Source organism: Macrotis lagotis, chromosome 1 (genome assembly GCF_037893015.1).
Source record: "Macrotis lagotis isolate mMagLag1 chromosome 1, bilby.v1.9.chrom.fasta, whole genome shotgun sequence".
NCBI lineage: Eukaryota > Metazoa > Chordata > Mammalia > Peramelemorphia > Peramelidae > Macrotis > Macrotis lagotis.
Window position 1 is genome coordinate 757804515 of NC_133658.1, and position 60948 is coordinate 757865462.

At 39.1% G+C, this 60948-nt stretch overlaps 2 protein-coding genes across 2 annotated transcripts in view; one reads left to right on the plus strand and one right to left on the minus strand.

The window, feature by feature from the left end:
- Window positions 1–13375, minus strand: part of CCDC15 (coiled-coil domain containing 15) — a 31562-nt gene extending 18187 nt beyond the window's left edge. Inside the window, exons 1-4 of the mRNA XM_074216414.1 lie at window positions 13148–13375; window positions 12782–12964; window positions 10105–10254; window positions 7927–8130 (exon numbers count right to left, since the gene is read on the minus strand). Of these exons, the coding sequence (XP_074072515.1) occupies window positions 7927–8130; window positions 10105–10254; window positions 12782–12964; window positions 13148–13282 (672 nt within the window). The 5' untranslated portion in view covers window positions 13283–13375. The remainder of the gene's footprint in view (window positions 1–7926; window positions 8131–10104; window positions 10255–12781; window positions 12965–13147) is intronic.
- A 15427-nt stretch (window positions 13376–28802) lies between these two features.
- Window positions 28803–60205, plus strand: HEPACAM (hepatic and glial cell adhesion molecule). Its single transcript, XM_074216413.1, has 7 exons — window positions 28803–31122; window positions 53436–53777; window positions 54269–54550; window positions 55062–55161; window positions 55452–55525; window positions 55951–56021; window positions 56665–60205. The coding sequence occupies exons 1-7, from the start codon at window positions 31038–31040 to the stop codon at window positions 56965–56967; spliced, it is 1257 nt and encodes a 418-aa protein (XP_074072514.1). The 5' UTR covers window positions 28803–31037; the 3' UTR covers window positions 56968–60205.
- Window positions 60206–60948: the final 743 nt, after the last annotated feature.

The window sequence follows — 60948 nt, forward strand, 5'->3', positions numbered from 1 at the left end:
AACAAGTTGTGGTATATGTATGGAATGGAACACTATTTGGTTCAATTAGAAACCAGGAGGGATGGGATTTCAGAAAGGCCTGGAAAAATTTGCATGAATTGATGCTGAGTGAGACCAGCAGAACCACAAGAACATTGTACATCCTAACAGCAACATGGGGGTGATAATCAACCTTAATGGACTTGCTCATTCCATCAGTGCAATAATCAGGGACAATTTTAGGGGATCTGTGATGGCGAATACCACCTGTATCCAGAGAAGGAACTATGGAGTGTAAATGAAGACCAAAGATTATTATCTTCAATTTTTTAAAAACTGTCTTATATATTACATAATTTGGCTATCTCTAATATTTTCTTTCTTCCTTAAGGATATTTTTTCTTTCAACACATTTAATTTCCATCTATGCATATCATGGAAACAAATGTAAAGACTATATCAAATTGCCTTCTGTTGGGGGGAAGGAGAAGGAAGGGGGAAAATGTAAAATTCAAAATCTCACAAAAAATGACTGGTAGAAACTAATATTGTATTTAATAGGAAAACAAAATATTTATATAATTTTTTAAAAAAGAAAATATATTGTGTGTAGAGATTTACTTATTTGAAGATAACAATGATTACTATCTGTGCTTAAGCATGGCTAAAAAAGCTAATACATAACCCAATCCTTTTCAAATTATATATCACACTTTGTTCTGAAACTAAGATTGCAATTTATAAAGCCTAGCAATGATAGAAACTTTACTTCTGGTTCAATTATCACCTTCATGATGCTTTGGCTTAAAAGTAAACCTTAACAGGATGGCTAGGTGGCGAAGTGGATAAAGTACCGGCCTTGGAGTCAGGAGTTTACCTGGGTTCAAATCTGGTCTCAGACACTTAATAATTACCTAGCTGTGTGGCCTTGGGCAAGCCACTTAACCCCATTTGCCTTGCAAAAACCTAAAAAAAAAAAGGGAAAAAAAAGTAAACCTTAAGAGGCAAGTAGGTGACCCAGCAGATAGAGCACTGGTCCTCCAGTCAGGAGGACCTGAATTCACATCTGAACTCAGATATTTATTAGCTGTGTGACCTGGGCAAGTCCCCTTAACCCCAAAAGACCCCCCCCCCAAAAAACTTTTACATTGTTAATCTAGGTGATTAAATTACATGCAAATGACTATCTAGTCCTTCTTTTCCATATACCTAGAGATGGTCCTGAGGAAAATTTTAAGAAACTACCAGTCTAATAAACAAAATTCATGCCAACAAATTTCAACTTCTTCTAGTCACCAATGGCTACCTTCCAGTTGACTTCTGCTAAGACAGTGTTCTACTTCACTTCCAAAGTCAAGGGTTCAGAGTATCTGGTCACACACTTGACAGAGTAGTGAATTTAGTTTAAGAATTCAAGGACTAGGGCGGCTAGGTGGCATAGTGGATAGAGCACAGGCCCTGGAGTCAGAAGTACCTGAGATCAAATCCGGCCTCAGACACTTAATAATTATCTAGCTGTGTGGCCTTGGGCAAGCCACTTAACCCCATTTGCCTTGCAAAAACTGAAAAGAAAAAAAAGAGTTCAAGGACTGAATTTAGTTTTGAGATTTCAGAAAGAGCTGAGAAATTATAATTCTACTTTGTAATTGATTCTGTATTGATTTCATATTATAATTGAATCTGTGTCTGTTTAAATTCCATTTCTAGATCCTTAAATTGATCTCAGGAATTCAAAGTTTCCCTCTGAGTTAAAGTTACAATAAAAAAAAATATATCTCTCATATCAGTAGCTCCTGGAATACTGGCTTTAAGAGTCAGAAGGATGGGAATTCTAATCTGGCCTCAGATATTTGACACTTACTAGCTGTATGACCTTGGGCAAGTCACTTAACTCTGACTGCCTGACATACAGGGCTACTGGATTCACATCTGGCCATTAGACTGAGATGGTTCCAGAGGAGAAAATGAGGAGTGATTTAGCGCAATACTCCCTCACACAAATCCAATTCATGAGCTTGTCATGGCATCACCTCCCTAATGTTATGGTCTTATTCGAAAATGAAGGACAATCATCATCATCATCATCATCATCATTACCAGGATATCTATTTTTAAATGCCACAAATTAAACCTGGTACCATCCCCAAAAGATATATTGTCTTTCCTTGCCTGTCCTTGCCTAATTAGAGGAGTTTTCAATCTCTTTCAAAGAGAGAGCAATTCTGGAAATTTTGATTCCTTCACAAAGATTACAAGATGCCAGATGGGTTCCATAAAACAATTAACATTTCTTAATTGTCATATGTAAATGCCAGCCCTTTTTTTTTTAGTATTGCCAGGCATAATGTTCCTGTTCCAACCCTACAATCAATCATTTTGTCCTACAGATTCTTTCTTTGTTTTGCATCAATAAAGAGGCTCCTCCCTTTCTTATTGGGATTACTTGTTTTACTGAGGTTGCTAGTCTCACCAATTTTATTAACAGGTATACATGTCACTGTTAATAGACTGATTTTGATCAAAGCTATGTATCTCACTTTACCTTTACTACTACAGCGCATAGAGAAACGGTTTTAGAAAATAAGATCAAAGAAGTTGATGCAGTTTTTCCTGGAAAACAAATGACTGAAGTAGGACAAAAACAGTCTACAAACACAAAACAGTTATGCAACAAAGAGCAACTAAACCCTGATCATATGCTTTCAAAAATACATAAATGAATAATGCTGATCAATGGACACTGTAGAAATTTCATCCACAGGGATCACTATTATTTGACTCTAGTTGACTAAAAGGCAAGGTCTAGATCAGGTGACTTCTTGAAGTCTTTTTTGATGTTGTGATTCTTTATTTAATCTTATATGATCTAGCAAACTAGTAAAAGTCAGGCTTGATTCATCATGGGTTTAGATATCTAGGGCTGAAGGCAGGTTAGTTCTTGGTAGTTTACCAAATGCCATAAGATAAAATCCAGATTATGGGAAGAAATAGTCACTTATATTATATGTTGGACCACATTTGGTATACTGAATTCAGTTCAGGGGACGACATTTTAAGGGGGAAAATCACAAACTAAGGAGCGTTCAGAAAAAGACAACCAAGAGAATGGTAAAGGGCCTGGAAATAGTCATACAAGGAAAGACATTAACAGGGGCTAAGTTAGAAATTACTTCCAGATAATTTGAGCTGTTCAATAAAAAAATCAACTCCTTGTGACCAGAAGAATTCAAGCTGAGGCTGCAAAAATAAAAAATTAGAGATATTGTAAAAAGGATTCCCATGTTGTAGGAGGTTATACCATTTGACCTCAGGGGTTTCTTACAACTTCAAAATTCTATGATTATATGATCTTAAATCACATCAGAGTTGATAATTTCCTAATCCTGACAGAAGGATCACTTTCATTATTGAACTCAAATGTGTTGACGAAATTTCAGGCTCTTTAAACATGTCTGAATGAAATGGAGAAGTCAGTTCTTGAATGTTTGTATGATAAAGATAACACTCAGTGACATCTAGTGGATTAAAAATTACAAGAAAAATAAGACCAGGGGCGGCTAGGTGGCGTAGTGGATAAAGCACCGGCCTTGGAGTCAGGAGTACCTGAGTTCAAATCCAGTCTCAGACACTTAATAATTACCTAGCCGTGTGGCCTTGGGCAAGCCACTTAACCCCATTTGCCTTGCAAAAAAAAAAAACCGAAAAAAAAATTAAAAAAAGAAAAATAAGATCAGAAAGTACATATTTCCATTTTCTTCATACAATTTATCTCTACAGATGCATAATAATTGAAGCTACTTTACAGAAGATTTTTTAAATGCCCAGCCTATTATAGAGAAATTATAGGGACTATATAATAGGTTACTTTCAAAATTCTTCATCATTTAGCTCCAGTCTTGCTCTTCAGTTTTTTTCTCCCTCTACTCCTGTATTTACTCTAAATTAAGTCAGTTCCCCTTACAATAATCCACATATGCCATGCTCAATCTTGATTCTGGGCCTTTGTTCATGTTATTCTCTACTCTTAGCCTACCACCTGAAAATGCTTTGTTCAAATACTAGGGCAGTCTGATGGCAGAGTGTTTAGATTGCCACCCTTGGAGTCAGGAGGACTCAAGTTCAAATTTTTGAATACCCTTAATAGTTATGTGACTGATTTAATCCTGTTTTTTCTCAGGTTCCACCTATGTAAAAAGAGTTGGAGAAGGAACTGGCAAACCACTCCAGTATCTACCAAGGTCTCAAACAGTCAGGCATGAATAATTGATTAAACAATACAAAAATTACTCATCCATCCAAGTACAGCTCAATCCTCAACTAACTCCTCTATGAATCTTTTCAGTTACTCAAGCCCACAACTTGATGTTTCATATTATTCTCTGATTGTTTCATTTGAGTTAATTCTGAGTCAATCTTCAGTTGAGCTAATCTTCAACTGAGTTAATCTTGTCTTCTTGAGCTAAATTATAATTCACAGTGGACCCTACTTTTATAGTCAGCTACAAGGTAAAATGAGTAATGCTGGCCTTAGGATTCAAGAAGTTTTGAATTCAAAACATTCCTCAAATATTTATTAGTTGTCTAACCCATGGGCAGGTTACCTAAACACGGTCAGTTTCAATATCCTCCTCTGTAAAATGGGAATAATATCACTTAATTCGTAGGATTGTTATAAAAACAAAATGAAATCATGAGATATAAAAATTTTATATACATATATGTAGTATATAAATTTAACAAATAAATGTAAAACTTATACACATAATATAGACCAAAATATTATATAAATTTTAATTTTACTTTTATTATATGTAAGTGTTCACTACATATACTAGAGCTTCAATAAATACTTATTGATTCTAATTAGTTATATTATAAAGTAAAACCTAATACTTTAGTGATATTTTCTAAACTTTACCTTTTACCTAAAAATTCAGTGTGGGGGGAAAAAATTTTATTCTCTAGAAAGAAATGATGATGGAACATGACTACATGGAAATCTGTTAGACATGACTATACATGTATAGCCTATATCAACTTATTCACTGTGATGGGGAGGAAAGAAGGCAGAAAAATGTGTAACTCAAAATCCTACCAAAAATGAATGTTGAAAACTATCTTTACATGTAATTGGAAAAAATAAATTAAAAAAAATTTTAAAATAAAAGAAATGATGATCATAATATGCTTCTTACATTTTTCCTAATGATATATATTTACATATATATATATAAAATGGATTTAGTCATAATGATATTCATGCTTCATGTTTTAATATTCATGCCTCATGCTTTAATTTTGTATTATACTGTATATGTAGGGTACTTAATGTATAACTTAGTTTATTTACCTTACATATATACACAATATGAAAGCTGAATGTCTTATTCTTCTTTATATTCTTTAAGACAAACATGTCTTGAACAAAGTAGGCACCTTATTTGCTAAAAGAATGCCAACTGGAAAGCAAGTTGATTTAAGGAATGGGATTGAGTACCTTTGTTTTCTTAATTAAATAAATCACTTTTATACTCCTTTGTCAGGGACCCAGCTCTGGACCTTGGCCACCTATGTGGCTATGCCCATGAGGGAGGAACAGGGGAGGAACAGGGGAGGAACTCGGGACTATAAAAGGGATGGGGCTGGGGAAGATGGGAGACATTTTTTGCTGCTATGTAAGCAATAAAGACCTGCTTGTTAGACTGCTACTGGGTGCTCTGTCCAGTTATTGCCCTCTGTCCCCAAGGAGGGTCCGTGCATTCTTAGACCGATGGGTCCGTGACGTCTGAAGACCTGGGAAAGGTACGTATCCAGGTGAAGGCTCAGGATGGGACCCTGAGCACTCCTTCTAAGTGATCCAACAAATAAATGGCAAAGTTCAAAATAGTTTGTGTTGCCAGTTAGTAATCATAATGTGAAATTTTTTTTTACAGCAAATGGTTCTGACAAAGGCTTCATTTCTTAAATATTTAGAGAACTAAGTCAAATTTATAAGAATACAAGTAATTTTCCATTTGATAAATGGTCAAAGGATATGAACAGGCTGTTTTCAAATGAAGAAATCAAAGCTATCTATAGTCATACAAAAAATGTTCTAAATTACTGATTAGAGAAATACAAATTAAAACAACTCTGAAGTACCACTTACACCTAATCAGACTGGCTAACCAAAATGGGAAAATAACAAATGTTGGAGGGAATATGGGAAAATTGGAAAACAAAAGTATAATTGGTGGGAGTTGTAAACAGATTCAACCATTCTAGAGAGCAATTTGGAACTATGAAAAAGTATAAACCCTTTGATCCAGCTGCTAGGTCCATATCCCTATGAAATAAAAAAAAAGGGACATATATATATATATATAAAAAGCTTTTATGGAAAAGAATTGGAAATTGAAGGGATGCCCATCAATTGAAGCATGGCTAAATAAGCTGTGGTATGTGATTGTGATGGAATACTATTGTATTATAAGAAATGACAAGCAGAATGTTTTCAGAAAAACCTGGGAAGACTTACATGAACTGATGAAAGGTAAAGTTAGAAGAAGCAAAACAGCCTACACACCACACACCAGAACAGTATACACAGTATACAACAATATTATATTATAATCAACAGTGACTGATTTAATTATTCTCAACAATTCAATGATCTAAGACAATTCTGAAGAATTTTTTGGTTTTTTTGTTGGGTAATGCCCAAGGTCATACAGCTAGTGTATGTATCAAGTGTCTGAGTCTGGATTTGAACTTAGATCCTCCTGAGTCCAGGGCCGGTGTTCTATCCATTGCACCACCTAGCTGCCTCCTAAAGGATTTTTGATGGAAAAAATGCTATTCACTTGCAGAAAAATAATTGTTGGAGTCTAAATGCAGGCATACTTTTTCATTGTTTTGTTTTGGGTTTTTTTGCAAGGCAATGGGGTTAAATGACTTGCTTAAGGTCACACAGCTAAGTAATTATCAAGTATATGAGGTCAGATTTGAACTTGGGTCCTCCTGACTCCACTGCACCACCTCGATGTCCCTAAAGCATACTTTTTTTTTTAGGTCTTTGCAAGGCAATGGGGTTAAGTGGCTTGCCCAAGGCCACACAGCTAGGCAATTATTAAGTGTCTGAGGCCGGATTTGACCTCAGGTACTCCTGACTCCAGGGCCGGTGCTCTATCCACTGAGTCACCTAGCTGCCCCTTAAAGCATACTTTTTAAGACTTTATTTTCTCAATAGTTTTTTGTCCATATTTTCTTTGACAAAATGACTGGTATGGAAATAATGTTTTGCATGATGCACTATATGAAAATGTTTGCCTTTCCCAATGAGAGGGGAGGAGAAAGAAAAAAGGAAATAATATGGAACTCAAAATTGTTTTAAATGAGTGTTAAAAAAATTTTTTTATGTGGTGGAAAAATATTAAAAGTATGTGCTGTAAAAAGCAACCTAAACACATAATGTATAACTATAAAGAAACAGGAACTGCATAAATAGAAACCTGTACCCTAACTTACTGTATTTTATTAACTGCCTTGCTATGGTACAGAATTCTAAAATACCAAGTGCAAAATAAAATTACTAAAGGAATATTGTTTTAATAAAAAACATTTAAAAATCCCGAAGTAGGGGCGGCTAGGTGGCGCAGTGAATAGAGCACCGGCCCTGGAGTCAGGAGTACCTGAGTTCAAATCCGGCCTCAGACACTTAATAATTGCCTAGCTGTGTGGCCTTGGGCAAGCCACTTAACCCCATTTGCCTTGCAAAAACCGAAAAAAAAAAAAATCCCAAAGTGACATCTGAGATTTTATTCTACTTTACACAACAATTTATAATGCAAAATACTCTATAATCATAAAGTATCATGAAAAATCATTCTTGTGCAATGCTTTAAAGTAATTATAAAGCAGTGTCTAAATAAAGGAGTTATAGTAGTTCAGTATTGTGAATGTACTTACAGCTAGAGCCTGCTGTTGGAATGTTTCATTTTCATTGTTTTTTTCCTCTTCAATAAAACCAAGAGTCTGAGTAGATTGCAAGCTGAGATTCATACTTCGGATAGCACTTTTCAAACTGCTCTGGTAAATGCTTTTGCTACTTTTAGGGGTCAAGTGTGTGGCTGAATCAGAAGACTGCATGGCTATAGAGCTTTCTTTTTCAGCCTAAACATGAAAGAAAAGATACAGTGAGTCATCAAAGATAGCCAGAACTATCACTTTTGTTCAATGAATTCCTCAAAGCCTAAAAGTACTTTGAGATTTTTTTCTTTTTGCTATTCTGTGAAATTTCAGTACGATTGATTTGCAGTCTTTTTATGTCAAGACATTCATGGATGCCCCCCAGGGCTGTCCTAAACTCTCATCTTCCCCTACTACTTCACTTTGTGATCTCATTACCTCTCATGGATTTAACTTTTATCTCTCTGCTGCTGAGTCTCAAATCTACTTCTGTTGACCTAGTCTTGCATCTCCAATTGTCTTTCAAGCATCTTGAACTGGATGTCCAATAGACACCTTAAATTCTACAGGTTCAAAATTAAACTCATTATCTTTTCCCCAAACCCTACTACCTCCCCAACTCTCCATTACTGTCAAAGGCAATATCATCCTCCCAGTCCTCCAGACTCACAACTTAGTTGTCACTGTGGACACCTTACAATGTCTTCATTGCCTATAGCCAATCTGTTGCCAAGGCAACCTTAGGCAAGTCACTTAACCACCATTGCCTTGTCAAAAAAAAAAGTATGCCTGCATTTAGACTCCAACAGTTATTTCTCTTGAAGTAAATAGCATTTTTTCATCAAAAGTCCTTTAGGAGGCTGCTAGGTAGTGCAATGGATAGAACACTGGCCCTGGACTCAGAAGGATCTAAGTTCAAATCTAGACTCAGACACTTGACACATACACTAGGTGTATGACCTTGGGCATTGCCCAACAAAAAAACAAAAACAAAAACAAAAGAAGTTCTTCGGAGTTGTCTTAGAACATTAAATTGTTAGAATAATTAAATCAATCACTGTTGATTAAAATATAATATTGATGTATACTGTGTATACTGTTCTGGTGTGTAGGCTATTTTGCTTCTTCTAACTTTACTTTTCATCAGTTCATGTAAGTCTTTTCAGGTTTTTCTGAAAACATTCTGCTTGTCATTTTTTATAGCACAATAGTATTCCATCACAATTACATACCCCAGCTTATTCAGCCATGCCCCATTGATGGGCATCCCCTCAATTTCCAACTCTTTTCCATCTTTGCTATATCTGAGAGATACAGCAAAATATACCCCCCCCTTTTCTCAGTACACCACTCTATCATCTCATACCTGAATTACTGACACAGCCTGCTGGTGGATCTACCTACCACATACCTTTCCCTACTCTACTCGATCCTCCATTCAGCCATCAAAATGATTTTGTCAAAGCATAGGTGTTTCCATTTACTACATAACTCCAGTGACTCCCTAATGCTTCTAGGATCAAATACAAAGTCTTTTGCTTGGCATTCATAGCCCCCCTTACCTTGCTATTTTCTTATACCTCACTCCGTACAATCCAGTGACAATGGCCTCCTGGCTATTCCATGAATAAGACAATCTATCTCTCAGCTTTAAGCATTTTCTCTGGCTGTCCTTCATGCCTGGAATGTTCTCCTTCCTTAACTCCACCTACTCATTTTCTTGGCTTCCTTTATATTTCAACTGGAATTCCACTTCTATTGGAAACCTTTCCCAACCCTCTTAATTCTAGTGCCTTTCTTTGAAAAATTCTTTCTGATTTATCCTATATATAACTTATTTGTACATAGTTGTTTATTTGCCATCTCCTCCATTAGAATGTGAGCTCCTTAAGAACGGGGCTTTGTCTTTTGCCTCTGCTTAGCACAGTGCAGCAGATGCTCAATAAATGTTTATATATCAATTAAAAAAAAAAAAACACAGAAATTGTAGTAGGGTCACTCACTGAATTCATTATGTGAGCCAGGTTCCCTAATTAGTTGTTTTCCATTTCATGTACTAAATTCAAAGTTACCCGAAATAGGGTAACTCCAAAGCAAAGCATACAGTAGATAAACCTCCCTTTTGGTTCTTGCTATTCCCTTAGCATAACCCATTTTGAAATCCAGTTCTGAACTTACTGCTTCAAAGGATTTCTGAAGTTGTTGCTTTTTTCTTAGCTTCATTTGCTGATTTACTCTGCTTTTCACTTGTTTCTGAAAGCGTTTCAGAGATTCTTCTTTTAAGCGTTGCTGTTTCTTTAATTCTACTTCTAAAAGAGATGCTGAAACCTTGAGAAAAAGAAAGAAAATGAGTTTCAGAGCCCAGTCAGTTTTGCCTATCTAGACTCTCCTATTATAAATAGAAAAAAAGATAACATCTTTTAAAAAATGAAGTTTTACAGATTAACATTATAAGTTTCACAATTTAAAATTCCTTTGAGAATAAGGACATGAATGGGGCTCAGAACAGTAGAATTTAGCAGCTCAGGTATTTAAATCAAAAACTAAAAACTTAAATAACAATAATTTACTGAATTCCAAAGCAAATTATTTTTTAACTGAATTGAAAAGACAAAATGAATCAATTCTAAGCAAAATTCAGTCTATAAATTGATTAAAACTACATCACAGATCAAAGTGTTCTCAAGAAAACGAATTAAACTATATTTCATTAGGACTGTGTCTCTGATTAGCATTCCCTGCATGATTATAATTTTTTTCAAACTGAAAAAAGTATCAAACTGATACAAACATTCCTAATATGTTTTATAAAGCAATTAATAAGCATTTATTACAAATGCTTATACCATGTAACAGTTTCTGTGGATACAAATACAAAAGGTATCTACCCTCAAGGAATATATATCTTATTAGGAGAGACAACATGTGTGCACACAAACACAATCAGATTATATATATCTTGTATACATACATACATACACACAAAATGAATACAAGAAACATTATTTGCATTATCCAACAAAAATACAATGGTAGTTAAGGATGGAAGTCTTGAGAGCACTAGCAAACAAGAGGGATAGGAAAAACTTTTTTTTAGTGGTGGTGTTTAAGTTGAGTCTTGAGGAAGAAATAGATTCTGTAAGGTAAAAGTGAGAAAGAAATATAATATATGAAGGGACAGGAAGAACAATGACATAGTGATAGGAGATGAGTGCCATGTGAAAGCACAACTTGACTCCAAAGTTATCTTTCTAGTCTTATATGTGTGCAAACAGGAATGAGGAGGAAGTTGGGGAGGTACACATCTGTCATAAGGAGATATATCTCAAAAAATAAATGACAGCTTTTTTAAAGCTATCAACTAGTCTGGAAAACATCATCTTTAGCTCTTCATTCTCCCACTACACCCAAGTCAACAAGTCCTATTTATACTTCATAGTTCTCCAAATTTACAGGATCACATAATGCTGGAGGTCTTAGAGATATAATTTAATCTACTCATTTTACAGATGAGAAAATGGTGACCTAGGAAGTTCAAGAGTCACAAGCATAATATAGAATCTTGGATCTAAAAAGAAATTCAGAGATCATCTAATCCAATCCAAAGCTAAACAAGAATTCCCTCAATTTCACACAAGTGGTCATTTAATGCCTTTTAAAAACCTCTTATAAGTAGAAATCTCTACTATCTCACTATATCTTGATGCAGTCAATTCCACTTTTAGATAGTTTTAATTGTTAGATGTTTTTTCCTTTTTATCATCTTCTTCCAACTTTCAACCATAGTTGCTAGTTCTGCCCTTTTTGGGACAAAGTCTTTTTTTTCCCCATTGAAATTTAGCATTTACTGATTCTATCACACAGGATAAGATTTAGTGCTATTAGAAATCTTTAAGATGGCAGCACCCTCAATGTACCTATGAAGAAACTAAGACTCAGAAAGGTTGGGTGATTTTCACAAGGTCACCAAGTAGTAATTAGTAGACCCAGAATTTGCACCTAGGCTTTTTTAGGCTACACACACACAAAGACACACAGACTGTAGTACATGAGTGTGATGGAATATTGCTATGCTGTTAACGTAAATAATAGTCATGGGAAAATGTACATGAATGGAGGGAGGCAAAGCTAAGCAAGTAGGGTCAGGAAAATATTTTATACAACTACCACCATGAAGATGAGAAGAACAAAAATTGAAACTGAACACCTGTCAACGTCAATTGCTCATGTCAGGCTGAATTAATAAAATAAAAATGACAATTTTCAGCGCTATAGCAATCAAACTACCATACAACTTTTACAGAGCTAGACAAATCAGTTAACAAAATTCATCTGGAGCAACTAAAGGTCATGAATATCGATGGAATTGATGAAAAAACAAAATGCAAAGGAAGGTGGCCCTAAGCTGTAGCAGATCTAAAACTATTATAAAGCAGCAGTCATCAAAACTACTTAGAGTAATGGATCATTGAAAGGAGTCTCTGGTAGAGTCAGAGTATCTACATGAGGATTCAAGTTTCAGGCAGGGGTTTGGCTTCAGAGGTTCTTTCGTGTCCTTTGGATTTTATGCGCACACTTGAAGCATTTTATCTCGTCTTAGTCTCCTCGAGTTTATTAGTGGAGGAGTAGGGATAGTGTTGTCTTATTCACAAAACCAGTTCATGGCCTCGCACTCTGGGAGTACTCAATAAAGGCTGATATTATTATATAAACGATAGAAGCCACAGGTTTTTAGCCATAATTTCGGGCCCCCTTCTACCCTAGTTACCTAAAGCCTGGAGGAGATGCTGGCGGCGCAGGCGAAAGGGCAAAGAGGGGTCCCCTCCCCCACCCGTCCCGGCTACGGGGCACTCACGGATGCCGGGGCTTCCTCCCCGCCGGGGCAGGCGCACTCCACCCACGCCCCCACGGGCGCCACCGCCTCGTTCCTCTCGGCCAGCACGGCCAGCAGGGCCCGGTTCTTCTCGAAGGTCTGTTCTACCCAGGGGGCACATCGAGACTTTCGGATCGGGGCCGGTTTTTGAGACGTCCGCGATTCCTGCTCGGGAGGAAAACACCAGCATCCTCAGCCTACCCAGGCACGCGAGGGCCGGGCTCCGGGGGAAGGGAGGGGGCCCAGGGTGGGGGCGAAGCGGGGAGGGAAGGGCCGGCCCGGGGCGGGGGTCCCCGGGTGGGATGGGATGGGATGGGATGGGTGCCGAAGCCGGAAAGGAAGGAGAACCTGGACGGGAGCAAAGACTGCCGAGTGTTTGCTTAAGGCAGGAGGCTGGCGGCGCCCGGAAGGCTCGGCACCTAAAACAGTTCGGCCTGGCAGCGGCGCCCGGAGCCCATCTCTGGTCAGGCCCGGGACTGCCATCGGCCTCCCGGACTCAAAACGCCAGATGGAAGCGAGCAGCTACCCAGGCTCAACGGCCACTTTCTATTTCGGCGCCCCGCCCCACCCACATCCTCACTCCCACCCCTTCCGGGCTCCGCCCTCCCTCCGGGCATCCGGGGGAATGGAGACGAGGCCCGGATTCGGCCTCCCGTCGCTTCACTTCCGGTTCCTGCCGCCCGGACAGCTACGCTTCCCGTGGGGGCGGGGCGGGGCGGCCCAGCGCTTTTTTCTGCGGCTGCGTGCCGTGGGGGGCGCTGCAGCCTGATCGCTCTTTAGAACCCGCCCCACGTGTCTCGCTCTGGCGAGGAGGACCCGAGGCCTTCATTTTGGGACCGCCTGCCTTTGGGGTAAGGAAATCCCCGAATGCAGATTTAAAAATTTTTTTTTCTTTATCCAGCTCATTTTTTCCCCATTAAAGAGTGTATTTATTTTGAGTTTTACAATTTTTCCCCCCTGATCTTACTTCCCCCACCCCCCAGAAGGCAATTTGCCAGTCTTTCCGTTGTTTCCGTGGTATACATTGCAGATGCAGATTTTAAGTTTAATCTGCGTTTTTAACATGTGTTTCCATCATCTCCTTAAGTCCAGAGACAACAAAAGAATAAAGAATAAAAACCACGATGATTTGTAGCTTTGAATTCCCGAGGTGTGGTTGTGCATCCTGAAAACTTAACAACTGGCTCCGCAAATGGGATGGGAGCAGGCCCCACACACTCCTGCTTGTGTGGGAAATGGAAGCAAGAGTGGGTAACAAGATTTAAAAAAAGGAATGACAGATGTTCAACCCCAGAGCTCAGAAGGAGCTAAAGTTGGCCTTACCCCTCCCCACCCCAAGAAAGGGAGGAGGTGCCATGAAGTAATAGGACCACTACTTCGATGTGGAGCAGGCAACAGTGAAAAGGCTTTTTAATTTCCACTCCCTTGGCCAAAGGTAGTAATATTTGACCTGGGATGGAGAGAATAAGAAGAGTTAACAGGGAAAATTGCTCATGTCAGGCTGATTTAATATAATAAAAATGACAATGTTCAGTGCTATAGCAATCAAGTTACCGTATAACTTTTACAGAGCTAAACAAATTAGTAACAAAATTCATTTGGAGCAACTAAAGGTCAAGAATATCAAGGGAAATGATGAAAAACAAATGCAAAAGAAAGTGGCTTTAAGCTGTGCCAGATCTAAAACTATTAAAAAATTTTTTAAAAGTTCCAAATTATTATTGATTAGAGGAACACAAATTACCTCACACCCATCAGATTGTCTAAGATGACAAAAAAGGAAAATGATCAATATGGAAGAGGATATAGGAAAATTGGGACGTTAATGCACTGTTGGTGGAGTTGTGAACTGATCCAGTCATTCTGGAGAGCAATGTGGAACTATATCCAAAGAGTAATAAAACTGATCGTACCCTTTGACCCAGCAATACCAATACTAGGTCTATATCTAGAAGAAATCATAAAAAAACAGGATAAGTCTTCATGTTCAAAAATATTGACAGTAGTTCTTTTTCGTAGTGGCAAAGGAAATTGAGGGAATGTTATTCAGTTGGGGAATGGTTGAATAAGTTATGGTATATGAATGTGATGGAATACTATTGTTCTATAAGAAGTCATGAGAGGTCAGACTTTAGAGAAGCACGGAAAGCATTACATGAACTGATGCTGAGTGAAGGGAGCAGGACCAAGAGAACATTGTATTTATTAACAACAACATAGTGAGAGATCCATATGATGGATGCAGCTCCTAGAGACTTGCTATGGGTAATGCCATCCACATCCAGAGAGGGAAAAAGAACTACAGAATCTGAATTCATGCTGTGTTCAGTTTTTAAAAACTTCGCCTATGTTTTTCCTCCCTACGTCATGGTTTTCTTCCTTTCCCCTTATTTGTAATTTCTCTTACACAAAATGACTAATATGTAAATTCGTTAAACACAAATGTACAACATTTACCAGACTGTTCACTGCCATGGGGATGGGGGGAGGGAAGAGAGAGAATGGTAGAAAAATGTGTAACTCATAAATTTGCAAATGAATGAATGTAGAAAAATGATCATAGCATGTAATTGGAAAAAATAAAATTTCAGTTAAAAAAAAAGAATAGTTAATAGGGAATTGAAATCCTGGATAAATGAGATGGTATATGATCATCTCCTGCATCTATTGAGTTCAGATGACCAGGACTGCATGAACACAAATAAATGTTATAGATGTTTAAAATATTAGGCATCCAGGACAGGGGGAGCAGAAAGGGTATTGTAAGACTGAAGTGTGAATGTTAACCCAGTTTTCAGAAAAGGGAAGAGGACAGAGTCTGAAAACTATTGGCCAATGAACTGATTTCTGGTAAAATTCTAGAACACATTATTAACATATTTGTGAGCATTTTCAAAAAAGAAGCATAGCTTTTTTCAAGAACAGGTCATATAAAACTCTCGAGTCAGCAATTAAAACAATCAACATTTTCATTCTAAGAAAGAAATTTCCCTCTAACTCTACTTGTCATCTCTGTAATTTTTTAGACCCAAACCTCTACTCCTGGGAACCATGAAATTATATGGATTGTCTTAGAACAGTGATTGGCTCAGAGCAAATCCTAAATAAATACTTTTAAATTCATTTTTAGAGTGAAATTGGACTAGTAGATTAGAGGAATACTATAAACAGTACAATTGAACTTTAATAGAACATTTGACAAATTCTCTGATGTTTTACTGGTGGGTGAGGTAAAGTACAGGTAGATGGATTTAAAACTAATTTAAATAACCAGACCCAGAGAATGGTTATTGATAACTCATTAACATCAACTTGCAAAATCATCTTTAGTGGAGTGCCTTAGCACTCTGTTGCTGTTTGATGTTTTTATCAGTTAACTAGTAAAATCGCAGAAGATATATTAATGCTTTAATTTATACTTGTCTCCAAGTATTTCCTGTGTTTATGTTTGGTCTTATTTACACTAAGCTCTTTGAAGATGGATCCTTCTATTATTTTTGAGGTGCCTTAACTTCGTATCCAGCTTCCTGTTTTTCTCATTCTCCTGGTTTATGGTTCTGGGCCAGTAAGTTAACTTGAAAGAAGAGCTGAGAAGTCTTCACACTCTGGGAGTTTGTAGTTTGTAAAAGCAATGTCAGGAGTATTTAATACTTATTTCTTATCTTTTATATACATTGCTTTCTATTTTAAGTAAATGTCCTTTAGCCTTGCTACTATATCAAGTGATCAGTTCATCAATTCCAACAGGAGTAAAGTTCAAAGAAAAAACTGGAGATTTATGAGCAGAGGATGAATAGATGGAGAATTCCAAGAATCTGAGTATGACGATATGATGGATTCTTCTTGTATCTTGTCTTTCTCAGAAGACGTTGTTCTCAGCCTCTTACCGTGTGGCCTGTCAATACTTTCCTCCAACTAGAGATTGCACTGGGGTAGGGTCTTCACCAGGTGTGACCCATCCAGACTCAAGGAGGATGTAGCTCCCAACAAACATATGTTTTATATCTCCCTCCAAATGGATTTCATGTTGAGCTCAACATAGACTTAAAAGGAATATAGTTCCTAGGGAGAATATGCCACTTCCTCTGTTTAAATCCTCCCCACCTCCTTCTACCCAGAACCTAGTACATAAAGTGCTCTGCAGATATCAAGTCTATTCCTGTTCCATTTCCTGTTCCAAAGTATGTATGTATGTATGTATGTACTTATTTTTAGGTTTTTGCAAAGCAAATGGGATTAAGTGGCTTGCCCAAGGCCACACAGCTAGGTAATTATTAAGTGTCTAAGACTGGATTTGGACCCAGGTACTCCTGACTCCAGGGCCGGTGCTTTATCCACTGCACCACCTAGCCGCCCTGCTCCACAATATTTAGAAGGAAGGCCATTGTAATGGGTTGGGGGTATGTCCTTCCTCATGACATGGTAAGGGTCTAGGAGAAAATGAATAATGAGGCAAAGGGTGGAGTGTCTTGGTAGTTTTCCCCATTATTTTTGAACACTGGAACTTTACAAGAACTCTAGAGATATTCTTCAAAATATCCTCACTGCATCTTAAATAGGTCAGCTCTGCCATTGCAATGCTTAAAAGGCAATTAATTTCCCTCTTTTTGTTTCTCTGAAGAGTCGCTTAATAGGGCACTTTTAGCAACCATGGACACAAGCTGGAGTCACACTCCGCATCCTAAGGGAGGTGGTGAAGGGGGAGGATTAGCTCTTTTTAGAAATCAAATGTTTACTTTTAGTTTTCTTGTGCTAAGGTAAATGTTCTCCACCTCTCCCTACATGTTTGAAGACCCCATGACTTCCCTTATGTCACTGACTGAAATTCATACCTTCTCTGAGACTCCATTGTTCTCCTGTGGCCCCTATCCTTTTAGGAAATCCATACCTCCTCCCTCTGAACCTCCCACCCATCCCATTCCTTTCACATCCCCAGGACCCCAGACCTCTCCAGACCTCTGTTTGCAGCAGTTTAGATGATAAGAAGGGGACTCTAAAAGAGAAGAGGCAAAATGAAAGGGCTTTTTGAGGTTTGTTTTAGTTTTTGTCTCATCTCTATCTTTTTTGATTGGATATCTTTTAGGAAGAATGACAGGGGTAGTGGGTTGATCCTTTGGTAGCCTGAAGTTTAAAAAACTCCTTGAATGGGATCATTTCTTCTGTCCATTGTTACTCAAAAACATACAGACAAAAAATATCCACCCTTGTTTTGTTTCAAAAAGGACCCAACTAATCTGTTCCTTGTTTAGTGGTTGCTGAAATCCCATAGCCCTTCCCACTCTCTATACAAAGCTGCATACAAATTCCTTGTTTCCTAGGCAGGGCTCTGAAGCTCTGCAAAAGCTCTGGTATTTGCCTCTAAATTTATTTGTCTTTGTTCTGGTAAATCAAACCCACAGTAGGGTCCTATTACTACCAGTTCACTAGAGCAATGGTTTATGAGCCTGGGTGAAGGGAAAATACCCTGTTGGTACCTCTGTGAGAGATTGGGGGGTAAGGGGAGGAAGGGAAGGCAGGGTTTAGATTTCTGGAGCCAAGGGTAAGATTCTCCATTTAAGCATCAGGAAAGACAAAATTGAAGAATTTAGGGGAGATTAAGGTGGCAGGTCCCAGTGGTTTCCTCCCTGACCCTCCTTAGTCAATTTCCCTTGTCTTGAATGGCGTCTGGCTCCTTCCTGTCCCCAACATCACCTTCCACTTACCTTCAGTGCTTCTTTTCCTTTCCATAGGTCATCTGCCCTTGAATATGCCAGATGCCCCAACTTTGGTTACATCCTTCCTATGGTTCTGAGTTGGGAGTTCACATCTTTTCATGACGACTGTTAGTGTGGAGTTTTTTTGAAGCACAACCTATTTTTTCTTTTTTTTTAATTGTTTTTTGAATTTTACTATTTTCCCCCCAATCTCACTTCCCTCCCCTACCCCCACAGTCTGATAGTCTTTACATTATTTCCATGCTATACATTGATCAAAATTGAATGTGTTGAGAGAGAAATCATATCCTTAAGGAAAAAATAAAATATAAGAGATAGCAAAATTACATAATAAGATAACTTTTTTTTTTAAATTAAAGGCAATTAAGTCATTGGGTCTTTGTTTAAATTTCACAATTCTTTCTTTGGATACGGATGGTATTCTCCATCACAGATACCCTAAATTGTCCCTGATGGTTGTTGCATTGATGAATGAACAAGTCCATCAAAATTGATCATCAACCCCATTTTTACTTATGGGTGTACAATGTTCTTCTGCTCATCTCACTCAGCATTAGTTCATGCAAATCCTTCTAAGCTTCTCTGAATTCCCATCCCTCCTGGTTTCTAATAGAACAATAGTTTTCTATAACATATATACATACATACATATATACATATATATATATATATATATATCACAATTTGTTCAGCCATTCCCCAATTGATGGACATTCACTTAATTTCCAGTTCTTTGCCACCACAAACAAGGTGGTATGAATGGTATGGATCTAGCAGTGGTATTGCTGGAGCAAAGGTATGATCATTTTTATTGTCCTTTGGGTGTAATTCCAAATTGCTCCCCAGAAATATTGGATGAGTTCACAGCTCCACCAACAATGTATTAGTTGTCCCAGATTTCCCACATCCTTTCAACATTGATCATTGTCTTTTCTGGTCATATTGGCCAGTCTGAGGGGTGTGAGGTGGTACCTCAGAGATGCTTTGATTTGCATTTCTCTAATCAGTAGCACAACCTATTTCTTTTTCTTTTTTTTTAGTTGTTTTTTTTTTTTTTGGCAAGGCAATGGGGTTAAGTGGCTTACCCAAGGCCACACAGCTAGGTAGTTATTAAATGTCTGAGGCTGGATTAGAACTCAGGTACTCCTGACTACAGGGCCAGTGTTCTATCCACTGCACCACCTATTGACCTATTTCTAACAATACTCTTTTTTTCTATGAAACTTTGTCCTTTAATCAATCAGTAAACACTTTAATCAATCAGTAAACACTGCTATGTGCTGGGTATACAAAAGGAAGGATATTCAGTCCCTATCCTCAAGAAGCTTACAATGGAGTAGAGAACATGCAAACAAATATGCACAAAGCAAGCTATCTGGATAAGAAGGAAATAAATTTAAAAGGGAAAATACTGAAATGCATTAGGGAAGGCTTGCTATGGTAGGACTTAAAGGAAACCAACAAAAAATGTCTGCTGGTATTCAAAAAAACTTGATGAGAAAGAGTTGGAGATTATCCAGTGCAGAACAGCAGTGGTGAAAGTTTTTAAGTCCATATTATATGAGTAATAGTTGAAGGAAGTGGACATGTTTAGTGTGAAGAAGACTGAGGAGAATATGATTACTCTCTTAAAGTAGTTAAAAGGCTATTATGTACAAGAGGATTTTTGTTCTATTTAGCTTCAGAAAGCAAAATCAGGAATAAAGAGATTTTTTAGGCTTGATATTAGAAAAACTTTCCAGGCAGCTGTCCAAAAATGAAATGGATTTATTTCCCTTAGAGATAATACGTTTCCCCTTATTGGAATTCTTCAAGCAGAATTGGGATGACCACTTGAATATATTATAGTAGGATTTCTTTTGAATTATGATGAGATGGCCATTAAGGTCCCTTCCATCTCTAAAATTCTGTGAGAATTTAATTTACAAATTATAGGCACCATAGAATTTTAGAGCCAGATGAGAACTCAGAAATCATTTATTTTCAATTATTCCTTATGTTCCCTCATCATGATTAAACTAAGTTATATTATCTGAACTTTTGTTAAACAAAAGCTAATATATTCATTTATTTATTATACATTTGATTACTGATGTTCATGATTACAGTCACTGCTAGATTGAAAAATACCTCGTGAATCCCAGAAGAAATATTAAATTATATTTGATACTGTTTCAGCATATCCATTTTATTACATTCTATTTGGTAATCTGTCTATAGGATATATGATATGATTTTCTTTTAACCATAATTTTTTATTAATCAAGAATGCCCCATATTCCCAGCATAATAAAGTTTTCTGTTATTATCTTTTAATTGTTTGTATAACTTTCTTATATGTACTTTTTTTGGAGACATTCCATTGTGGGGTGTGCTGGCTAGCTTGTGACTTTGAACAAATCACAACTTCCTTGAGCCCTAATTTCTTCATCTAAAAGTGGGAGGTTAGACTGATTAATTTCTTTTTTTTTTTTTTAGGTTTTTGCAAGGCAAATGGAGTTAAGTGGCTTGCCCAAGGCCACATAGCTAGGTAATTATTAAGTGTCTGAGGTCAAATTTGAACTCAGGTACTCATGACTCCAGGGCCAGTGCTCTATCCACTGCGCCACCTAGCTTCCCCTGTTTTTTTTAATCTTTTTTTTTTTATTAAAGATTTTATTTATTTTGAGTTTTACAATTTTTCCCCTAATCTTACTTCCCTCCCCCCACCCCCCACAGAAAGCAATTTGTCAGTCTTTACATTGTTTCCATGGTATACATTGATCCAAATTGAGTGTAATAAGAGAGATCATATCCTTAAGGAAGAAACATAAAGTATAAGAGATAGCAAGATCAGACAATAAGATATCATTTTTTTTTCTAAATTTAAGGTAATAGTCCTTGGTCTTTGTTCAAACTCCACAGTTGTTTCTCTGGGTACAGATGGTATTATCCATTGCAGACAGGCCCAAATTGTCCCTGATTGTTGCACTGATGGAATGAGCCAATCCATCAAGGTTGAGCATCACCCCCAAGATGCTGTTAGGGTATACAGAATTTTTCTGGTTCTGCTTATCTCACTCAGCATCAGTTCATGCAAATCCCTCCAGGCTTTCCTGAATTCCCATCCCTCCTGGTTTCTAATAGAACAATAGTATTCCATGACCTACATATACCACAATTTGCTAAGCCATTCCCCAATTGAAGGACATTTACTTAATTTCCAATTCTTTGCCATCACAAACAGGGCTGCTATGAATATTTTTGTACAAGTGATGTTTTTACCCTTTTTCATCATCTCTTCAGGGAATATACCCAGTAGTGGTATTGCTGGATCAGAGTATGCACATTTTTCTTGCCCTTTGGATGTAGCTCTAAATTTCTCTCCAGAAAGATTGGATGAGTTCACAGCTCCACCAACAATGTAATAGTGTCCCAGATTTCCCACAACCCTTCCAACAATGATCATTATCCCTTCTGATCATATTGGCCATAGGTTGGTTAATTTTTAAGGAACTTTAGCAAAAAAAAATTTATGGTCCAATTATCTCATTGTCCTGACTTTGCTATTATACAGTTAGTTTTTTGAATTTTCTGCATTCTATAGAGACCTGTAAATGAGCCCTCAAATAATACTATTGAATTCCTGATTTGCTTCTTGAGAATTAGTATTGGGAAGTATTGAAACTTATGTATCAGCATCTCCATTCCTGCAGACTAGAACTTTCCTAAACAGTTCAAAAGGCTTAAATGGATGCTTGATACCTAGGCATATAATGCAGATTGCTTAGAAGGGCTTCTAGTGTCTTTATTCCTTAAATCTTATTGCATCCTCAGATTCCTTGTGTTCCAAAAAATGTACAATCCCAGAATATCAAATTACCAAATGATAGTAAGTGACCTGTTTACACAAAGAAGGTAAAGAAGTTCCAAGAGAATAGAAGAATATCTGAGAATCTGTATTGAAAGGGACCTGAGAGCCATCTAATTTAACCCATTTCAGAACAAGAATCCCTTCTACAGCACGCCACACAAGAAATCATCAGACTTTTGCTAATCTGTCAACATTTCCTCTATACTGAAATACAAAAAAGAATATTTGATCTTATTTCTATGTTAGCTTCAATTATGAGGATAAGAATTTATTCCTGCCTGCCCATCTTGGGTAAATCTTGTTCATATCCTTCCATAAATTCACCAAAGGGGTTTATTCAATGAGGATATGTGTGTAAGGGGGTGCAGTTCTTTCTATTTTTTGATATAGCAAATATTTCAATGGCACACACACTGTCCAACTCTCATTCTCAATCCAATACCACTCCCCTTTTTATGATCATGCAATTTTTTTGGTGATCTCCTTTACTCCAATTCTTCGCAATTCTTCACTTGTTTTGTAATACAAACTGCTCTTATCTATCATATGCCTCTTCATTGCCCTTTGAGTAATAAAGCATTTTAAATCTTCAGTAACTAGTCTTCTATAATTTGCTGTCATTCAATAGTAGTAGAATTTTGTTATTCATCAAAAGTGAATGCTACAAAATCTTAAGAACAAGCATGACCCCAAAGAAAAGATTTTAAAGAAGACCCTCACCCAACTCCTTTACATAAGTGAGAGGTCCATAGGTGTGATTTATTGCAAATATTTTCAGACTTTTTCAATAAACTGGTAATTTTTACTTATTTTTTCTTTTAAAATATTATATGTTATATAGGATGGGGAGGGGAGAGTGGGAATAAAATTAGGAGAAATTCTGGAGATATGAAAACTAGACTATATCAATACAATTTATCTTCTCTCCCTCTCACCTTTCCTCCTCCAAATGAGAACAAAAGGGAAAAAACCCAGTTATAAAGATGTATAGTCAATCAAATTGAATTTCCCCATTGACTACATCTGAAATTATATATATGCACATACACACACAAACACACACACACATACATATAAAATATATGTCTCATTCTGGACTCTGAGTCCTCTTCTGTATTAGAAGATGAGTAGGCAGATTCATCATTAATTATCTGGGATTACTTTGGTCAGAATTATTAATTCTTTTTTGTTGCCTTTTTTTTTTTTGCAAGGCAATGGGGTTAAGTGACTTTCCCAAGGTACAGCTAAGTAATTATTAAATGTCTGAGACCGGCTTTGAACCCAGGTACTCCTGACTCCAGGGTTGGTGTTCTATCCACTAAACCACCTAGCTGCCCCAGAATTCCTAATTCTTTCAAAATTATTTGTCTTTACTGTATTACTGACTCCAAATTGTTATTCTGATTCTGTTCACTTCAGTCTGCATCAGGGAATATAAATTTTCTCAGGTTCTTTGAAGCCATTTTCTTTATAATTTCTCATAGTATTTCATCACATTTAAACACCATAATTTGTTTAGCTATTTGCCAATTTATGAATATTCCTTTAATTCCTATTCTTTGCCACCTCAAAAAGAGCTATAAATGTATGTGTACATCCTTAAAATTTGTTTTGTTTATGACTAATCCCTTAAGCCACCTTCCCTCTAAATATCTTTTCTCATTTATCTCTCTTATTTCCCTATGAGTGAAATATATTTCTGTACCCAGCTGCATGTTTCTATTTATTGCCCCCCCCAGTTGACCATTTTAAATGAGAATGAGGTTCAAGTGTCAGCCACCCACCTCCCTTTTTGTAGAAATGTCTACGTGGGCACTGTGATTATGAGGCAATTTTCCTCGGCCTAACTTTCCCCTCTCCCCAGTACATTCTTCTTCCCCACTTTCTATGCTTAAACTCCAGACATAACTGATACTGTTCTCAGGACTTATCTGATTAGACTCACTCTATGAACTTTGATGGTGACATACTTCAGAGGGAATTTATGTGTTATCAGCCCATATTAGAATAAATCCTTGTTTTGTCCTTAATCCTTGTTTGTTAGTGTTTGTGCTTTTATGTTTCTCAACTCCTATGTTTGATTTTAAAAGCTTCTACTTTTTGGTCTTTTTATCAGGAGTATTTGTAAGCCCTTCATTTCATTAAAAAATTCCTGTAGGATTATACTCAATTTTGATGAGTACATTATTTTTAGTTGTAAGGCTACATCCTTGCCTTCTAGGATATCATATTCCAAGCTCTCCTGTTCTTTATAGTGATGGCTACTAAATCATGAGTGATCTTGACTGTGCCTCCTTGGCATTTGAATTTTTAATTTCTAGATGCTTTCGGTATTTTTTCTTTAACATAGAAGTTCTGGATTTTGGTTACAATGCTTCTGAGAGTTTTTATTTTAGGGATTCTTTAAGAGGCAACTATTAGATTCTTTCTATTTCTACTTTGCTCTTTGGTTTTAAGAGATCTAGGTAGTTTTCTTTTACTATTTCCCAATTTAGGTTTCTTACGTATTTTTTTTCTAGGTCATTTGTTTTCATTTTAAGATATCTTATATTTGCTTCTATTTTTCAGTCTTTTGACTTTGTTTTAATATTTCTTGTTGTTTCATGGAGTTTTTTGTCCATTCTGATTTGCAGGGAGCTTTTTCCTTAGGCAAGATTTTGTAGCTCTTGTGCCCAAGTTAATTAATTCCCTTTCTAATTCTTCTCTTTTTCTAATCTTTTCTTCTAGTGTTCTTATTTCATTTTTAAAATCCTTTAAAAAAACTTTTAAAAACTCTTGCTTCATCTTTTTCAGGTGTTCTTGTTGAATTTGTGCCCATACTGATTTTCTCCAAGGGTCTAATTATGGATATTTAGTCATTCTCCTCTTTTAGTTTTGAGACTTGATCATCCCTGTCACCATAGCAGCTTTTTTATAATGGGATTCTTTTTGTTGCTGTTGTTTGCTCATTTTTTTTAGGTCTTTTTTTTTTTTTGCAAGGCAATGGGGTTAAGTGGTTTGCCCAAGGCCACACAGCTATGGAATCATTAAGTGTCTGAGGCCGGATTTGAACTCATGTACTCCTGACTCCAGGGCTGGTGCTCTATCCACTTCACTACCTTAGCTGCCCCATCATTTTTCTAGTCTACTTCCTGACTCAAGACTCAATATTAGGGCCAGGCTCTGTTAACTTCTTTTTAAAAAAAAATTATTTATTTAAGAACTAAGTGACTTACTCAAGGTCACACAGCTAGGCAATAATTAAGTATCTGAGTCTGGATTGGAACTCAGGTCCTCCTGACTCCAAGGCCAGCGCACTATCCACTGAGACACTTAGCTGCCTCCTCTGTTAGCTTAAAAAAAAAAAGACTTGATCGATTTCCTTGGGGTATTAATGTTTATTTTTCCAAGATCTCATGGACAACTCAGACTGGGGACCAGCAAGCCTTCATTGTTCCCAAAGTGATCTGACAGAGGGCAAAAATCTGATTGCTGCCCCCCCTCCCCACCAGGTCTGAGCTCTGCAACTTCCTGACTTAGGTTTGATTCTGAGCAGCAGTAGATTGTGGCTGCATTTCGCCACTCTTACCAGCTGGAAATATCTGCTGGTTCAGAATGACAGAATGTAGGCTCCCTCTGGGTCTGTGATTACTGTCCTGATTATTCTTTTTTGAGGCTTTAGACTGGGTTAGAAGAAGCTAGAACTAAGACTCTTTTCTGCTCCTAGCTTATGAGGCACACTGCTAATGTTTGCTCCTAAATGTACTGCTCTTTTCATATACTATCTAGGGCTTGCCCTAGAACAAAATACCTCCTTCGATGCAGGGCAGTTGCCTTGGTTCTGTGTCCTGGAGCTGGGAAGTGAGTGACAAAACTTCTGGTTGGCACCAGTTTCTGATATTGGTATGCAACTTCCTCTTGCCCTAGTATATAGCCTTTCCCTTATGCTAGAGTGCTCAGCAAGCAAAATATTTCTAAGCCAGTTTCTACCCAGGGTCTTCCAGATCTCTTTATCTCCTTAGGTTGACCTGGAATAGAAAAATTGCTCACTAAGATTTTTTTTAATTTATTTTTAAAATATTTATTTATTATATTTTTGTACAATGTTTTTTATACATTAATTAAAATATTCTTGTTTAAGAGTAAACAAAATACCCCCTCCCCCAAAAAATATAGACTCACTTGAGCGATAAAGGGGAGAGAAAAAAATTAAAATTAAAATAAAAAAAATAATAGTATCACCCGCGATAGAGTTGGTGGTGTTGGAAGACATACTGAAGCAAATTTGTTATTATTATTATTTTTTGGGGGGTGCAGGGCAAATGGGGCTGGGTGGCCTGCCTGGGGCTGCATAGCAGGTTGATCTTGGGTGTCTGAGGCTGGATTCAGACCCGGGTGCTTCTGGCTCAAGGGCCAGTGCTCTGTCCGCCACCCAGCCACCCCTATTATTATTACTATTTTATTTTATTTTAGGTCTTTTTATCCCTTTTTTTGGTTTATGCAGGGCAGTGGGGTTTGGGGTGGCTTGCATGTCACATGACTGGGTGATTGTTGGGTGTACGGGGCTGGATATGGACTTGGGTGCTCCTGGCTCCAGGGCTGGTGCTCCTGCCACTGGGCACCTGGCTATACCTACAATCATTGCTCACTGAGACTTTTAAAAAATTTATCATCAGGATTCAATCTGGCACATTTTGAAAATCTGATTGGAGGAGTTGGAGGGGGGAGGTTGAGGAGTAGAAAGAGAACTCATTGTACTGCTTCCTACTATTCTACCATGTTAGCACTGCCTTGTTTATAATTTATTTTTAAAAAATTTGGAATATTAAAAAGAGGCATCTTCATTTTTGGTAGGGATCTCGGAGCATTAAAGGAGCTCTGGAATTTACAATAGGTGATCCAGCCTATTTACCACATTTCATTCTGAGCCAGTTCACTATCCATTTGCAGTGTCTGCCCAAGGAATATATAATTACTCATGAGTTCTGTAGATTGTCCATATATTTGCATATTGTAGTTTGGACAATAACATATTTGTCCTCTTGACTTTTTATGCTCTCTTGAGTAATTATGGATCTCATTCAAGAGACTCTACAGTGTTCTGGAACTTGACAACAACCAACACTTGTTGGTGATGCTTGTAAGCATCACAAAGGACTTCACTATTGACCCTTTAGAACTTGCATTCTGTGTTGGATATTCTCTGTGAAGATAGAAAATCTTTAATGAACACAAATATCCCTGTCTCTCTGTGAGATATTAATGACAAAAGGGTCACAACAAGGTTGTTTCTATTTCTTTTTCTATTTTTTTTTTTGGTTTTTGCAAGGTAAATGGGGTTAAGTGGCTTGCCCAAGGCCACACAGCTAGGTAATTATTAAGCATCTGAGATCAATTTGAACTCAGGTACTCCTGACCCCAGGGCCAGTGTTGTATCCACTGTGCCAGCTAGCCACCCCAACAACGTTGTTTCTATTATATTTTTCAAAGAGTCTTGAATAATTTTAATGTGTGAACTGGAGGGACCTTGTTGGAAAAGAGTCTTTAAGGTTGCATTTTGCTCTACCAAATCAAATGTATCTGTATTTAACCAAAATAACCAACAAGCAATAAGCACAGTAGTATTTTGTATTTGCTACATATAGAATATATTTCCCTAATAATATCCTCACTGAGAATGCCCTTAATGCATCTGTACATTATTATAAAATTTTCATATAGTTTGGAAAATAGGCATATATTTAGGTAGTTGCTGACATTCTTTCATTTGCCTTTTAATATTAATAATAGAAAGGGTTTCCTTACTATGCTTTCCCCCATACCGCTGAAATCATTGGTACAGACCATTATAGTCTGAGATATTTTCTAAACCTTTAGTATCTTCCCTCCTTCAAATACCTAATGAATTAATCCCTCAATGCACTCACAATTGTGTCATCTCCAACATAAACCTCTCCTTTATGAACATTTAGACTAATCCAGTGACTTTTCTCATTTTCAATCTCTTTAGTGTCATTCCTACTCCTCTCTAAATTTGGGATTGTGATATTGGAATCCAAGTGAAGTAACTCCATTAAGATGGTAAAAGGAGTTTGTTACTCTAAAAAACCTTTGAAGATCTTTATCATTTTTCTTCAGTTTATTCTTCCATTTTAATTTTTAAATATTCTTCGGACTTTGTTTAGTTGATCCTGTAAAACTTTCTTTAAATTGATTTTACTCTCCATAATTTTATAGTTTTAAAAAGTGATACTACTTGCAATCCTTCCATGATCTTCCCATGATCCATAAAATTTTACAAATGGATGTTATATTCCAAACTCATTGTCTCCCATATCTTTGTATATGACAAGAGAAATATTTTATTTTAAAAGTAATCGTTTTAGGATCTTTTGGCCCCTGTGTTATGATAATTTATTTATTTTTAAAATCTCTATGAAATTATTGCAGTTGTAAACATGTCTTCTCTTTTGTGTATATCCCATTTTTCATCATTAATAACATTTAAATAGGTCAAGATGAAATTATTTCAATTGCACCCATATCTCTCTCTCATTTTTATTCCTCTATTTATGTACTAGTTTTGATGTTTATGGTTTTTTTCAAGGCAGTAGGGTTAAGTGACTTGCCCAAGGTCACACACAAGTGTCTGAGGCCAAACTGAACTCAGATCCTCCTGACTCCAGGGTCAGTGCTCCATCCACTGTACCACCTAGCTGCACCCTGCTGTTTACTCTTACCAGGTCAGTGAATGATTATGAATAGGCAATGTGCATAAATCTGAGGGACATTTTGTATTTTACTTTGTTTCATGGGTTGCTCTGGCCCAGGACTTAATCCCCAAGGCAAGCCTACTTTGATGAACTTCTGTGTATCAGCTAGGCTAGAACTCAATATTGTACTCAGCATGTCTTCAGCATGCCAGAAGCTGTACAGCTTTAATCTTGTGCTCCACACCATCTCCACACCAAAACAGACATTGTAGTAGAACTTGATGGAGATAATCTATGCTAAGGAAGTTTTAGCACAAAATGCAAAACTCCTGAAAACTAATTCATGTTTCATATGTTCAAGAGAAATGAAAATTAATTATATGATTCAAAATAAATCTCTTTGGATACTATTTCCAAAAGTCTAAAAAGTCCAAGCCACAAAGCTGAAGCAGCCCCAATGGAACCAACAACCCAGTTGCAAAACACATCTTGCGTGCAGTAAAAGGAGAGAAAAAGAAGATAGATCTGTCTTCATGTTCTGTGTACAGCAAAGATCATATTTTTGCATTGAATGTTGGATTCTGCATCAGAGATCACAACCTGTCCCTTATTTATGACCATTCACTACTATCCAGAAGCTCTGGTGTCTGGGAGATAGGGTGGTAATCCCCAGCATGTCCATCAGTGTACCAACCCTCTCCTGCCTTCAAGTTAGCATAACTAGAGATAAACTGCCTTATGGTTTACAAAAAATCATGTCTTTAATGCAATCACAACATTCAAAAAACACTTTCTTGGACTCTATTCTGTTCCCTGCCCCCACCCTCAGACAGCTAGAATGTAATAAGTAATCAGTAAGCTGCTCAGGTTAATTGCCATTATTAAAAAAACAATTAAAATAAAATGTAACTGCATCAATCTACAACTTTCAGTGAAGATGTGATTCCCTCTGACAAAAAGGTGTGAAACTCAGTGTTGGAGAGCCAGATGCCAGCTTCTCCTTGCTGGACTGGCTATTGGGTCTACCCATCCTAATTCAACCAGTAATGAGCTAGCTTTTGCCAGCAGAGGTTGAGTTCCCGACCTAGGACAGAACAGTCATAACCGAGAGAAGCTGACTTCTCCTGAGGGCATCCAGATTACTGAGCTTATTCTCGTTGCTGTTAATTATAGTAATTGTTGTAATCACTGCTTCTGAAACCACCACCAAGATACTAACCTTATTCTTGCTCTGACTTAATTTTTATAACAACATAAAGGTATTCTTTCTGAAGGCAAGAGGATATATAAAATGACTTTTGAGTGAAGAGATAATAGAGATAAACAAATAGGGAGAAAAAAGAAAGCTGTAAGAAGAACAGAATTGGATATTTGTCAATTTCTTTCCTTTGGAGTTGAAGGGAAGATTTCATTTCTTCAGTGGTTAGTTGCTTCCCCAGCTTCAGGCTGCCCAGGAACTCCACCCCCTTCCCTCTTCAGAGCCCATTGGAGGCACTTCCCTGGCACGGTCAGCCCCCCACCCCTTTAAAAACAGGGGAAGTGGAGTGGTGCCTGCCTAAGCCTGGGACACAGAGGCCAATTTCTTTGTGTACTCCCACCCAGTTCCCTGCTTTTAGTCTCAACTTCAAATCCCCACCTGGAAAATTAGCCCCTGGTCACCGTCTTCCTATTCAGCACAGGTGAGTCTGGAAGCACCTAGCATTTGTGCTTCTCATCTGCTTGGACCTGTCAAGTGGCTTTTCAGCAGCTCCTAATCCCGATTTTTGGAAAATGAGGATGTAGGGCTCAGAAAACCAGAAAATGTCAGGTCCCAATGAGAGAAAAGAGCAAGCTGAGCAACACACAGAGCTCTGTGTATTCAGAGGCAAGTTGGCAGGGTTGTACTGGAACAGAGAAACTCCAAGTGGTACAAAGAGACGTGCCCAGAGTGGAGAAATCATGCTAATTGTCTGCGCCAGAGCCCAGGAACTCAACCCAAAATGAAGAGAGAAAGGGGAGCCCTGTTCAGAGGCTCCAGCGCCCCACGCCTCACTCCTTTCGTCTGCCTCCTCTTGATCCAGACAGGTAGGAGATGGGGGTGGGGAGCAAAAGGGTTTGGAGAAGACACCAAGGGGCTTCTTTGGGGAGACCAAAAAAAGGGGGGGGTCTGAATGTCTTTGTTGTGGGAGGAGGGAAGCAAACTCAGCTGCCGTGGGAAGTATTGTGAATTCAGGCTTTTAGCTTTGAATACATTTCTTCATCCCCTTTACCCCCTCTTGTCCTCTCCCCACCAAAAAAACAAAGACTACATGGCCTGGAACTCCCACAACATTCAGTACATAAAGATGAGCTACATTGAACTGTTTCCTATAGCCTGGGTTGTTGGCATGGGTCCTTTTGGCATCCTTTTAAATGATGACATGCTGGTAGGGGTTTAAGGAGCCATCTGGGGAGTGGGGTGCTCTGCTTTGGTCTCCTCTGGATTTCTCTGGGGTTAAAAAGGCAAAAAGTAGAAAAAGCTTTGATGAAATGACAACAAGCCTCCCCTTTACTCCCTGCTGCTGATCAACATTGACAGGGTTTCAAACCACTACAGTCATCAGTCAAAATAACAATAAGTGTCTTTAGACACTTACTATATCCTAGGCACTGTGATAAGTCACACTAGACCTTTAAACCACGGAGACCTAACCTGTACTGCTCCTGATCATTTCTTAGAGAAATGTTGGTGGTGCCTCATAAATAATAGGAATGTGGGCCATTGTTAGCCTCTTAGCCTCCCACAGCTGTGGCAATGTCAACTTTCTTTGCTCAAATGAGTCTCACTATGTGTGACTTTCTCCTCATTCTTCCTTTGCAAGGTTGAAATATAGTCTGGGTAAGGGGAAGGAAGGGCCATCCACCTAATTTGTCTTCTTTTAGAAGGTTAGTGAGGTTGAATAAGGTTAGTAAGGGATATATTTTCTTTCCCATCTCTATTTCCTGCCTTTAAAAGAGGAATTCTTAACATGTTGTTTTGGGGGGTTTTTGGTTTCATGAATCTCCTTAACAGTCTAGTGAAACCAATGGATCACCTCAGAGTGTTTTAAAATTCCTAACATAAAATAAATAGGATTACAAAGGAAACCAATTATATTGAAATTGTGTTGTCTCAAAAAACAAACTGTTTCATGTAATGCCTTAGAGGAACAGAAACTAGGTATTGCTTTGGGATTTTGCCTCCTCATAAAAAGACTCAGGATTCATCAATGCCCTTCCTTTGCCAGGGACATTTGAGGCTCAGGGAAATGTCATCATTTGCAAAAAAAAATTAATTAGGCAGATCTGATGAGGCCATAAAATTAAGAAGCCAATCCTGGATTTTCAAGCTTGTCTTCCCATACTTTGGAGGTTGGAGTGCCTATACTTGTAGGTAGCCTAAATGACATGCAGATTGAGAAGGGACAGAAGAAGAGGGAACAAGAATTTATTAAGGGTCTACTCTGTACTAGACACTGCTAAGCACTTTGCAAATATTGACTGAGGAGCATGACCTTCCACAACTGGGGGTTGAAAGGCCTAGGTTATATGATACTTGGTTAATGGCTGTTACCATTCTCATTGGTATGATTGAGTAGAATTCATCCTAAGCATCCTAGTTCCCAGATCTGACTAAAGATGCGGTATTTTTGTCTCCTGAAAACAATTACTATATACCAAGCAATTTCAAGCATCTGGTTGCCATCTGGAATCATGTCTGCCGGCTAGAGTCCGGTATCTGAAGGAGAACTTGAAGATAGGGATGTCTTTTCTACTGAAATTTCTCTCTCATAGGTAACCAATAACTTTCTTCTTCAAAAAAATCTGAGGGATTTTTTCTGTTCTTTATTTTCCTTAGTCTTTTGGTGGCATTTGACACTAATGATCACTCTCTTCCTCTTAAAACTTTATTTTTGGGACTTCCATAACATAGTTTCCTGATCTTCTACCTTCCTTATTATCCATCTCCCTTTACCCTTTGGTGGCTACTCAGTTGTAGACATTTTGCCTTCTTTCTAAGAGAGCTCATCTACTATCACATTTTCAACAACTATCTCTATACTAATGACTTTAAAATGTTTTATTAATGCATTTTTACTTTTCACCACATTTGCTTCTGAGTAATCCCCCCATCATGCCCTCTTTTATAACAGAAAAAAGTTATAAACAAAACCATTTGGCACATTGACTGCGACTGACAGAGCATATAACATTCCTCATCAGTAATCCATCACTTCTCTACTAAGAGAAAGGTAATGTATTCTAACATCACTCTTCTGGAACCTTGTATTGATCATTGCTTTTGATCTGTGTTCTGTTGTCTTTTACTATTGTCTTCATTTATATTCTTATAGTCATCTTGTATATTGACTATTCTATTAGTTTTGCTTTCTTTATTCTCTGTCATTTCATAAAACTATCTCATAGTTTTCTGAATTCCTTAAATATATTGACCTTTATGGTGCAATATAACAATCTATATTCCTATACCATGATTTATTCAACCATTTCCAAATTTTGTGGCATCCACTTTGTTTTTGCTACTACAAAAAGTACTATAAAGAATATTAGCATATATTGCTAGTGACTTTAAAAATCTATTGCTAAACATGACTTCTTATCTGACATACTGTTCTATATTTCAAATTTCCTCCCAGGACACCTTCCTTTGAATATCCTACTATTACCTAACCTGAAGAAGGGTAAGGAAAGGAACTGATAGGATAGTCATGTGGAAGAATGATCAGGCTTATTTTGCATCATTCCAGAGCTAAAGTAGAAGAGTTGAAACTGAATAGGTGACAGCTGGAGAAAGCGAAAATTCTGTACAATATAAAGAAAAGCTTTCTAATAATTAGAAATGTCTAGGAATGGGAAAACTGCCTTGTGAGGTGAGTTCCCTTTCACTGTATGTGTTTGATAATCTCCTGTTAAAGATGTTGTGAAGAGAGTTGAACTAGGTAAATTCTAAAGGCTTTCACATCTAGAAAGATTCTATGATTCACCTCAAATTCACAATATTCAAAATCAAAATCATCTTCTCCTTACCTTGCACTGCTAACTATACTATCACCTAAGCCACCTAACCTAGAAATCTTGGCATCTTCTTTGAGTCCTTTCTCTTCTTCATTCATATATAATTTAGCAGCCACTAAATTCTTCCAATTCTTCTTTAAAACATTTCTTTGTTCTTTCTTCTTCATTCCCAGTGCCACCATTATAATCTACCTGATGTATGGAATATCACAGGAGACTCAAAACTCCTTTCCCTTCTCCAATCTATCCTGTAAATTTCTCTCAAACTTTAGGGGCATTTGTGTTTTGTTTTGGCTCCTTGCCACATAAGTTAAAATCAAGCCTAGTTTGGAGTAGCTCTGGTTGTGATATCTGAGTTAGCCACCAAGTGGCAATATACTTCAGTTTGCTCTGCTTAACACCCACCCACAGATTGCCAACCTTTCTGTTCAAGATCTAGGATATTCCCTCCGGTTTAGACAAAGTGCTCAAAACCTGTGCCCAGGACTGTTCTCCCCGCCTGAATTTAGGCAACTGCTTCCTATCCTTTTGGCAAAAGGACATCCAACCCTTTGTGCAAGTTACTGTGCTCCAAATCTAGGAGATGAAACATTGACATTCATAATAGTGATTGTTATAATTATCTTGACTCTATCTCCACACTTTGGGAGAGTTCATTCTTTCAGTTTCTCCTCTTTCTATACCATTGATTTAGATGCACAACCTGTATTCTTTGCAGTTTTCTTATACATAAATTAAAGTAGATAAGTTTTCTTAGATATATGGGGATAAACAAAGTTGTCTATATCTTCCTATTCTTTTTTCCTTCCTAGTATTCTGTGCAGAAAGGAGCCCAAGGATCCTAGAAAGTGGGGGAAGAAGAGGGCTTGTGTGCCAGCCCTTGGGGATAAAGGAATGTGGACAGAAACAAAGAAACTCTGGCTTACCAGTCCATTTGCCAGGCAGATTTTATAGAACTCATGGTTCTTAGCAAACTCGAGATGGCATGTCACTGGGGTCTGATGTCTTTTCCCATTGTGTTTTGGATCACCCTCTCAGCTGTTATTTCCACTTCTGCTTTTTTTAAAAAGCATTTTTCCCCAATTAACAAGCATTCATTCCCCCACTCCACTCCCCCACAGCATTGAGAAATAAAAGAAGAGAAGAAAACAAACTACTTTTGTTTCACCCTGCCTGGAAATAGCATGGAAATATCTCCTCTTTCCCCACCCAAATCTTACCCATCTTTGAAGACTCATCTTGAGTCTCACCCTTTCCATGAAGCTTTTTTTTTTTTGGGGGGGGGGAATTTTGCTAGGCAATGGGGTTAAGTGGCTTGCCCAAGGCCACACAGCTAGGTAATTATTAAGTGTGTGAGGCTGGATTTGAACTCAGGTACTCCTGACTCCAGGGCCAGTGCTCTATTCACTGCGCCACCTAGCTGCCCCTGAAGCTTTCTCCTATAACTGTAGTTAGCACTAATCTCTCCCAGTCCTGACTTCCCATAGCATTTCCTGTCACTTCCTGTCACTTCCTGTCACATTCCTATCACTAAATTATATTCTGCCTAGCATTGTTCTTTGATTGTTTCATATATGTAAGTTTTGTTTTCTCAACCAGACTATTGTTCTCTGAGGATGGATCTAATACTTCTAAATCTTTTCCCCCTCCCTCCAAAAAGTAATCAGCAAGTGCAAAGCCCATGGGCACTTGATATACTTAAGCAATTCAATTCAACACTCTTTTGTGCAGAACAGCTCAGTTGGGGCTAACATTTCAAAGGTGTAGATGAAAGGATGAGCAGTTTGGACATGTCATCTCCAGAAGTTAGTAAAGTACAAGGTGAGATCTGAAGAGAGAAGGACATTATCAGCTAGACAAGCAAGAAAGGCTTCCCCAAGTATTTGTCATTTAAGTTAGACTTTTAAAGGATTGTTAGGAATTAAAAAAAGAGAAGGAAAAAATAGAGAAAGAGGATCTTCTAAGGCACTGAGAACAATGTAAGCAAAGGCAGAGAAATGGGAAGATGTGGGGTTTGTAAGCTCTATTCCATATTGGCTAGTAAATAGTTTGTAGAAAAAGAGTAGAATAGATATGGCAAGAATGGAAGGGTATTGTTAGATTTTTGTAAGTCCTTGAATTCCAGTCAAAGGAATTTCAACTTTATTCCACTGGCAATATTGAGCCATTCAGGAATTAAAAGAAAAAGAATGACATGACCAGATCTGTCCATAAGGAACATAAGTCTGTTATCCGTAAGAAAGACAGTTTGGAGTGAAGGAGATTACAGATATAGGAAGATATGTGAGATGATAACCAGTGAATAATGGGAGTACATGGTTACATGTACAGTCATCTACAATCATATTTTTGATTTAGTTTGTGGCTTTTTTGAACTTTAATTTAGTCTCATATTTGACTGCTTAAATTTGTTTATTTATTATTTTTTTTATTTAAGGCAATAGGGTTAAGAGTGACTTGCCCAAGGTCAAACAGCTAGGCAATTATTAAGTGTCTGAGGCTGGATTTGAACTCAGGTCCTCCTGACTCCAGGACCGATGCTCTATCCATTGCACCACCTAGTTGCTCCTTAAACTTGTTTATGATAGACATAACAACAAATTTAACATAACAAATTGTGTTAAAATAAGATTTATTCTTTTTTTTTTTTTAGATTTTTGCAAGGCAAATGGGGTTAAGTGGCTTGCCCAAGGTCACACAGCTAGGTAATTATTAAGTGTCTGAGGTCGGATTTGAACCCAGGTACTCCTGACTCCAAGGCCGGTGCTTTATCCACTACGCCGCCTAGCCGCCCCATAAGATTTATTCTTAAGAAAAATAAGTTATTACAATAGTTCGTGTGGGTGAAGACCTAAGCTCTGATTATGGCAGGAGGAATAAAGAAAGGGAAGCAAATATAACAGGTATCATAGTGACAAAAAGAGACAGGATTTAGGAACTGATTGGATATGAGAGATCAAGGAGAGAGTCAAAAGTAACACTAGCTTCAAATATGGAAACCAGTATGAATGGTGATGCCAATGATTGAAATGATGTAGCCAGAAGGAATAAATTTGATTATACCTGTGAACAGTTGCGACTTTAGAAGACTGATGTTGAAGCCTATCTCTTGCTTCTTGTTAGATAAGTGGTAGATGATATTTATAGAAGGAATATCTTCATATCCTAGGTGCTTAGCATATTATTTAGCACATAATGGACTCTTAAAAATACTTAAAGAATTAAACTGATTTCTGTTGGAGGTAGGATCATCAAGAAATAGTAACAATGTAAAAAAACCTCTTCATTAATTTTTTAAAAAATAAGTAGGTTTTTGAGGAATGATAATAAGCTTGGTTTTGTTTATGTCAAATTTGAAGTGGAATGTATAGGTACAAATGTCCTTGGGAAGTTAAATATATGGATATGAAACTTGGCTTCCAGACTGGATCTCAAAGATTTGGATAAAAAATAAGGAGCCATCTAGAGTTGATAGTTGAATTAATTACTAATAAGGTATCAAGGAAGAGAACCAATAATAGAACCTTGGGAAATAACTTTAAGGGACTAGGAAGAGGATGATGACCTAGTAAAGGTAGCTAGGTAGTACAATATAGAGAGCCTGGAGTCATTAAAGATGAGTTCAAATGTGGCCTTAACACTTACTAGCTGGATGACCCTAGACAAATCATTTAGCATCTATTTGCTTCAATTTCCTCATCTAGAAATTGGGGATAATAACCTCCCAGGGTCATTGGGAGGATCAAATGAAATGAAGTGCTTTGCTTAGAAAATACTATATAAATGTTAGCTATTGTTAATAGTATAAAAACATGAAATAAAGTAGGAAAGGAAGCAAGAGAGTGTGATATCTCAGACACTAAGGGAGAAGGAAAAAATCAAAAAGGAAGTGGTGATCAACTGTGTCAAATGCTTCAGAAAGCTCAAGAAAAAGAAAATTGGGGAATATCTATTGTTTGGCAATTAGGAAGGCAGTATAAAAGTTTTTGAGTTCAGGGATGGAAGCTAGATTACAAAGGACTGAGGAAAGAATGAGTAATAAATAATGGAATCACTAGGTAATTTTTGAAAGAAGTTTAGACATGAAGAGGAGAGGGATAGGATAGATGGGGTAGAAGGATTAACCGTCTTTAACTTTTTTGACATTTGGGGAGACATGAGCTATCTTTGAAGTAGATGGGTGAGAACCAGCAGAGGAGAGATTAAAGATGCATAAAAGAGAGCGATCATAGTTGGAATAAGGTCATGTAGGAGGACATAGGATCTTAGCTGAAGAAAGAGTCTAGTCCAACTTTCTCTTTTTCTAAATGATAAAACTGAAACCCAGAAAAGGTAAAGGATTTACCTATAGTCACATAGGTAACAGAAGGAATTTGAGTGCAGGACCTCTGACTCTATATCTAGTTCTTTTCATTTTGCTACATGAAAGTGCATGGGATCAAGAGCCGACCTTAGCAAAGAAAGGTATTGGCTTAAACAAAAAGTAAAGATGCCTTTTTCTATAATGCTTAAGGAAAGGAGAAGAGAGTAAATAAAATTCCACAGTGGAATGGAGGATTGCGTGTATATTGGTCTTTGAAAACTAGGTATTTGCTGAAGGGGAATGTTGATGAATCTGGAAGCTTCAGAAGAAAGAAAAAGTTTGAAGTTTTTCTTGTGTAAAGTGAAATCAATGGCGTATAACTATGTTCCATACATCTCAATGCCCCAGTCTTTGGTTTCATCAATATAGAGAAAAACTGGTGTGGAAACTTTCTCTACTACATTCACTTAATTAACCAGCTAATTTGTAATCTTGAAGAACTGTTTGGGCACTTAAGAGTTAACATATTTCAGAGACAGGATGTGATTAAAATATTTGTCAGTTATGTGGTCATGGTATGACTGAGGTGGTGAGTGTAGAGGAGAGGATCCAAGAATTGAGGAGGCTCAGGAATTATATACTTAGGCTATTAAGATTCATCATCATGACTATTGAAGGGGATGATGGCAAGTGATGGATGGAAGACAAATCTGTTAGATAGATGCTAAAGTCATTGAGGAAATTGGAAGATCTGGGGATCAGCAAGGATAACAAATAGATAACCTGGGTTGTAATGAATAAATGTTAGTTATTTTTAAAGATCTCCAGGAAAGGAGATTACACAGCATCTTTAATCATTTCATTCATTATCACTAGTTATTTTGGGTCACTGAGACTGTGAATGACCATTCTCAGAAAATCAATTAAAAATAAAACGAAAAGATCAATTAAGGTATATTGCTGTTTTTACTACTGCTATTTCTACGACCACCTCAGCTATGGTCCTTCAATACCTCATCTAGGTAGGGATTCCATGAAGCTTCATCTTTAGGGCACAAGCTCTAGAAAGTTCTAAACTAGAAAAACTTTAAGCATGGACTCAGTCACAGTTATTTGTCATTTTGGGGACTTAGGCTCGCAAACAATATTCAGTGACTACAGCAGCTCACTATGGCCATCTACCGATATAGCCAGGGTTTGCAACCACCACGGATGGACAGATTGTCCATAGAGACTCGATGTCATGAAGTACTGAAGTAATTATAGTTACCAGTTATTAAAACATAAACATTTTTGTACCTATTTACAAAGACTGTTTACATACTACCTGCATTTCTGGTCTTCAGACTCCAAGGAAGACATAATGGTATAGGAAAAGTTTGAGTAGGGAAATTAAACTAATTAAAGAGATAATTTTGTCTTTAAGAAGAAAAATGAAATAAAATTAGGACTTCCATCTCAGAAAGATGAAAAAAGATGTATAGAAATCCTTAAAACCAAAAGTAAACGAATAGAGTGGACATGGACCAAATATCCAAATACTGGCATTTGAGATTACCACTTGAAGTCTCAAAGAGGCATTTTTGGGACAAATGAAAATAAATGGTAATTATATAATACACAATAAACTTCACCCCAGGAGGTGATAGAGACTAAAATATAAATATGTTCAAGAAAGAGTTATATAAACATATACATGGAAAGAAATATTTGTTTTTACAAAGCACTTACTATGAAACGGGCATTTTATAAAAATCATTTCATTTGATCCTCACTATAACCCTGTGAGAAAGATATTATTATTATCCTCATTTTGTAGTGAAGAAAATTGAGGCAAACCAGTTAATTGACTTGCTCAAGGTTACACAACTGGTTTGTGTATGGGACTTGATTTGAACTCAGATTTCCCTGATTCTAAGTCTAGTGCTCTATCTACTGTACCACCTGGATATTTAGATACACATGAAAGAATTTTTTAAAAACTCAGTAATAGTATATAGAAAAATTTTAATCTATCCTTAATTTTTCTTTAAGTTGATAATCCATCCAGTCCAGGGGTTGTTCACCTTTTTTGTGTCAAGAACCCCTTTAGCAGTTTGGTAAAACCTATGGACCTTCTCAAATATTGGTTATAAACATAAAATGAAATAAACAGTACATCAAAAGAAGTCAGTTATGTTAAAATGCAGTTATTTATACATATACAATGATATAATTTGTATATGCATGTAAATATGTGTGTATATGTATGTATATATGGGTCTGTGTGTATGTGTGTATCAAATTCATGGATTCCAGATTAAGAATCCCTAATTTAGGCTAATGTCCTAATAGGTACATCCCATTTTTTTAATATCACTGTCAGCTATGCTAAGCTAGGTGAACTTTGGCTGTAATAATTATGTCCGAATGCTTTCTGTTGATATTGAAGCTTATTTCTTCTTATTCAGTCACAAGTGGAGTCTTATTTAGTAATAGTTCAGAGATCTGAGGTTAATAATTTAGATAATCTTTAAGCTAAATGATTCTAACTTTTTTTTTATTTCTGTGCCTAGTAACTTCCCCAACTTTAGATTCTACTTCTGGTTGCTCTCCCAGTACTCTATGATCCTCAGAAGATGGGGACCCCTGAACTTATTATGTATTCCAGCTTCAGTCTTCCTAAGACTCTTTTGGGCAGGGTTTTAGAAATAAGTGTTAGTTCAGGAAGATACTAGCTATCATCTAGTAAGGATGGCTCCCAGATGATGAAAACATCTCTGAGCATATGTACACAATCCCCCAATATACTCACATGTGAACTAACACAGTATAGTTCTCTTTTCCCTTCTTTTTTTTTTAGTTTTTTTGCAAGGAAAACGGAGTTAAGTGGCTTGCCCAAGGCCACACAGCTAGGTAATAAGTGTCTGAGACTGGATTTGAACCCAGGTACTCCTGACTCCAGGGTCAGTGCTTTATCCACTATGCCACCTAGCCACCCCCTATAGTTCTCTTTTCCCACAATATTTTTTATACTATTAAAATCAACATCAAGGGAATTGCCTTGAAATGGGAAAATAAAAAATTTTTTAAATAAGAACTTGGGTAAGAGTTGGATATTTGAGGGGTAAGGATAAGCCTCACTTATTTTGTTTTAGGATAGGGGAGTTACTGCTTAGTATACCTCTTTTGGTCAGAAACTGTGTTTGATTTATTTTCCTTTATACTAGGTAAAAGTGGTCATTCTTTGTCTTTTTGCCTCATCTTTTTCATACCTAGGCTTAATCACTGAATGAGTTTGCCCCAGTCATACTGAGACCTGTAAAAGACCTTAGCTCAAAAAGGCCAAGATCTCCCAATATATCCAGGGCCATCTATACTCATCCTGATCCATAACTGACCACTGGACCCAGATGACTCTGGAAGAGAAAGTGAGACTGGTGATTTAGCACAGCATCCACTCAATCAAATCCAATTCGTGTGCTTGTCATGGCATCACCTCCCTGATATTATGGTCTTCTTCTTAGAATGAAGGACAAACATCAACAACCTATTTTAAGTATTTCACAAATAGAGATATGGGAAGGGTAACAACTAGGGAGAAGTTCATCAGAAAATGATTTGAGATTTTTAGTGAACCACAAACAATACAGATTAACATTATCACAAGCTAATCGAGTCTAAGGTTGCATCAATAAAAATCTCATATACACAAGGGAAGCAATCGTCATACTACCTGCTTCTTCACTAAGTCTGCTTTGAATGACCAAAATGATTAAAAAATATGTCTTATCCATGGAAGGAAATGGGAAACAAGTATAAATCAGTCAATAAACAGCATAAACTGCTTACTATGCATTAGGCTTTGCCATAACCACTGGAAAAACAAAGATGAGAGTCCCTGTCCTAGAGGAGCTCACAATCTAATGGGGGGGGGGGGGAATAACATGTAAACAAGCATGGTACAAACAAGTGTTTACGGGATAATTATACTTAAGTGTTTACAGGATAATTAGACTTGATCAACAGAAGGAAAGTTACAGATTGAAGAGGGATTGGGAAAGGCTTTCTGGGTTTTAGTTGGAACTTGAAGGAAGCCAGGGAAGTCAGCTGGTGGAGATGAAGAGGAAGAACATTCCAGATATGGGGGACAGCCAGAGAAGATGCTCAGATCCAAAGGTTGGAATGTCTTGTTCAAGGAAAGTAAGGAGGTCAAGTGTCATTGGATCATAGGTTTGGTATATGTGCTTCCGAAGCAAGCACTGGATCATAGGTTTGGGAGGGATAGGTTATGAAGGACTTTAAATACAGGCAGATGTATGACCTTTCTTTACCAATGGTCCTTCAATGTTTTTCTCTGTAGAATAAAAGGTTGAATTAGAGAGGATGGCTAAGATCTTTTCCAGCTCTCCATTTTCTGATGCTCTGCTTTCCAGGGATATCTCATTTTAAACATGCCAATCTACTTAGAGAAGTAGGAAGGCTGATTTTGCCAATTCAGAGAGGAAGCAGTTGAAAGAGTTTTGGATTTGAAAAACAAAAAAATGAAGCAAACTGTGTGCTCAGTGATTGGCAAATGAGATGGCAGTGAGATGGCAGAGTGGAGAGAGCATAGGACTTTAAGTCAGGAAGACTTGAATTTGACTCCCTCCTCAGATGGTTCTGAAGTATATATCCCCTGGTAAGCCTCTTAACTTCGTCTTCAGCTCCTCATCAGTAAAATGAGGATAATACTATCACCTTCATAACAGGGTTTTTGTGAGGATTAAATCAGATAATATATGTAAAGCATTTCGCAATCCTTGAAGTTATACAGAAACTTTAGATGTTAATTATTATTATTGAATGACTGAAAAAATTGTAAAGAATTATCATAATGAAATATTAAGGTGCCAGAAGAAATAAGGAATTATAAAAATTCAAATAAATATGGGAAATTTGTGTGAAATGACTCAGTGAATGATATATACAAGCATAGCAATCATGTAAATAAAGGCATTTTTAATGGAAAAACTCTAATTTAAAAAATTGAATAGAATTTGTATTAACATAAAACGTGCAGTCAATCATTTAAATATTTATTAAGTGCCTTCTACAGGTGGCTTCAGAATTGGTTGGTTGGCTCTTGTCCTTCATTATTGAAAAAGACCAAAACGATATCACTATGTTTGAGACAAATTACAGTGTGTGTCCAACTGTGACTGATCAAACCAATACAAGCTCAGAATGCTCCACCCACAACTTGGGCACAAATAGTCCATGTGAACACTTGGGTGTTTATTCTAAATTTATGTATCCCATGTTTTCTTTGAGCTGCTTCCATTCTGCTTTCATCATAGGGCGCAGCACCCTTGCTGACGAAGGCACACTATGCTGGGCGGTCCTGTGCTAGAGTCTTCCATGCTGAATGATCAGTTCTAAAGTTCTTCAATGAGACTTTCAGGGTGTCTTGGTACTGCTTCTTCTGACCCCTTTGTGAGTGCTTGCCCTGAGTGAATTCTCTATAGAATAGTCTTTTTGGCAAAGGTATGATTGGCATTCTAACAATGTGGCCAGCCAATTGTAGTTGTTCTCTCTGTAATAATGCTTGAATGATTGGCAATGTAGTTCAAGAAAGAACTTCAGTGTCTGGCTCCCTAAGAAGCTGTAGCAAGTACAGGAAATGTCTTGGGAGTTTTACTGGTGTAGCCCTGCTAAAACCATCTCAGCAAACTAAACCACCCTTGAGGATGATCCCTTGGTGAGTTAGGGGATATCTACCCCAAGCAGGTGAAACCAAGCAGAAGGAACAAATGAGAACAATTTCTTTCAACAGCCATGAAGGCTGCTGAAGCAGCTGCTATGGCTTACAAATGATCAGACATTGAAGATGCCAAGGTCATCCACTGTTATCTTCTTTTGCTCTGGAAGAAAGAGTGAGGATGATTTCTTTGTGCAATTCTGCTTCATTTAAGTCAAATTCATTTGATTTAAAACAAATTCATCAAATCAAGTTAAGACATCACCCACCATACCATGATGTTATTGGTCCTCTTTGAAAATGAAGGCATTGTTACAAAGAGAATGCAAAAGCAAAGATAAATTATAATGTGCCTCCAAGGAACTTATGGACACCCATCCTTCATTTTACTGAAACAAAAGCTATTGACCTGTAAAAGTGTATATAGAAGGAAGGAAGAAAGGAGAAAAGAAAGGAAGGATGCTGAATCTCAACTAAGGAAAGAGCTGAGTTCAAACTCAATTCTAAAAGTTCTCTAAATGGTGCAGGGGATGGAGTACTGGACCTTGGAGTCAGAAAGATCTGAGTTCAAATCCAGTCTCTGGACAAGGCACTTCACTTCAATTTTTTTTTTTTTTAGATTTTTCAAGGCAGTGGGGTTAAGTGGCTTGCCTAAGGCCACACAGCTAGGTAATTATTAAGTGTCTGAGACTGGATTTGAACCCAGGTACTCCTGACTCCAAGGCCGGTTCTCTATTCACTGCGCCACCTAGCCGCCCCCCACTTCAATTTTTTTTTGCAATTAATGGTAGTTTTTAAATTACATGTAAAGATAGTTTTCAACATAAATTTTTATAAGATTTTGAGTTCTATGTTTTTAGCCCTTCCTCTCTTTCCTTCCTCTTCCCCAAAACAGCAAGAAATTTGATATAAGATTTACATGAAAAATCTTGTTAAACATTTTTCTATATTTCTATATTAATGAAGAATTAGAACAAAAGGGAAAAATCATGAGAAAGAAAAAACAAAAAAACCAAAAAAGTGAAAATAATCTGCTTTGATCTGCATTCAGACTCCATAGTTCTTTTTCTGGATATGGATATTTTCTATCTTTTGGAATTGTCTTAGACCATTGCATTACTGAGAAGAGCTAAGTCTATCCTACTTGATCATTACACAGTGTTGTTTGTTGACTTCAACTCTATTAATTTTAGTCCCCTCCTCTGTGGAATGAGCATAATAAAAGCATATATCTCCTGGGCTATTGTGAGGATCATATGAGGTAATTGTTGTAAAATATTGTAAAGTACCTGGCACTTGGTAAGCTCTAATGAAATATTAGGTATTATTATTATTGTGTGTATGTGACCTTGGTTAAGTTTCTTAATCTTCCTGAGTCTAAGTCTCTTCACTTGTAGAACAATATTTTGACAACTTACCTCACAGGATTATTGTGAGGCTATTTAATGTGACTATGCTGTATTGTTATTTTTAAATCAATGGGAGGCCTATCACAGTTATTGCTAAGCAAGGAGTAGTACTACTAATATAGTTACAGAATCTCCAAGTTGGGAGGGCCTTTAGGAGATGTCTAGTGCAGGAATTCCACCTACAATTTGGCATCATCCCTCTTACACAGTAGCCTGTTCTATATAGCTCATTTGAATTTCTATTTGAATTGGTATATTAATTGCTTTCTCCTCCCCCTAAGTTTTAAATTTAGTTCCAGGGAAGTCATAACAAGTGAAAGGAAATAGAAAGATATGCTGTATTACAGTCTCCAAACCTGCATATGAGGTAGAGTAGTGAGGGAGGAAAAATGGGGAAGAGGGAAGGAAACAAATGTGGAGCTTCTAAGCCAAGATGGTGGAAAGGAAGGGGATCAGGGTCAATGGAGTTGTGCCTTTAAAGTTTATAATGTTCTCTTTGTTCACTGTCCCCTAAGTCTAGCTGACAGCTTCACTCTTTGACTATCTGTAGGTGGAATTCCTAAATTCCATTTAGACATTCAGGGTGTGCCCTAGAGAACTATGTGGTGTGATGAATAGAGTGCCAGCCTTGGATTCAGGAGGACCTTCTGAGTTCAAACTTGACTCTTCCTAGATATGTGACCTTAGTCAAATCACTTAACCCTGCTTGCCTCTTATTCAGGACCAGCTTCAGTCGTCCTGATTCATATCTGCCACTGAACCCAGATGGCTCTGGGGGAGAAAGTGAGGCTGGTGACTTAATCCAGCACCCCCTCACTCAAATTCAGTTCACATGCTTGTCACAGCATCACCTCCCCAGATGTCCTGGTCTCCTTCAAGAATCAAGGACAAACATCATCATCAGAGAACTACAGGGATAGGAGGACTTGACTTTAGGCCTTTTATGCACCAAAGTAGTTTCTGAAGAACTAGAGAAGGTCAAATGTTTCAAATTTCAAAAAAGTGAAGAGAACAGACTAGTGTGTTCAAACAATAAACCACTGAGCTTGACTTTGATTCCTAGGGAAATTATAGAAGTTACTTTGAAGAGATGGTTGGTAAACATTTAGAAATGGAAGAGGTAATTACAAAGACCCTATAATGCTTCATCAAGAATAGATCATATGGGGGGGGCAGAGCCAAGATGGCGACAAGAAGGGATCGAGTCTTAGGAGCTCTCTGATAAAACTCATAAGCTAAGGACTCTAACTAAATTTTCAAGAGACAGAACCCACAAAGGGACCCAGTGAGGCAATTCTCCTACTCAAGGTAACCTGGAAAAGAGCAGAAAGGGTCTGCTTCCCCGGGGTTGGAGGGGTGGCCCGCTGGAGGGGTGGCCCGCCAGAGCGAAAGAACTTCAGCCCCAGGGCACTGGGAGCCGCGGCTCACAGCAGCAGGGAAGTCTCCTGAGCTGCACCCCGGGGAGCAACGGGCACAAAGTGGGGGAACAGCAGGGGACCTCTGCCAGAGTGAGCAGGTAGAGCCCAGCCCTCAGGGCACACAGCCAGCAGCTTGGTCTTTTGGCAGCCCAGACCCGGAAACAGAAGCAGGCAGAGCCAGTAAGCAGGAGCCCCCAGGGCATGAGCCCATTGAGCTGAGGGAGAGGAGTGAAGAAAGACTGCTGAGCTCTGTCCTCTGCCCCTGGAACAGGACTCTGGGGCTCTTACCACATTCAGATCCTGATCCCAGTCTAGGCTCCTCCATAGAACAACAGGGCCCTCCCACCTCGGCCCCGTGGCAGAGGGGGGCGCTTATGGTCATTCACAGACAAGGAGGGAGGACAGAGCCTCACACACTGAGACCCTTGTGGGAGTGTCCCAAAAGCTCAAGAAGCACCCCAAAACCAGGCCCAGGCTGGGAAAATGAGCAAGCAGAGAAATAAGAGGAAGACTATTGAGAAATATTTTGCAAATGAGCCCAAGAAGGATCAAAATACTCAGTCTGAAGATGAGGAAGCACAAGCTCCTGCATCTAAAGACTCCAAGAAAAACAGAAATTGGGCTCAGGCTATGACAGAGCTCAAAAAAAAGACTGAAAATCAAATGAGGGAGTTGGAAGAAAAACTGGGAAAAGAAAGGAGAGAGATGCAGGAAAAACATGAAAATGAAGTCAGCAGCTTAGTCAAGGAAATCCAAAAAAATGCTGAAGAAAATAGCATGCCAAAAACCAGCTTAGGTCAAATGGATAAAACAGTAGTTCAAAAAGTTATTGAGGAGAAGAATGCTTTAAAAAGCAAAATTGGCCAGATGGAAAAAGATAAGAAAACTCTCTGAGGAGAATAAATCCTTCAGACAAAGAATAGAATTCAGGGAGATTGATGAATTTACCAGAAATCAGGAAGCAATACTTCAAAACCAAAAAAATGAAAAATTAGAAGAAAATGTGAAATAGCTCATTGAAAAAACAACTGATATGGAAAAAAGACTTAGGAAAGATAATTTAAAAATTATTGGAATACTTGAAAGTCATGATCAGGAAAAGAGCCTTGACATCATTTTCAAAGAATTACTACAGGAAAATTGCCCTGATATTCTAGAAGAAGAGGGCAAAATAGAAATGGAGAGAATCCACCAATCCCCCCCGAGAAAGAGATCCCAAAAAACCAACCTGTAGGAATATTATAGCCAAGTTCCAGAACTCCTAAGTCAAAGAGAAAATATTACAAGCAGCCAGAAAGACACAGTTCAAATATCGTGGAGCTGCAGTCAGGATCACACAGGACTTAGCAGCAACTACATTGGAAGCTCGTAGGGCTTGGAATACAATATACCAGAAGGCAAAAGAGCTTAGAATGCAGCCAAGAATGAACTACCCAGCAAGGCTGAATGTCCTCTTCCAGGGAAAAAGATGGACTTTCAATGAACCAGGGGAATTTCAAATGTTCCTTTTGGAATGGCCAGAGCTGAACAGAAGGTTTGATCTTCAGATACAGGACTCAGGTGAAGCATGGAGATTGGAGGAGAGGGGGGAAATATGAGGGACTTAATCAGGCTGAACTGCATGTATAGAAAAATGATACTGATGATATTCATATGAACCTTCTCAGTTAATAGAGCAGGTAGAGGGAGCTTTTATAGTTGAAGCACAGGAGAAAGCTGAATTCAAAGATAAAATATGGTATAAAAATGGAGTCAATAGGAAAAAAAAAGGGAAATGGAATGGGAGAAAGAAAAAGGAGAGGGGAAATAGTCCAAGATATTTCACATAATAAGATTTTTTTTTTTATTACAATGAGCTATTGCAATGATATGGAAGGGGGGAGGCAAGTGGGAATGAGGGAACCTTTGCTCTCATCAGAGATGGCTAGGAGAGGAAACAGCAAATATACTCAATGGGGTATAGACATCTGTAGTAAGAAGGAGGGGGGAGAAGGGGGAAGGGGTGGGGATGTGAATAAAGGAGGAGAGGATGGACCATGGTGGGAGAGTGGTCAGATATAACACATTTTCTTTTTTACTTCTTGCAAGGGGCTGGGATTGGAAGGCCTGCCCAGGACCATAGGGCCAGGTGGATTCTGGGCCTAAGGGGTGGTATGGGGGCTCAGGGCTTCTTGGCACCAGGACCAGGGATCTGTCTGCTGCACCACTCAGCGACACTACAGCAGAGTCAGAGTGAAAGGAGAGAGAAAATATAGTACATGGTAGCAGAGAAATAAGAAAGGAGGGAGTTGCGATCAGCAATGGCAATGCTGGAAAAATATGGAAGTAACTTTTGTGATGGACTTACCATAAAGAATGTGATCCACCCATGACAGAGTTGTTGGTGTTGGAACAAAGACTGAAGCACATTTTTTGTTATTATTATTTGGGGGAGGGTGCAGGGCAAGTGGGGCTGGGTGGCCTGCCTGGGGCCACATAGCAGAGTGATTTTTGGGTGTCTGGGGCCAGATTTAGACCCAGGTGCTCCTGGCTCAAGGGCCAATGCTCTGTCTGCCACCCAGCCACCCCTACTATTATTACTATTTTATTTTATTTGGGGTCTTTTTTTTTTCTTCTTTTTGGTTTTTGCAGGGCAGTGGGGATCGGGTGGCTTACATGTCACATAGCTGGGTGATTGTTGGGTTTACGAGGCTGGATATGGACTCCGGTGTTCGTGGCTCCAGGGCTGGTGCTTCATCCATTGCGCCACCTGGCCATACCTACAATTATTACTATTATTTTTTTTATTTTAATTTTTTTCTCTCCCCTTTACTTTTTTCGCCCAAGCAAGTCTATCTATATTCATGGGTGGAGGGGTATTTTGTTTACTTGTAAACAAGAATATTTTATTAATGTAAAAAAATATTTGTACAAAATGAGAATAAAAATAAATTTAAAAAAGAATAGATCATATCAGACTAATCTCATTTCTTTTTTTATTTGATAGGATTAATAGACTAATAGATGAAGAGAATTCTATGGATACTGTTTACCTAGATTTTGGAAAAAAAGTTTTTGACATAGTATCTCATATTCTTGTGGAAAAGATGAAGAGATCTGTATTAGATTATAATAGAATTGGCTAGATTTAGAAGTGATGGAAGAGCCAAACTCCCAAGAATGGCATTAATGGTTCCATTTATACATTGCAGGAGCTCCTCAATGGAGTATTCCAGAGATCTATCCTTGGCCCTGTACTCAGTGACTTGAATAAAATAATAGATGGTGAGCTCATCTTATTTGCAGATGTCACAAAACTGGAAATGACAGCTAACACACTAGAGTTGGGATGGGCAAACAACAGCCTGCAGGCCACGTCCAGCTCACCAGCTAAGAATTATTTTAAAACTTTTAAATACATTAAACCTTCGTTTTAAGCTGTAAAAAGCATTCTCAGCTCCCAGGACATAAACAGACACTAGCTAGATTTGCCCACAAGTTGTAGTATACTAAGATGAAGTTTAATAGGTATAAATATAAATATTTTTTGTTCAGAAAATCAACTTCAGAAGTATAATATGGGAAAGACACAGTGTATAGTAGTTGTTCTGAAAAAAAATTATTAACTACAAGATCAATTCAACAGTATGATATGACAGCCAAAAAAAACCCATTTTGATCTTGGGCTACATTAAGAGAGGCACAGCTTCCAGGAATAGGGAATTTATAATATTATTGTATCCTGTCTGCATCAGATATCATCTGGAGTTTTGAATTCAGTTACAAGCATTTACAGTTTAAGAAGGACATCAATATTGTTCAGAATATAAGCAGAATGGTGAAGGCCCTTGAATCCATGTTAAATGAAGATCAGTTTAAAGAACTGAATGTGATTAGCCTCTAAAAAAAGACTTTGGTGAGATTTGCTTTCTGCAAGTGTTTGAAGTGACGCTATGTAAAAGAGAAATTGATCTGTTGTTCTGTTTGGTAGCAGAGGGAGGAGGTGTTTTGGGTTTTTTTTAGATTTTTGCAAGGCAACGGGGTTAAGCGGCTTGCTCAAGGCCACACAGCTAGGTAATTATTAAATGTCTGAGGTCAGATTTGAACTCAGGTACTCCTGACTCCAGGGCAAGTGCTCTATTCAACTGCACCACCTAGCTGCCCCTGAGAGAGAAGTTTTAAAGGCAAATTTAAGCTTGATGTCATGATGTCAATGGGGAAAAAAACAAAAAACCCTAAAAACTAGAGCTGTTCAAAAGTGGACAGGATTCTACTGAAAAATGGTGGGACCTTCCTGCTCCTTAGAGGTCTTCAAGCAGAGGTTAGATAAGCATCAAAGATGGACTGGAGGAGGTGGCTACTGAGGTCCCTTTCTACTTTGAAAGTCTGTGATATTGTGATTCATATGTCAGTTCCTACAGGAAACATTTCCTGATCTCTGACATCCCCCATCATAGTCTTTAGTCAACAACGACTTTTCCATATTTGGTGCACTTTGTTTTCACCTCCTTAATATACTTATCATACATGATTTTTATTATAATAATTATTTACATTTGCATCATATTCCCCAACATGACCATAAAGGATGAAAGCAGTGTGTCTTCTGTCTCTCTACAATGGACACTTAATAACTATTTATTCAACATTTACTCAATTTTATTCCAACTCTCTCATTTTACAGATGAGAAGACTGATGTTTTTAAATTTAAGTGACTTAATTAGGTCACAAAGTCAGTTAGTATCTGGATATAGGTTGCAGACCCTTATCTAGTTCATTGTTTTGTTTTGTTTACCCATATTGCAATACAGTTTCCCATCTCTATATAGCAATTTTGGGTAGGATGGGGGTATAATTAGTTCCCTATACCAGACTTGCTCTCTTTTTTCAAAATAGTATTTTATTTTTGCAATTAGATGTAAATACAATTTTAATATTCATTTTTATAAAATTTTGAGTTCCAAATTTTTCCCCTCCTCATTCTTTTCCTTTCCCTCCTAAGATGGTTAGCAATTTGATATGTTATAATTATGCAATTATGTAAAACATAGTTTTATATTACAATCTCTAGTTTTGCATTATTGTCTTAGATAAGGGAACTTCCGCTTGGATGCTAACAATAATAAGCTAGGCAAATAGCAGGGCAAACCCAGTATAATGATGAAGTTTGACTTAAAGCTCTAAGACTACCTATATTTATCTTTTCCTCCTAATGCCCCCTTTTTCTTTCAGATACCCTATACCTATATAGTCTTTCTATCCTCTCCTCTTGTAAAAGCCCCTAAATCAAAACTTTATTCAGGAATTTATGAACAAGATTTATGAACAAGAAAATGAATATGACTTTTACCCCTTTCCCAACAGTATTTGCACTTTAGTGAAAAACGCAGTTTCTTTAGCTTAAGTTTAAAGAATGAAGTCCTAATTGTGATATTTCAGATATCAATTAAGTAGAGAAATTTCAGGGGTAAAAGGATACTTTCCTGTGATTTTTGAAATCAGTTAGTTAGCTTCTAAAAGCAGCCCTTCCTAGCAGAGGGACTTTAATAGGAAGGGGTAAGGGGAGGTATTTGTGTCTAACGAGGCAGGGGGGCAGCCAACTATGTTGTCCCTTTTCCTTAGTGTGCCACCTTTGGAGAGAGAGCCAGGTACAAACACTGAATGATATCATCCCTTCATTGAGTGTGGAGTCCTCTGAAATTATTGGGTAATATGTTTCATAAAGAGGAAAGAAATTCTGCTTTCCTGGGATAAGGGACTCCTAGACGATCTCCTTTGTCTCTTGTGAGCCACTGAATAGTGGTGAGGATAGAAATTTCACCTTATACTTTTGGAGGACTTAAGGTCTGAATTGATTTGGTCAAGAAGATGGAGCTGATAAAGGCAAAGGGTCAAGAGTCCAGAATAATAGATGTATTTGATGTAAAGAGAAAGAAGGAAGATGGAAGCAAGATTGAAGGCAATGGGACAGAGAGAAAAAAGAAAAAATAGAGACTAAGAATAGGGGAAAATGGTAGGAGAAACTATCAGAAAGCAATGTTTAGTGGAAATGGGGATAGTAAGTGTAAAAATGAATGAATGAATAAATGAGAAAACATGTAATGATCTGATACAGTGCTTAACACTATATGAGAACTAGGTATACAAATACAAAAATGAAAACAAAACAATCCTTGCCTTCAAGTGACTTACATTCTAATAAAGAGTAATAAAGGTAGAAAACACATAAAAAGACTGTAGTGACTAAAAGGAATATTTCGATTTGGAAAGTTACAGGAATGTTGAGTAAACCATAGGCAAATAGATTGATACAACCCTTTTAGTAATAATAGCAGTACTGATTTTCTTATGGTTCCAGAACTTGAAAGCAAGGGAGTGGGGGATAGGGATGGAAGGATAGCAAGACAGAAAGGTGGCCATTAAGATGATGTCCAACCCAAAAAGATAGAGGAGTGGAGTGTCCTCTGTGGAAGAACTGACACTGTCCTCTTTCTCCCTGGATGCCTCTTCCTAGGCTCGCTGGAAGGGGTCAACATCACAAGCCCAGTGCGTCTGATCCATGGCACTGTGGGGAAGTCGGCTCTGCTCTCTGTGCAGTACAGTAGCACCAGTAGTGATAAGCCAGTGGTTAAGTGGCAGTTGAAGAGGGACAAGCCAGTGACAGTGGTACAATCCATTGGAACTGATGTCATTGGCACTCTCAGGCCTGACTACCGTGACCGAATCAGACTCTTTGAGAATGGCTCCCTTCTCCTCAGTGATCTTCAGACATCTGATGAGGGCACTTATGAGGTAGAGATTTCCATCACTGATGATACTTTCACTGGAGAAAAGACCATCAACCTCACTGTGGATGGTAAGATTCTGAAGCTAGGTGCCTGAAGAGAAGGGATGGATTAAAGTCTGAGGACCAGGGATGATACTGAGGCTGTCTAGGTGGTAGAATAGAATGAATAGCTTCAGGATGAACCCTTCAAAATTTTTTTCTATGCTCATAGGCCACCCACATGAAGAGAAGCAGGAACTGGGGATTGGGTGGTTGGGGGTTAAGAACCCGGTCCAGTGAACCAGAACGGGGGGGGGGGGCAGATTGAATTTAGCCAAAGCTTCCTTTTTAAAAATCTTAACTATTTTAAATTGTAAAGTCCAATATCCCTGAGCAAGGGTGAGGGCCCTGGGGTTTCAATCAAAGGACAGATAAGGAAAATATTAGACTATATGATCCCTGAAGAGTCCTATCAGTCATAGATTCAGTAATAGGAAGAATCCTGGTGAACCACAAGCAGAGAGTGGGAATTGTGAGCTCCTGTGTCTTTAACCCAATCTTCTTATCCTTGCTCTGTCCAGTTCCCATCTCAAAGCCACAGGTAGTGGTGGCTTCATCTACTGTCCTGGAGCTCAGCGAATCCTTCACACTTAACTGTTCCCATGAAAATGGTACGAAAGCCAACTATACTTGGCTGAAGGATGGCAAACCACTCAGCAATGACTCAAGGATGCTCCTCTCCCCTGACCAAAAGGTGCTCACCATCACACGAGTGCTTATGGCAGATGATGATATCTATAGCTGCTTGGTGGAGAACCCTATTAGCCAAGGCCGAAGTGTCCCCATCAAGCTTACTGTGTACCGTGAGTATCATTTCCTGGAAAAATTCAGAGATCAGAAGGGGAGTATTCCCAGAGCAAGAGGCAAAGATTCTTCCAGCCTAGGTGCCACAAGACCTCATGATTAGATTTGTATTATAAAGACAAAGAGCAAACTTTACTCATTAACTACTTGGTAAATATGGTAATGAATAGAAACAGAAAGAAATGGGCACCTCACAAGCAGTGACATTGTCCTCTTTGGTATTCCCTATTCCCTTCATCCCTACATTAAACTTTTTTTAGAGTTATTTTTTTAATTAACAGAAATTGATTTTTCTTTCCCTCCTCTGTCTCTCCATTGAAAAAGAAAAAAAAATCCAAGACTTGTGACACAGGAACAGTTAAGAAAAACAAATACTCAAACTGATCTTGTCCAAAAAGAACATTTCAGTCTGTACCCTGCCTATAATCCATCACCTCTGTGAACCCTTTCCCTACTTCCTTGCTATTTCAATCTATACCAGTTCTTACCTCTCTACCTATCTTTCTCTAGGGAGAAGCTCCCTCTACATCATCCTGACCACAGGTGGCATCTTTCTCCTTGTGACTTTGGTGACAGTCTGTGCATGTTGGAAACCCTCCAAAAAATCTGGGTAACTACTGAATTTTGTATCTTGGTCCAGGATTAATGTTACCTTCTGTTCCTCTAACTCCAAAGATCCTAAAACTATTCAATTCCTGTAATGTAGCATCTCCTTGTAAATAAATAACATTGCTGAATATGAAGTATCTTCCTGTTCTCATTAACCCACTCTTCTTTCTTCACCAACTTACCATCCTTCCTGTCCCCAGGACCTCTAAGCCCACCAAGTCCTTGTATCTTCCAGCCCTTCTCCTACTCACCCTATGGCTCTACTCAAGGGATTCCTGGGCTATTTTGCAGAAAGAAGCGGAAGCTGGAAAAGCAGGGTTCTCTAGAGTATGATGATCAAAATGATGACCACCTGAAACCTGAAGGTGAGAGGAAGGAAGAAACTGGACCCTCTCTTTCCCATTCCATCCAGGTCAGATGAAAAATAGAGCAGCAGTGTAACTCAGGTGGATTGTTCCTTCTTTGTCTTGTTCTTCTGTATTTCCCAAGGACCAAAGTGATTCTAAGGTGTGGGAGCAAAAGTCCATACAATTCAAGATCAGTATGAAACAAGAATGGAAAGTTTCTCCTGGTTTTGTAGTAGGGTCTGCTTTGGAAAAAATTGAAAATCATTTGAGTCATATATTACTGGAATATCAGAGATGTGACAGAGATAGATGTTTTGATAAAGAGAGGCTTGGATTCAGGAGAGACTGGAAAGTGCCCAAAGTGAAGAGCACCATGATACTGGTTAGGTCTGCAGTGTGCAGGGATGGGTAGGTGACTCCCTCAATCTCTCTCCTTTGTGCAGTAGAGACCCTCCCCCGAAGTGGAGAACATGAGCGGAAGAACCCTGTAGCCTTGTACATCCTGAAGGATAAGGTGAGGACGAGGGGCAGGGAGCCCGTGGGTCAGGGAGTCCAAGGAGCCCGGGGGTCAGGGAGTCCAAGGAGCCTGGGGGGCAGGGAGTCCAAGGAGCCCAGGGGGTCAGGAGGCCCAGGGAGTCTAGGGAGTCCAGGGGGCCTGGGTGCCAGGGGGCCAGGAAGTCCAGGGAGCCAGGGGGCCAGGGAGTCCAGGGTGCCAGGGGGCCAGGGAGTCCGGGGAGCCAGGGGGGCCTGGGAGTCCAGGGAGCCAGGGGGGCGGGGAGTCCAGGGTGCCAGGGGGCCAGGGAGTCCGGGGAGCCAGGGGGGCCGGGGAGTCCAAGGAGTCCAGGGGCCAGGGAGTCTAGGGAGTCCAGGGGGCCGGGGAGTCCGGGGAGCCTGGGGGGCGGGAGTCCAGGGAGTCCAGGGAGCCAGGGGGCCGGGGAGTCCAGGGAGCCAGGGAGCCAGGGAGTCCAGGGAGCCAGGGGGCCGGGGAGTCCAGGGAGCCAGGGGGCCGGGGAGTCCAGGGGGCCGGGGAGTCCGGGGAGCCAGGGGGGCCGGGGGGCCAGGACTGCTGGCGGCGGGATTCCAACTTGGCGGCCGGGCCGGGGCTGGCAGGGAGGGGCCGGGGGCTTGGCGCCCTGACCCTCAGCGTCCCGTTGCAGGACCCACCCGAAGGGGAGGAGAGCTCCGCTCCCGAGCCTCGGAGCAGCCCCGAGCCGGGCCCGCCGGCCTACGCCCTCTCGGCCGCCGCCCCGGGCCGCTCCCCCGGGCTGCCGATGCGCGCGGCCCGCCGCTATCCCCGCTCCCCGGCCCGCTCTCCAGCCGCCAGCCGCACGCACAGCTCCCCCAGCCGGTCCCCGAGCTCCCCCGGCCGCTCCCGCAGCTCCACGCGCACCCTCCGGACTGCGGGCGTGCACGTGATCCGGGAGCAGGAGGAGGCCGGCACCGTGGAGATCAGCGCCTGAGCCCCGCCGGCCCTGCCTCCACCTGAAGGGACTCGAGCCCCCCGCCGGGGCCAGGCTAGCCTGGCAGAGGGCAGAGTTTGCCGGGGGCGGTCGCGCGTGTCTGAGGGGCAGCGTGGGTGGAGGGGTGTGAGGGAGTGGGACTGGCCGAGAAGCCGAGCCACGGGCGGCCGAGCGTGCCCCGGTGCCTCCGAGCCTCCCGTCCACGGCTGGTCCCCGTGGGCCGCGGCAGGCGCGTGTGGATTGTGCCCTCCCAGGACCCGCCTCTAGAGGCCTGCCCCCACTGGAACCTTACGGAAACTAACCCCAGCAGTCCTAACACTCCGCACGGGCCCTTTCACCTCCCCTTCCCTGTTCTCAGTATGCCCATCTTGGGGAGCTCCTTTTTTTTTTTTTTTTAAACTAAACAGGACATTGAAACACAAATAAGAGAGCTCGATTTGCCCTAGATCACCCACTAGTCCAGGCGGGAACTATGTGTCCAGCCCGTGAGGAGACTAAGCTGCCCACATCCTGGGGGAAATCAATAGGTGGGTGGCTTTTATATCAACTCATGCAACTCCCCACCTCACTCCCCAGGAAGGTGGGTATTATTGGGCTGTTTCTTTTCTGGGACTGTCATTGTGCATAGCTCTGAGAAGAGACTAGAATCCTAGGTTCTGCTTTAGGGTAGAGAGAACTCCTTCCCCCCCACCTTATTTTTTTTTTTTTTTTTTGCAAATGGAGTTAAGTGGCTTGCCCAAGGCCACACAGCTAGGCAATTAAGTGTCTGAGGCTGGATTTGAACCCGGGTACTCCTGACTCCAGGGCCAGTGCTGTAGCCACTGCCCCACCTAGCTGCCCCAAGAATTACTTTTCCTAGCGCCTCATTCACTGGGGATCTTAGGCAAGTTTCTCCATCTCTTTAGGCCCCAGTTTCCTCATTTGTATGTAAACCCATTCCCACGGGTTATTATCTGTAAAAAACGATGAGTTTGTATTAGATTGTCTCTAAGGTCTATTTACATTCTACCCACCTATTAGACTACGAGTCTGTGCTAAGGTGAAGACGAGGTGCCATTGGCCCTGGTTGACTCTTATTCACCAAGTATTCAGTCTCCTTAGAAACTGCAACCTCCTAACCTGGGTCCTACAAAGAGGAACTTCAAACCCTGGGATCTGAGAAAGGCGTGCCTTATTATCAATCGTCTCCCAATCTGCCCCTTCTCTACTTCCTCAACACAACACAGGGCAGTCTTTCTTGTCCTTGTTGAAGAGGACACTGTACTTGAGGAGAAAGGGTTATGGACTTTATCCTTTGGGAGCATAGATTCTACACCATCCTCTAAGAAATGTCTATTCCCATTGAACCTTCCTCTCTCCATCCCAAATTCCATATCTTCCTTCTCACAACAAACACTTGCAAACAATCAGAATCCCTGGGAAAGGAACAAGAGGCCTCTATGGCACAGACCTTGTTAACTCTTTTTCTCATATTTGGAGAGGAGAAAACAAAGGTTCCAGTATTTGAAGTGGATTCCCAATGATTAGGAATCCAGAGAGGTTGGGCAGATCATGTTCTGACTCTTGGCCCCTCCCACTCAATCTCCCTCTCTCAGACACCTGGGTCCTTGGGAAGCAGGGAAAGAGCATCTTCCCTAATTGAATTAACAACTCAGTAGTGAGGGACTAGGCTTGATCCTTATGTGGTTGGCCTGTAAAGTTTCTGCCACCCATTCTGTCCATAGAGAGGCAATAATCTACTGTGTGTGGAGAGAATGCAATTAAGAAGTGGAAAGTAAGGGAGGCCCCCCTCAAAGGAGCCAGGCTCTGTGCACTCAGTCTGACCTCCCCTATGCTTCCAGGGGCTGGAACACTCCCCTTGTGTTATCCCTATCACAGCCTCCTGTGAAGAATGCAGCCTTGCCCTTAGGCAAACTACCTCCCAGAAGCACTGGCTCCTCTTCCAGGTACTGATTCAAAGGACTGAAGCCCTTTGGCCCTAGACATTTCACTTTTTACTGCTTTGAAAACTGATCCTATCCCCAATTTCTGGCACCATGATTCCTACATCTCCACCCCTGATCCTGCTTGGCAAACTGAGTTCAGAAATCCCCTGTACCCCAGTTTAACAATCCTGTGATGTTCTGGGTAAATACTAATTCTTCCCATCATGCAATATACCTTCACCAGTTATGGGTTATCTTTGAAGTTCAGAACACTGATTTTTTTCTTTATAGCCCCTAACTTCAATCATATACTTTGAAGATAGAAACTCAATCCTGGTCTGCTGCAGCCCTTATCCTTCCTCTTCTATCACTACACTGAGCAATTGCTTCAAAGTTTGTTGCTTCTCAAAGATCAGCTCATCTACTTACATCCCTGGTCCATGTCCACTGTTGAGCCAGTCCAGAGGGTGTTTGCACCAAAGCCTATGGGCAGTAATAATAGAACCTGGGGTAGAATCCTGCCCTATTTTTTTTTCCTTAAATGTCACTATCCCAGACTTTTATTCTTCTCCCTTATTTTGATTTTTTGCAAACCACAACATATTTAAAGAGGAGTAATTAAACCTTGATGTGGCTCCTGTTATAAGAATTAAAGGTCCATTCATTCTAGCAAACTGAAAACATATTTTTGATTCTCCGAATCACCCCGATTTGTAGAAATGAATGTTAGAGAATCAGCTTCTAGGTTGGGAGGTATATATTTTGTCCTCTTCTTTTTTACCTTGTTTCCTGGCAACTCTACTCTCTTCTCCCACCCTTCCCATTTTCACTAAGCCTGACGTAGTTATGCTTCAAACACATAGTATATAAGGGGAAACAAGTCATGAAGGTTTTTGACAGCTTTAATTCCATTCACCTACTTCTGGAAGCAGGAGGGGAGCAAACATAAAAACACCTTATACTACCATCTTCTTTGTCTCTCCCTTTCCCTTTTCTTTCTTCCTTTTTCCTTGGAGAGGCTGCTATTATTCAGTGGAAAGATCCCAGTTCAAATCCTAGCATTGCTACATACCATCTATATGACCTTGGGCAAATAAATTACCTTTTTTTGAGCCTTACTTCCTCATATGTAAAAAACAGAAATGATAATACTTGTATGGTACAGGGGTAGTACCTAAACTTCTCTCTCACCCATCAACACTTCTCTCTCAGGATAGGCTTAGTCGTGCAACCTGTACTCATAAGGTAGGTTGGACAGTTTGCAGGTGGGGTGGCCACTTCTATAACTTACTCAGAGGTCTAGGAGTAACCCTGATGGTGGAACTATAATTCTACTCCTATACATTGTAGCTCCTGAATGCTCCCCACTGTGCTTCTCATTTAACAAATCAGTCAATGGAGCTCTATTAACCCTTAATTAGAAATATTTATTAAACAGAAGGCAAAACAAGAATAGTAACATACCATACTACTCCTCAAGCAGGGACATATTTTCCCTCTAATGCATAATATTCATGGAAATAAAATGGACACAAAATTATAGAACCATAGCAGGTAAATGTGTGGAAAACACATGTCTGGGGCAGCTGACAACTTTGTACTGTGGACTCAATGTCCTTTGTCTTCCTCAGGAACAGTCTGTACAATTCATTGCCCAGTAGAGCTGCTTCTTTGCTAGTTGCTCTTCTTGGGCAGCTCCTCTTTCTGGGATACCAAGGCAACTATGTAATTTCAGTAAAGCAGAAACCCTAAACCTGGAATCTGCATAAGTTTTCTAGTCCTCTTCCTTCTCCAGGCTCTAAGAGATTTCTACCTCTCAGGCAGCGGTAATTCAGAAAAGAATGAAAGTCTGTTTCCTTCTCTAATTATTTTTATCAAGCAGCAGGTGTCAGTACAAGCTCTGATTTGATTTGATCAGAGCTCTATCTCGTATGAGGGCTCAACTCAACAGACCCCAAACAAGGTTTCTTCAGTAAGATGACTCACTTCTAACTCGAGGAGGTACATTAGAATCTATATTTCTACTATCTCCATAACTAGGCAATTATGTTTTTGT

Coding starts and splice junctions, on each gene's coding strand:
- HEPACAM (XM_074216413.1), top strand. CDS start 31,038: ATGAAGAGAGAAAGGGGAGCCCTGTTCAGAGGCTCCAGCGCCCCACGC. Junction 54,551..55,061: donor CATCAAGCTTACTGTGTACC/GTGAGTATCATT, acceptor ATCTTTCTCTAG/GGAGAAGCTCCCTCTACATC. Junction 56,022..56,664: donor TGTACATCCTGAAGGATAAG/GTGAGGACGAGG, acceptor GTCCCGTTGCAG/GACCCACCCGAAGGGGAGGA.